The sequence below is a fragment of the Ursus arctos genome, unplaced genomic scaffold, assembly GCF_023065955.2.
Source record: "Ursus arctos isolate Adak ecotype North America unplaced genomic scaffold, UrsArc2.0 scaffold_15, whole genome shotgun sequence".
Classification (NCBI taxonomy): Eukaryota; Metazoa; Chordata; class Mammalia; order Carnivora; family Ursidae; genus Ursus; species Ursus arctos.
Genome location: NW_026622819.1, coordinates 32739846 through 32811934, shown reverse-complemented (window position 1 = coordinate 32811934; position 72089 = coordinate 32739846). Strand labels below are relative to the sequence as shown.

General features: G+C 39.6%; 2 protein-coding genes and 1 long non-coding RNA gene across 4 annotated transcripts; 2 read left to right on the top strand and 1 right to left on the bottom strand.

The window, feature by feature from the left end:
• Positions 1–1025: 1025 nt before the first annotated feature.
• LOC113260951 (uncharacterized) lies at positions 1026–4512 on the top strand. Its single transcript, XR_006410391.3, has 4 exons — positions 1026–1217; positions 1309–1418; positions 2516–2656; positions 3914–4512. It is a non-coding gene; the product is annotated as an uncharacterized LOC113260951 (long non-coding RNA).
• Positions 4513–18110: 13598 nt separating this feature from the next.
• SELENOP (selenoprotein P) lies at positions 18111–29750 on the top strand. Of its 2 annotated transcripts, none has more exons than XM_026506896.4 (5): positions 18111–18378; positions 21581–21796; positions 22562–22774; positions 24033–24150; positions 28288–29750. In XM_026506896.4, exons 1-5 carry the CDS (start codon positions 18230–18232, stop codon positions 28912–28914), a joined length of 1323 nt encoding a protein of 440 aa, XP_026362681.2. In that variant the 5' UTR covers positions 18111–18229; the 3' UTR covers positions 28915–29750. The 2 variants fall into 2 exon arrangements, with proteins under 2 accessions (XP_026362681.2, XP_048080313.1); XM_048224356.1 differs by having other exon boundaries at positions 28288–28896.
• On the bottom strand, positions 29718–60478 carry CCDC152 (coiled-coil domain containing 152). Its single transcript, XM_026506897.4, has 9 exons — positions 60402–60478; positions 58218–58325; positions 56417–56522; positions 50039–50107; positions 38010–38074; positions 34998–35100; positions 33034–33161; positions 30806–30889; positions 29718–30014 (listed from the first exon to the last, which is right to left on the bottom strand). Exons 2-9 carry the CDS (start codon positions 58302–58304, stop codon positions 29865–29867), a joined length of 792 nt encoding a protein of 263 aa, XP_026362682.1. The 5' UTR covers positions 58305–58325; positions 60402–60478; the 3' UTR covers positions 29718–29864.
• Between the last annotated feature and the right edge of the window lie 11611 nt (positions 60479–72089).

Below are 72089 nucleotides of genomic sequence, written 5' to 3'. Positions count from 1 at the left end.
TTCTCTAGATTCTGCCTGTGTCTTTTTCCATTGTGATCTGATGGTGTATCCTTACTGTCATTGTAGTAAATCTTAGTCATGAGTCCACCTATGTGCTGGATCCCATGAGTTCTCCTAGCAAATCTCTAACGATGGGGATGATCTTAGAGATCGAAACCCAGGCCATCTCTAAGGACCCAGGCCAACTTGGGTATTGGCTGTCCTTGGTCCAAGTGTTAATTGTTCCAATTGTGCATATGGGGGAGGAAGTGTGGGATCATACTTAGCCTGGCCACACTAGCTTATGGAATGGTCTAGAACAGCGGTTCTCAACCCAGCCTGCAAAATAGAATCTTCTGTGATGGCTTTAGAAATTAGACCCTATCCAAGATTAATCAGAATCTTGGAATTAGAATCTGTGGGAGTGGGGCTTAGACAGTGACATGTTTTCAAAGCTTTCCAGTGATTCAAATGTGTAGCCTGAATTGGGATTGATGGCCTGGAGCCCAAGGCTCTAGCTGGCAGTTTCCTTTAGAAGGAGACTGTAGCCTTGGGAGGCACTGTGATCCATTTGGCTAGGGCAATGTACATTTTTCACATGAAGGAATGAACTCATGTCTCCAGGCATCCTAAAAAAAAAATGAGTAAGACTGCTTAGTTGTACTTATGAGGAATACTCTGGGACTTGTGTCATTTTAGGGGTTCTACTGGGGCCGTCTGCATAACATAAAGTTTATGTTGACAACTTTCTATGCTTCCAAACTGTGGTAGAAAAACAAGCAGGAAAAAAATGCATTAAAATGTATGTGACCGGCCGCAGCAATATTTTGTCATTGGCCCACATTCTTGAACGTAATGTTCCACGAAATCTCTCTCTTATGAAATAAACAGCCACATCTGTTTCTTAGGTTTATTTAAAGATCCATGTTAAATTGTTTATCCTTAAAGAGATTCTTTCTTTGTCTTTAAAAAAGCTGACTGGCAGAAAATCCCTACCGGGCCAGCTAGTGATCCTTCCCTTTCAGTGCAGGGAGTCACAGCAGTTGACCTTTGGGTATGGGGGCAAAGGTGAGGGCTCCTCGGCCAGGCTTCCTGCTGCTGACTTCCTCACAGCCTCCAGTTCCTAAGCCGGCTGGTAGCTGCTGTGGGAGAGAGCTCTGAAATGCAGGACGCTGCCCTCATTGGGCAGATCACCCTGATGCAGTGTCCTGTTCACAGCGGACACCTGGCAAATATCTGTGAGTTGACTTGATGGGATGGAGTTACTGGCAGAAAACTACTGCTGAGAGGCGGGCACTCGCGGCGCTCCCTGTCTTGTGTTTTCTACAGAGCCCAAGCTCACAACACAAAGTGCCACTTGGATAAAAGCAGCAGTTGTCCGTATGGAAGCCATCTTGGTCTGCATGTCCTTGGGAGAAATCCTGAAGCCCAGCACGAAGGTAAACTTTTCCTCATGATAGCTGCAGGGTATTTGTAAGAGACCTTGAGTACCAGTCATGCCACCGTACGGCCCTGCACAGCTTAGACTGGTCCTTTGACAGTTAGAGGTAAACAGGACTTCACTTCCAGCCTCGCCTTTGGAATTGATGTCTTTCTTCCCCTCACACAGCACATGTTCTCTCTAGTTGTTGCCCTTCCCCCGTCAGGGCCTGCTGTAGGAGGGAACTTGCAACTCATGTACCCTAAGAACTTCAGGTTTAAATAGTCTCATGTGTTTTCGCATTTTAGGGAAGCTCAGTGGACAGAACTTCGGGTGAAGAAGGCTGCTTTTTGGCGGTAGTGCTGGGATAGGGGCCCTGAGGGGGAACTTCCTGGTACCCTTGGCACCCCTACTGGAGTCTCGTCCTCTAGGCCTCCTCCATCCTGTGGCAGCCTAGCTCTGGTTCAGGCATGCGGGCTTGGGGCATAGCTGACCCTTAGAACCGCTGCTAAAAGCCCCAGAGGAACAAACGTCCACTCAGCTACCACCATTTCGCGGGCTCCAGAGCATTTCATTTCACAATTCCATGTCGTTTCCTCTTCCCACAAGTTAACGAAGGCATCTGGCCGCAGAATGCGGAGTCAGCAGGAACGGTTCTGTTTACTCTTTGCTGCCTGGCGATGTCTCAAAGCTGACCGTGCTCTCAACCCCAGCTGTGTTTTGGAAGTTTTCCCAAACACAAGGAGCCTGCTAAAAGGCAGTCTTAGAATGGCATGGAATGCTCTACCAAGAGGCCTGAAGAAAGGCTGTTCAAATGAAAACACTGGGAGACCAGAAAAAAAATTCTTCTGTGTGGGGCACTTATATACCCAGAAATGAAACTTAATAAACAGCTAGTAACGAAACTATACCAAACATGAGAAAATCTGGATTGCAAAAATAGCAGTGCGGAATAAGCCCATTTTGGTAAAATACAGGCTGTGTAAAAGTATACGGAGTATGTTTTGTTTGCCTACTGTGTACCAGGCACTTAGCCAGGTGTTTTATACACAGTACTTTATTATATATAATTGACAAAAACCCGGGGAGGCCATTCTTATTATTCCCATTTTACAGGAGAGCTCATGGAGGTTCTGACTTGCTCAAACGACTAAAGACTCATCGATAATATGTAGGAAAAGTCCATAATCCGTTAGAACACCGTGAACCATTACTGTATAGATCTGCAAAGGTAAACCATTGGTGCTACATTGTAAGGTGAGTTGGTTGAGGATAGTGAGTGATTTTTATTTTCTTCATTTTGCTTATGTATATTTTCTAATTTCTCTCCAGTGCACATCTTTTTTAACAGAAATTTATTCCTTAAGTAAGAAACTTATACCAAATAGAGGCTTCCCTCACTATCTGAAAGCAGAACATTCCTGTGAAACCGTCCATAGCCAAAATATCATTAGGCGAAGAAGCAATTACCATTAATTTATATGGAAACAGTTTTGAGCATTCCCAGACCCCCCCAAATAACCTCTTCTAGACTTTTCTCATACTTTGTAACACATCCTACTAATGGATGCATAAAATTAATTTAAGATAAAGCAGCGATGCTCACAGACACAATTCAAAGGTCTAATGGCGCGATGCTGAGGTGTTCAGCGAAGCTCCCGGGGGAGGAACTCGGTGGCACCATTCCCGCCGCCTGGGATGTGTTGCCTCTGGAAGGCTCGCTGCAAAGCAACAATATGCTGCTGTCACAGTTTGCCTTTTTCCATAAAAGCAAAATTCTCTTTGGATTCCTTTTGGTTAACGAAAATAAGTACAAATGCAAGTCTCTTGTACAAGCGAAGAGGTATAAGGTAAACTTTCGAAAAGTGGGGGATACCTGTCCCAAACCGTGTATAGATGAATTAAAATATATTTAGTACGAAAGGATGGTTTTTAAAGTTTTAAGTAAATTCTTTTTATTCTGTTTGTGAAACTACAAAGACTTCAGTATGAGTTTGCTGGGGCTTCCATCACCAAGTAGCACAGGCCGGTGGCCAACCCTGCCAATACCTTGTTCTTGGACTTCTAGCTTCCAGAACTGTGGGAAAAGAGATTCCCATTGTTTAAGCCACCGGGCCTGGACGCTGAGGCTGCAGAAGTAAATCCGAGAGCCATGATCCCTGGTTTTAGTGCTAGAGGCAGATAATAAACAAATACAGAAATAAATAAGCACCTAGAAAGTCCAATTATGGTCCAAATATGCCTAAAGTCCAAATATGCCTTAAAATAAGACGAGGTGAGAGAGGAAGCTTGAAGCTTGAAGACACTGTACTGAATTATCGTACAGTGTCGGGGGTGAGAGCAGGGACTTTGGAGCCACCTCTTTCATTTACTACCTGTGTGACCTTAGGCACATTATTATGGTAAAAACAATCACATAATAGAAAATTTACCATCTTAACAGTCTTTAAGTGTACAGTTCAGTAGTGTTGAGTATGTCCACAGTGTCGTGACCTTCAACATATTTTTTTGCAGGAGTTTGCAGGATGGGAAGACTGCCTGGGCCCGAGGAAGACCGATCTCTTCGAATACTGTGAGAACCGGGGCTGAGGCAAGTGTAGCCTGATGGCTCAGGCTGAGGTCAGGGCCTCTACTCCTGGGGACCCAGATCTCAGAGCTCATGAGATGTTTCCTCTGGACACACTGCACCGCTGTGATCTCCAGCATGTTGCAAAGTGTGGCTGCTTAACTGTTTCATTTGAACAAATGAAGGAAGGAAGGAAAGGAGGACTACAGCCAGTTTTGCGGCTAAGCAATTTTTAGCATCTTATGTAGACCCAGCTTTTCTGGTGTCAGTACTGGACGAAATGGTAGTTCTTGTGTAATTACAAAATGACTAGTGTGCCTTCCCCAAAGGCTCAGGAATGCTGGTGAGATCGATTGCAAGCCTGCTTCCTGGAGCTTTCTTCAGGAAAAAAGAAAAAGAAACACATTGTTTTTCCTCCCTAGAGGCCTCTAGCTGCGAGGCATAAATTTTTTCTCATGTTTTCCAGAATACCTTACCCTTGGACTAAGATCAAGAAAACTCCAAACTTTTCTCAGAGCAAATGCAAATAAATTTTGAGTGCAGTCTTTAGCTCCGAGGAGCACTGTGTTTATTTTCACCGAAGTACATGCTTCCCTGGCCACAGGTCTGGGGGGCTGTAGCCGGGCACCGCCAGTGGAAACCCAGGAAGATGGGAGCCCCTGGAAATCCGCCAGAAAGTCAGTCATGCAGCTCTTTCCGCCCAGGCTGTTATGCCAAACTCACAAATGTCTTAAGTGAAACATGCTTTTCCAACACACAGAACCTTCTAAAGATTCTTGATTCTTCTTTATCAGCCCCTTCTCTACTTTTCATGGTGACTCTAAATTGCATTACTTTAGGGGAAAAAATGGACTCCTTTTTCTCAGGACAACAAACTACATATAATATGCATCTGTGGTCACCAAGATGGCAGGGCATGAGTTTCCAGTCTCACTTGAAAGAGAGGAGCGTAAATAGGAGTCCAGCTACAACCTTAGAACAACTCTTTATTTATTTATTTTTTTTTTAAAGATTTTATTTATTTATTCGACAGAGATAGAGACAGCCAGCGAGAGAGGGGACACAAGCAGGGGGAGTGGGAGAGGAAGAAGCAAGCTCATAGCAGAAGAGCCTGATGTGGGGCTCGATCCCAGAACGCCGGGATCACGCCCTGAGCCGAAGGCAGACGCTCAACCGCTGTGCCACCCAGGTGCCCCAAGAACAACTCTTTAAATTGAGTTTGGCCCTTAAACTATTCTGGCCCAGTGTTGTAAATGGCCCCTCCAAACTCCTTTTTGAGCTGTGCACCCACAAGAAGGGGACTGATGGCTGAAAAGGCAGCGACTGGCCTTTGGAGAAGCTCTTCCGAACTATCTAGGCTGCACCTGCCACTCTTACTGCCTTCCAATTCATTCCTCACTGTGCCCTAAGAGGATTTTGAAAATCCGAATCCGCTATGTTACTCACAAACTCCCACACGGTCTACATGGTCTGGCCTGGTCTGGCCCCTGTGCATGGCCCCTGTTTCTCCGCTGCCCCCTGGCCCAGCTACACAGGCTTCATTCAGTTCCTTCCGTCTGCATGTTCCCTCCCACCATAGGTCTTTGCTCATGTCTTCCATCTTCCTTCAACTTCACATGTGATTAACTCCTACATCTCATTTGGGTTGCAGCTCAATTGTTATTGCATCAGGGAAGCCTTCACCAACTCTATGAATCAGCTACTTTCCTGTTTTCTACCCTCTGTTACGTAGCACTCACTGACATTTGTTCTACCATTAGACCATACATGCCATAAGAGTAGGAATGGGTGTTCCTCGAGGTTTTCTTTTTCTTTTTATTTATTTTAAAGATTTTATTTATTTATTTGACAGAGACAGCCAGCGAGAGAGGGAACACAAGCAGGGGGAGTGGGAGAGGAAGAAGCAGGCTCCTAGCAGAGGAGCCTGATGTGGGGCTCGATCCCAGAGCACCGGGATCACGCCCTGAGCCGAAGGCAGACGCTTAATGACTGCGCCACCCAGGCGCCCCGAGGTTTTCTTTTTTAATATATATCCAATGCTTTGAACAATATCAGCATTTATATACTCAATAATTATTTGTTGATTTAATTAAAAAACACATCTTAGGGACAGTGACCAAGACACTACAAACACCATGTCTTCCCTTCCTGGGATTTCTTGGGATTTTTGTCATACTTTTAATTTTTATATCACTTTTAATAATACCCAGTTCCAATGTGTGTGTCTCTTCCCTGCACCACCAAGCAATTCCCTGATACCAGCTGAGTGTCCTACAATGTTACTCAATTTGACACTCAATGTTACTCAATTTGGAGACAGCATCAGATCTGGCAGGTGAAAGGCTCAGTCCCACAAGATGCCCATCCCCCATTCAGATGCCAATCACTAGTCCAGGTTGTCACCTGTGTGTCTCACCAACCGGCTGTAGGTTGGAAGTTCCAACGACCCCTGTCCTTGGGTTTGATTAATTTGCTAGAATGGTTCACGGAACCCAGAGAAACATTTTATTACTGGGTTGCCCATGTATTATGAAAGGATATAACTCGGAAACAGCCAGACAGAAGAGATGCACTGGGCAAGATACGGGGAAGCAGGCGGGACCTGCCACCCTCAGGGCCATGCAGGCCATCCAAGCAAGTGAAGGAGAGGACAGGGTACGAAGAGTTCACTGGACGCCGCATTTTCTCCTCTAGTCCTAGGTCTGCTTATAGTCCGATTCCTGGGGTGACGGTAGCTTGTTAGAATACTGTCTCACTTGATAAGTAAGAAAATATGTATTTATAGCTAATGCTACGTTACAATCTATGTTGAATCAGGGGCCTTTCAAAACTTGCCATTGCGACAGTAACGGTCCTATAGTAGCCAAAAGTTAAAGAAAAAGAAAGTTTATTACCTAGATAATTTCATAAAAACCTCTTGGCTGTATAATTCATCAAGAGAATTCCCTAGTTTTAAAGAATCTGGCCATGAAGTACAACAAAAATGTGAGAAGACTACCTTTCAAACGCGTCAGCGGTGCTCAAGGTGCGGACCGAACAGCTGGCTGCTCACCGAGCGGCACCGGGACGCAGACCGGGGCTCGCAGCGGGGGCCTGAGAGCAGCGCGCGCCCCCCGCAGCATACCGTCTACCTGCCGGTCGGGGAGTACAAGTTCGGGACAAGCGTGCCGAGATCCCCGCCGTACAAGAGACGGGAGGCTCATGAGGGGTGCCCGAGGGTCCCCTGAGGAAGGAGACCTCACAGCAGGCCGGCCGCGCCGTCGGACGCAGGCGGGGGTTCGAAAGAGCCACGACGCAGGCGCGGAGAGCCGTACTGCATCCGGCACCGCGCTAGGCGCGTAGTGTATTTTCTCCCTCGCTCCTCACAGCGGCTGTACGAAGCTGCCACGTAACAGAAGCCCCACCACAGCGGCAGAGGGACGTGGAGGCTTGTCTGTCCTCATGTGAGGAGTCCGGGAGCGGGCAGTCTGGGGCTGACGCGGGTGCTTGAGAAATCATCAAGCTTCCAGCTCTTTCGAGCTTCCTGTTCTGCCGGCTGAGGGGTGGTTCCTATGCCCTTGGTATAAAGTGGCTGATCCACTCCAGGCATTACGGTGGCACCCGGCAGAAAGCTAAAGAAAACCACAAGTGTCCATCCGTGGAAAGAAAAACTTCCAGAGGGGTTCCCAGCAGACTTCAGACTTCCACTCCACCCCGTTGGCTAGAACTGTGTGTGTAGACCTCCCAGTGGCAGGACTGGCTGAGAAATGGAGGCTTTTTTATTTTTATTGTGTAGCCTGAGCACAGAGCTGCCTAAGAACTTCAGAGCTGTGTGCTGAGGGAGAAGGAGGAGTGTGGGACCGGCAGGCAGCCGCGGATCCACAGAGAGTAGTTACTCTCGTTCTACAGGGAAAACCTAGGCATTAAGTGTTAGGTAACTTGCCCTGGGCCATGTAGTTAATAAGTAGAAAAACTGGACACCCGCAGAAGCAATCTGATCGCACAGCCCGAACTTCTAAGCCCGAGCTGGGATCTGAACTGGAGAGCAGGGGGAAAGGCCGTGGGGGCCAGGGGATGGTGTTGACAAAGGTGCAGAGGGGGCCGCCCGCTGCAAGTGAGGCCCTCAGGCTGGCCCCGGGGAGCCGCCCCGAGGCGGTGTGCGGGGAGATAAGGTGGGATCAGTGGTCTGGGCTCCTTTCATTGGCCAGTGAAGCTCAGGGTCATGAGCACTGTCAGTCCCAAGACTGAAATACTAGTAACAGAAATAGGCAAGTGCTGGCCAGAAGGGAAAAGCTTGTCCAGAAGGCAGAAGCCAACTCAGCAAATACGACCAGGGTCAGTGCATCAGGAGATGTCAAACGGGAGCAGAGCCAGAACCCGCAGTTTGTGGCAAATCCAAGGCTGAAGCTGGAAGACGGAAGCAGGAGTCAACACTAGGCCCAGGTGTGCTCTGAAGGCCAGAAGCTTCCCTGGGTCTTACGGATATAGGAGCTGGAGGCCAGGGTCTGGGCCTGATGGTTTGGGGTCAGAGAGTCAAAGAATTGGAACCCTGGAGTATTACCTACCGAAGGCCTGGTTGGATTCATAGCAATACTTGCGCATTGCAGCACCTTTGGAACATTGCCGGCATAGTACTTAGCCCTAGCTTTCCGGTTCTCTAGACACTCAACCTCTGAGGGGAGGTGACGAGCCCAGCCTATCACGACACCAAGGCAGCACAGAGAGACGTTTGCCATTGGGACTTACTCTTCTCAAATATTAGCTTTACCTTTGTTATCTCACGGTAACTGTAGCGGGGACACAGAGGAAAAGGTAGAGTTGAGGAGGAGGGGGCTGTGCCAAACGACCACCCGTGGCAGGTTTGGAGCACGTGCTTTTCTGCGGAGCTCCCGAGGATGCGGCCCGCCTGTGCCACCAGACTCAGGTGCACGGCAGGAGACATGGCTCATGGCTCATGGCCCGGCGGACGCGGCGGGCAGCGCACAGCCTCTGAGTGGTGACCTCCCCTGGCAGCGGGTACATAGAGCCTCGGAGAGAGGTTGCAGAATGCGTTCCCGCAGGGAGTTCGCAGAATTCAAGTCCCCATCTTTCACGATTGGACAGCAGGCTCAGCCAAAACCGTCTGAGTTGGGGCTCCGAGGAGCAACCTGAGAGCGTGCTGTGCTGCGTTGGCTGCCAGGCAAACAGTAGGGGAGCCTTTGCGGAACCTTCTTTCTCCTCCCGCACGTTTATTCTTTCTTCAGTTGAAAAACCTAGCAGTTAAGGTAGTTTGGGAAATAGTAATAGTAACTCCTCTCCAGCAACCGAGAAAATGGAATTCAACTTTGGGCGTCATGCATTTATTTCTACGTGCTAAGCCTCAGCATACGTGCACCTCGCCTAAAATACAACACGCACAGATGACCCTCGGACGATGTGGGGTGTAGGGGTGCCAGCCGCTGTGCACGCTGAAGTCTGCGTATTACTTTTGACTCCCCTCAAAACCGTAACGACTAATAGCCTCCTGTTGATCAAAAGCCTTACCGATAACTTAGCTGAGTAACACATATTTCATCTGGCACATGTATTATATTCTGTATTCCTGCAATAAAGTAAGCTAGAGAAAAGAAAATGTAAGATCATAAGGAAGAGAAAATATTTTTTTTAAAAGATTTTATTTATTTATTCGATAGAGATAGAGACAGCCAGCGAGAGAGGGAACACAAGCAGGGGGAGTGGAAGAGGAAGAAGCAGGCTCATAGCGGAGGAGCCTGATGTGGGGCTCGATCCCATAACGCCGGGATCGCGCCCTGAGCCGAAGGCAGACGCTTAACCGCTGTGCCACCCAGGCGCCCTGAGAAAATATTTTTGATCAACACAGTACAGTACTGTGAATGTATCTGTGAAGAAGTGGACCCATGAAGTTCAAACCCATGTGGTTCAAGGGTCAACTGTACACACACACACACACACACACACACACGTGTGTATGCAGGCGCACACATTCACAAAGAGAAGTAAATTCATGTTTATTGTAGCAGTCGAATCCTTGAGCTCTGGAATTGATGGGTTTGATCTCAGCTCCTCTAATTTCTAGATCCGAATCTGGGGGAGGCTCCTCAACATCTCACTGCTTCAGTCTCTCATCCACATAGCACGGGGCCCGGGCTGCTGGGAGGAATAAGTGAGCTACGGTTTGTAAAAGACTCAGGGTCGCGGCTGCACGTAATAATGTGTGCTTACACATGCACACACACACACACACTTCTATGCTTCCTTTAAAGGTGAGAATATGTGCATTAATGATTAGATAATCCTGCCCAAATACGTATTCAGGATTAAGCTATTCACCAAAAGGTCAAAACTTGCTTTAACAGTTATCATGGAGTCATTTTTCAAAAATGCCATTTTCCCATTAATTCTTCAATTGGGGAAAGTATATATTCTGCTATTGGTTGCTTTGTTTGAATATTTATATTTTTGAGTTACATAACCATGGAAGATCTTAGGACTGAAACAGATGCCTATTTACACAACCCGTGTTTCATTTCAAAAGGGAAATCCAGTATATCACTTGCTCTAATTGTAAATTACTGATGAATTGCCAATAGTGTTTCAAATAGCTAACATGTCCCTTTACCCACCTGATCTACTCCCTCCTTCCTCCCCTTCCTTCCCAATGTAGAGAAATCATTTTATTTAAATGGGTCTCTGCTCACTTATTTGTCATTGAGGGAGATGAACTGGCCTAGGGTGATGTCTCTCTTCTCTGATAGTTTGTGATTCTAGGTTCCGGTGGTAAAAAAACATAGATACTGTTATGCAAGTTGGAAAACCGGAACAGAGGGTGATAAAGTTCCAGTTTCCAGGGAGGAGTGTGGAGTGGTGTATCTCCTGTTTACTCTCTGTCCTCCAGGAGGAACATTCTCTACCCAATTTCTTCCCCTCTTCACATGAGGATTCCCACAGATCCAGGGACCATGTGTCTCTTCGGTGAGCAACATCACCCAGTAAGTGCGTGATAAATAACGTGTGATGATGACAATGTGACTATTTGTATTCTCCATGGTTCTAAGCTCTAACTTTCATTATCGGGCTCTCCTGGGCCTCATTTCCTTAAGCCCGTGACCTCGTCACAGTGCTGAGTTACTGTGCTGACAGTAGCCTTCGCCTCCACTAACCACTTGCTGTATCCCAGTGCTTCCTGGAGTCAAGGACAGTTTTACTGGGAGGACTTAAGGTACAGAGGAAGTACTTTTGTGCCTCTCAAACTAAATATAGATGATATTTATCTGCCTAAAAAGACAGCTGGTTCCACAAACTGCTGTTTTCTTTATTGGTTTTTAGAATGTTTTAGGATGACCATCTTGACGACTGCTTGCCCCAGCACTAATGAGAGGATTAGTAACGAGGCAGTAACAGAGGAGGAGCTAGAGCTAAATAGGAGTGCTGGCTTTCTGTACTTTATAGCTAAGAGGGCTTCATGCTACCAGCATTACATTGAAACTCCTTTAGAGCAAAACCTGGTTTGAAAACCCAAAGGGTGTTAAGGAGGGCACGCGATGTGATGAGCAATGGGTGTTGTATGTAACTAAGGAATCATTGAACACTACATCAAAAACTAATGATGTACTATATGTTGGCTAATTGAACATAATAAGAAAATTAAAAAAAAAGAAAACCCAAAGAAAAACTGGGCTGTCATGCTTCTATTTGGTATTTTAAGGGCATAAGAGAAGTAAAATCCCTTCTGTACCTAGGCTTATACTGTTAATGAGTCAAAATTTAAAAGATGTATATATGTAAGTTGATACATAAAACAGCAAAGAAAAACACAAAGAGAAAGCATAATTTCCTTAATATACAAATAATATTCATAATAATTAAAAAGGTGAACCAATTAATAGTAAAATAACCAGCTGGCATGAACTGGCATTTCACAGAAGAAGGCATACAAATGGTCAGTATTATGGGCTGAATTGTGTTCTCCCAAATTCAGATGTTGAAGTCTTAACCTCTAGTACCTCGGAATGTGACTAGATTTGGAAATAGGGCCTTTAAAGAAGTAGTTAAGGTAAAATGATGTCATTCAGATGGGCTCTAATTCATCATGACTGATGTCCTTTGAAGAAGAGATTAGGGACACAGGAACATACAGAGGAAGACCATGTGAGAACAGAGGGAAAACGGCCATGCAAACCAAGGAGAGAGGCTTCGGAATGACAACAACTGCTGACACCTGGATCTTGGACTTCGAGTTTCCAGAACTGTGAAGAAATACATTTCTGTCCCTTAAGCCAGCCAACGTACAGCACTTTGTTCTGGTAGCTGTAGCAAACTCATCAGTCAGTAAGCTTACAAATGACTGAAATAAACTCAAATTAAACAAAATTTGATGATGGAAACAAGCACTACAATGTACTTTTGGGTGGGATTATAATTTGATACTCTTTGAAGTGCAGTTTGGTAATAACTGTCAGATTTGAAATATGCATTCTTCAACCAACAATTTTACTTGAGGCAGAAATTACATGTCGTTCACAAATCTATCCATCATCTATCTATCTATCTATCTATCTATCTATCTATCTATCTATCATCTATGTATAAATCCAGTCAATTAAACTTAGAAAACTGGAAACAACTTACATTAAAAAAAGATTACACATTATGAATGAAATTTCGTGCAATTTTTAAAAAGAATGAGATAACTCTATACACATTGACATAAGAAGATGTGTATGGTTTGAGAAGATGTCCATGATATATTGCTAAATTAAAAATAGTTATGAAACAGTGTGTAGAGAAGGGCTATATTTATTTATACCCTGTATATCATTTTTCACCCATTTGGGATGCAAATGAAGACCACATTCCCTTTTCTGAAAAGTTGAGTTATTTTTAAAGGACATTATATAAACCCACCTGGTTTAAAGTTATTATACTTAATTGGTTATTCTATTGGAAAATTCATAAAATTTGCCTTCAGATCCTATCAGAAACTCTTTAGATTTGAGAAAACATCAACACAAGTCCTAGAAGAATATTTGGTAGTACACATATATGTAAAATTAAAAGTGGCAAATTAAGACCCCCAGAAATTAATGTATGTAGTCTTGAAACATCCATTTGACTGAGATAGGAGGAGTGTTCTGGAGAAAATGTTTCAACTGTATGAACCTGGCCTCTTTGCCAACCAGATAGCAGGTTAGACACACAACGGAAAGCTCTCCAAGTTTTAAGGAAAATGGGCATAAATGGTTTTTAATAGCCAGTCTAAGATGTGATTAGTTTTGAAAAGGACCTCATCGGACAGACCTATGTGTTTCTGTCTAGGATATGAGGAAATCAACATTCATTGAGCTTCATTGGCAACACGGCAGCTCTGATCATGGCAAATGTTCAAGATAAGAGTAAATGACTTACTTCGTTAGGTTTGAATGCTCTTTGGTCTACAAGGGATTTCATAGGGATTTCAATGGAATCTCATAATTCCAGAATTCAGACTTAGTTCATATGTCTCAGAGAAAAATTCATCACTAATTTACACATTCCTTCAGCAAATATTTATTATGAATCTCTAATTTATCAAACTGCCCAGTGAATCTCCACTGTTGAGATTCAGAACCCCCAAGGGCCGTGTGAACGGCTATGGCGTATTCCTCGTGCTTGTCCCGGACACCTGTCTCCGGTCCTTGTCACGCTGCCCTGTTAAGTATGTAAGAGCCAATCACCATCAACATTGCCTGTTAGGTGTCTGTCCAGGCATGGCTTCCAGATTACTTTTTTGATCCCAAACTCCCCGATCTTTTCTCTCTGCTTCTTTCCCCCTGTTCTATTACTTGGCTTTTGAGCACTGCCATGGGCTTCCCTTAGTTTGTTGACCTATTTGTGCTCTTACAAACCTCAGCTTCTGACTCAGATTTTATCCCTATAGTCTCCTTGGACTTTAACGTCTCGTGAAGCTGAGTCAGAGATAATCCAGAAAGCCCTACCTTCAAGAACTCTGATCTGCTGGGCTAGTGGAAACAAATAGAAAGGGCAAGCATCACTTGTTAGAAAATATGAGAATAGGAACCAGAGTTGCATTTTATTTTAGATTTTGGGAAAACTAGATGGCACAACTTAGGAAGAAATTCCATAAAATCTACTCCAAACACCAATCTAAACAATAATCAATATTATTATAGTGCAAAAGAATTGCCAGATTTGCCAGGAATATTCTTTTTATAAAAACAGTTTTCTGAAAGTTATTAGACCCACAAGAAGAGTCCTTGATCAAAGCCACACATTTAGGTGGATACTGGTTAACTATGACATCAATGTGCTTTTTCTTCCGGGAGGACTGTACCTGTAGTACAGGGCAGGTGGTGTGAATCAGGGCACCACTTTCCCACATGACCTCTGCCTAGCGAGGCTACAGTTGATCCAAGAATGTCCTAAGCACCTCTCTAAGCTCAACAGCTGCGCGGTGTTAGAGCCTCAATGCAGCTATTGACAGGCAGACACCACTCTAAAACACAGAAAATACTTCTTCAAGGCTTAAAAAAAAACGAATAAGGGCACACCTGGGTGGCTCAGTCGGTTGGGCGTCTGCCTTTGGCTTGGGTCATGATCCCGGTGTCCTGGGATCGAGTCCCGTGTTGGGCTCCCTGCTCAGCGGGGAGCCTGCTTCTCTTTCTGCCTGCCCTCCCCTGGCTTGTGCTCTCTCGCTCTGACAAATGAATAAATAAAATCTTAAAAAAAAAAAACAAATAAGAAACAATACTGGGGGGTGCCTGGGTGGCTCAGTGGTTAAGCGTCTGCCTTCGGCTCAGGGCGTGATCCCTGAATCCTGGGATTGAGCCCCATGTCAGGCTCCTCCGCTGGGAGCCTGCTTCTTCCTATCCCACTCCCCCTGCTTGTGTTCCCTCTCTCGCTGGCTGTCTCTCTCTCTGTCAAATAAATAAATAAAATCTTAAAAAAAAAAAAGAAACAATACTGATATTTAAAAGATAAGTTAAAATAAATGAATAGAACATTGATTTTTCAGAGTATGTGATTCTTAGTAGGTCATCATAATGTTAAATATTCCATGTTAATTAAAACGCTTTAAAAATTAGTTAATGTTATTCCCTATTTTTTCAAACAACGAATATTTTAGAAATCAGTAATGGTAACCTCATTGTTAAAAAAAAAAAAGCCTAACAACTATGCTTTTAAAAAAAACCCTCAGAATTCTTCTACCAATTAGCAAATGTGTTATAAAACTTAAATATATACCTGGTTTTGCTGTAGGTCAAAACACAAATGGCACGTTCTACAAATGTGGTGTTTCCTTAATTCAGGGGATTATGTCATTCGGGGGAACTGTGAGGCCCCTACATGTTTCTTGTATGTTGATGCCAACACCGTGTCCCATGAAGAGCTGTAGGTGTTAGCTCTGATTTTGACAAATATGCTTGTTTTAAGTAATTACATCCTATTTCTAGCAAAAGTTGTCTGTTGTTTGTTACTCTCTGAATGTGCTCAGTCCCACCTGAAATTTGGTGCCGTATGTAGTTACCTCCTTAACTGATTTGTGTTTCATGCATCAAACAGTTCTCAGATCTGTAAACTTGTGAGCTTGAAGAGAAGCTCCCTTCAAAGCATATTTCAGTTTCCTGTGGATCTCAAAGGATCAAATTGGTCCTTATCTAACCAAAGCTGCTGTTTCTACGCCTTCCTTCGACCATTGTTCTTATTTATCTAGTTTACTTTGAAAACATCTCGCTTTTTCCCAGACATCTCTTCCACCCTCAGTGGCTTATCTTTCAACATGGATGGTCAAACAATATTATATTTGGAACAATGCAGAAGATAAAGCCTAGGGCACCTTTTCATACATGGAAGGGAAAGCAGGAATCATTTAGGTCAATAGGTGCTATTTCACCAAATATTGGGAAGGTCATCATTCCCTTTGCATGTAAAACACCACCTAACAACCAGGCTAAGGGGGTTAATATTTTACATAGGCTCTTCCTGTAGTAATAACACTTTCACTTTCTAATATTTTGAGACATCGGTGATTTACAAATATTGATGGATCAACTGTTATAGCTAATAAACGGATTTATAAAATCATATTCATAGTGCGTCTCTCTTTTAAGTATATCTTGGACTCAGATTCTATCCTCCATGGAAATTACCTACTACCTATAAGAGGGTAAGCATGCTTATTACAAATATGGCTTAAATAAATGCATAAACATTCTGGGGACAAATTATAATAAGATTGGGGAAGAATGAGACAGTATGAAAAAAGTTCTTGGCTCCAGGGTTGGAAGTCATAAGAGATGAGATCATTAGGATAAAGTTGAACTTGCAAGAATACAGTCAATGATCTTAATGTTCAATTGTGTGGTGGTGGCTGGAGCAACTGGTCAGGAGATTTTAATCATTCATACAAATTGGGATGAAAGCTTTCTAGACAGTGCTGTGGTCAGATTTGCTGGGTGCTCTGAAGTAGAGTGTAAAATCTAAGAAAGTGCCTGTTGAACTTGCTTGAAATGTGCTAATTTAGCATGCTGGCCCCATCTCTGGGCTGCGCTAAGGTGCTCCTTTTTTCATTTCCAAGTTTCCAACAGAACCTTGTGCATGTAGCCATTAGGACATTGTCACACTTTATAGTGTTTTGTTTGTTTGCTTTGTTTTTCTGCTTACTTGTGTGTCTATCGTATTAGATTTTGAGATCCTTGAGGACAAGGGAACTTAGCACTGTGCCTAGCATAAGCACCTAATAAATGTTTGTTTTGATTTCATTTATTTAATGTAATTTGATTTAACATTAAATAAAGATTTGTTTGAATATTCTGCTTTCTTAAAAATGCTGACTGGTCCCAGGTGGCCTGGCACAGAGGAGGCTATTAAGAATGACTTCCCCTCAGATATTCGAAGCTCCCCTTCTTTTCCTTTTGCCTCCTGGGGTTTTAGACACACACTGGCCTGAACACACACAATCCCGGGTACTTTACTCAGCAGCTGGGTGCACACTGGGGCGGGGGGAACCTTTTGGGAAGGGAGGCAGCTGCTAAGCCACTTGTAAAGAAAGGAGGTGACAGGAGAGTACGGGATTTCCTGCTGCAGACAGACCCCAGATGACTATCCCTATAATTTGGGAAATGAGTTACCAGGGGATTATCCGCTTTACACAAAGATTTTCTTACAAGATTCTTTCAAAAAGTGGGTTTGTATATTTGCATTTTTTTTCCCCTGGGGAGAAATTAAGCATTTCTCAAAGGGATCTGGAACCCAAAATATTTAGTACCTACTGCTTAGTGTGAGTAAACAGAATTTGGCTTTCAAGTCAAGCTTCTAATTTGATGTTTCTTTGTGGTAAGGCTAACATCTGAACCTCTTTGTATTTACGGTCGCGTGATACAATGCACCCGGCACACAACAGTCAGTAGGGGTTTGTTTGGACAAAATACATTCATAGTCAAGGCAAGGCTTACTTGAAAGCCATCACTATGCAGGGATGACGGTCATTTGACAGTGCTCCTTACCTTACACACCATGGTGTGCTCACACGCAGCAGTCAGTAGGAAAAATTTACCCCTTTCTGAAGGAGTAAGGATTTTCAATTTAATTTGTGAAAAATTTGAAATTTCTATACCCTTTTCCATGCCCAACTACTACCACTAGACACTTTTATTGGTATGCTACTTATATTTGTAAATATTTCACATTCAGTTCTTAAAAAATTCTGTGGGATGCCTGGGCCTTCCGAGGAAGGGGACATCTGTGATGAGACTATGAGGCTTGGTTTCGCTCAGCTGGGAGGTCTGGTTTCTTGTACCTTTCCTTCAATGACCACAGAGGTCCTGTAAGATCCCACACAGATCCAAGTTTTAAACATAGCAAAACAATCCAAGCAGGTCTGTAACCACAGGAGACCAGAAAGTTCTGAAACAGCAGGTGACTTTTCTAAGAAAGCTCACACAGTCTGGGTTAGGCTAACCTGGCCACAACAGAGCAGAAGGAAAAACAAACAAACAAACCCCCCCTTTTTTTCTTTTTTAAAAAGCAGCAGCTTCACTTGCTGGCTCAGCAAATGTTTTTCCCTATTATAGTTAGAAAAAGAACATGACTTGGAGGCCCTTTTACCCTTAGCCCTTCCTCCCGCCCCCGACTGTACCATTAAATCCTAGATACTGGGGTGACTAAAAAGGATAGGGAATAAATCAGTAATTGCAAAAAAACTTTCTCCCCATTTTATGCTTGGCAGCACTTGCTATTTTCTTTTAAGTTGTTTATGAAGATCTGTTCAAGGGTTTGCTCAGCTTGCAATGTCAAAGCCAGAGCGGGCAATGAACTTTGGACTCTTGCTGGAGAGAGGTAAACAACAGGACTATAAATATCAGGGCTTCTGGCTGCGGCTTCCAGGAGCCGCAGAGTTGAGCAAAGAGAGAGGAAGCCGGCTGCTCCCAAGGGTTGTGTAAGTAGGAACTTTGTGTTTTCCAATATCTGATTCTTTTAGAGTTTGATAAATAATTTGATTTCGAGTCTGATAAAATGTTTCTGTCCTTAGGACAGAGTTTTAAAAGGGGAGATGGGTAAATAAAATAAAAATACAAAGGAAAGAAAACAAAGATTCTGGATTTGGGTGGGGTAGGTGAGGTTCTGCTGTGGGCAGGAGGCAGTCCTTTCTGATTTCTGCCCTGTCTGCTGGACGAGGATGGGAGCAGGGGAGGCTGGAGAAATCCAACGCGGTTGCTCTGCAAAGAGTTGTGTTGTTAGAGGCGATATTCTGTGTTCGAGCTTAACTCTGTCCTGCTGAAATGCATAGTGAGAACTCTGGAAGAATCAGCCCCTGGGTTTGAAGGGCGGAGACCGAGATATGGCCATTCTGCAGTGCTATAGAAATGTCTAGGGATACTGTGAGCAGTTTCAGAAAACAAAACAAAATATGACACAAGAGCTGGGCTGGGGGGTGGGGGGAGCAGGGTCTGTCCACTGTGCGGAAGTGGTCGCCCTTCAAAGAGTTAAAACCCAGGTGGCCTGTGGTGAAATGCAAGGTTTTGCAGTGTGCAAGGTGAGCAGGTACTTTCAGGTGAATGAGGAAGGACCCTCAGATGCCAGCCTGAAGTTCAGGGAGAAATTTTCTGCATATTTTGCCTTTTAATGGGGAATTTAAAACAGATGTAAGCCTGCATGTGGCCAAATATCTAGTTTCGTGATTGCAAAGTGGTGGGATTAGTGAAATTTACAACTACTTCCAACAGCTTCCAATAATTCCAATTGAGTTATTTATCTTCATTATTTTTACATAGCTATCTGATAGCTATAACTATAATCAGATGTTTCTTATGCCAAAAATGATCTTAAGAGAACAAAGTTGAACAGCCTATTGATTATACAATAGAAGAAAATTTGTGTGAACTCCGTAATCCACTACCCTCTGCCAATGGTTTTATGTCTTTTTTCATCAAAAAACTAAGTGAGGGACATAAGGGAAAACGTCTTTTTATTTATATTTACTACTTAGCCCCTTGAAAGGGTATGTATATGGTGAAGTGAGGATACCAAGTGCTGAATTTATGCTGAAGATTCTAAAATTCTGTAATTATGGAAATTATATTGTAGAAAGTAGGGGATCTTCTTCCATTCTAGTAAGAAACAAAACAGCGTGAATTGTTTTGATGTTCTCTTTGCCGTCCTCGGGCATAAACAAATAAAACCCTGGCTACTGTGGTTGTTAGAGGTAATTTATCTAATAGCTAAGAGGTCACGGTTTGGATTTAGCAGAACTGGTTTGAATCCAGTCTCTTTTGTGACTTACTACCTGTGTGGACTTTCAGCCATGGTTTCCTGAGCTGCAGAAGGGGATGTGGGTCACGCAGTTGTAAGGATTGACTGACATGGTATAGAGAAGTGCTTAGCTCCAGCCGTGTAGAGTTCTGCAAAAGCTCCATGAGTGGTAGTTATAACAAGGGTAACTGTGCCATCAATATAAATACCAGCCTAAAGAAATTCCCTAGATTTAGTCCAGATATATCCTCTATTTTAAAATATTAGAATCTTAAAAATATTACAATAGTTGGGATGGCCTTAATAAATCACTTAATTTCCCTCTTTTCTTTTAGTTAGGCTCTTATCGAGAGCCTAACTATATAGGTAGGAATTTTGTGGTCTTAAATGATGTGAAAGTTAGTCCGGTTTTTAAAAATTCTGTCTATGTCTCCCAGTGTGCCAGAGTCCCAGTCAATCTGATTTTAGCCTTTCTACACCCATCTTAATTCTGGGCTCACTCTAGGTAACTTGTCATTAGCTCCCCACCTTCTTTCCCTCCCCTGCCTCCCCAAAAGTACTTTTACTTTCTTGTGCCAGATTAGTGCCTGAAAGTGGGCCAACTTCACAGTTCTAGAATGTCGTCCTGATCTCTCTCCACAGACTTCTATATAAGAATGAGCCTGTTCCTGGGTGGATTTTTCTTTTTCTGCTCATCTCTGCTGAATGGGTTTCTTATTTTTACTACCTCTCTGCAGATTCCCTGTGTTAGGTGTACCTCTCTGCTGGGAGAGTTAGCCTTAGTGTGGGCATATTTCTGGTCAGATACTGAACTTTTCTACTAGAGGGGGGCACCTTTTTACCCAAGAGCTTGCCATCTAATCACAGAAACTTCCTGAAAGTCAAGGTAGCCAATAGCTAGACGGAGTGTAAATTGCAATAAGTTTGGAATGGTATATTTACCTCGGATGTGGTAGTAACATTTTGGCAGGCAGTTTTATACCTGAAAAGATTCAAATCTCTTATTGTTAACATAGAGCTAGACTTTAAAGAAGAAGAGGAACAAAAGGGAGCCGTACCCCAGAGACTTAGCAATACAGAATGCGTGAACCTGCAGAACTAAGGGCCCACCTGAGCCGCCTTCATGTTGGCAAATTGCCCTCACTGCCGCCTCCTTTCTTCCTGGGTTCCCTTTCATGCTGGCTCTTCTTTCTGTACAGAATGTCCTGCTTACCCTTTCCTTTCTTAGACTGGTGGAGGGTAGAAAGCAGCAGTCAGAACTTGCATCTCCAAGCTCCTATTTATTTGAAAGAGAGAGAGAGAGAGAGAGAGAGAGAGAGAGAGAGAGAGAGAGAGACCATGAGATGGGGGAGGGGCAGAGGGCTAAGCCGACTCCCCACTCAGCAGGGAGCCTGATATGGGGCTGGATCCCGGGACTCCGGGATCATGACCTGAGCCCAAGGCAGACCCTTAACCGCTTAACAGACTGAGACACCAGGGTGCCCCGCATCTCAATAAAAACGAAATCATGTTTGCAGAATGTTATTTGGTTATAGAAGCCACAGTCTCAAAATTTTTCTAAACCTTTGTCTTCTTCTAAGGAGTACTTGGCTGCCTGTTGAGGCAGATCTCCATAGCACTTAGCACACTTACTAAACTTTCCTGCCAAGCCAGGTAGTTAACAGATGCTTTGACAACTCCCCTGCCTGTGGCTGATTTTTTAACCCCTTCTGGGAAGATTTGGAGCAGGGAGGTGAGGCCCAACATCACAGCCCAGTACCACTGGGATAGAATCCCTGGGGTTGGCTGCTGATAGGAAGGGGAACTGCACTGGCTGGATTTAATAGCAGTTCCTGGTTATGACTGTGAAATTGCTTGTAAAGATGACAGAAAGGTTTCTTCTTTTACAGGACAACCCCAGTGATGTGGAGAAGCTTGGGGCTTGCCCTGGCTCTCTGTCTCCTCCCCTGGGGAGGAACAGAGAGCCAGGGACAAAGCTCCTTCTGCAAGCAACCTCCAGCCTGGAGCATAGGGGATCAAAGTCCAATGCTGAACTCGGGTGGGTCTGTGACCGTGGTGGCTCTTCTTCAAGCCAGCTGATACCTGTGCATTCTGCAGGCATCCAGGTGCGTCTCTCTGTGCTCCGGGATTGCTCCAGGCCACAGCTATGGACTACATACACACATGCATACAATAAACATAGAAATGGAAAAGCTGTGTTTATTAAATCACATTTTTAGAAAAACTGGATGTGTTTGCATAAAACATGTTAGAAGAAAGCATACCAGGAGGATATACACCAAAATATTTATAGTGGTTTTCCTGGGATTATAGAAAATTTTTCTTCATTTTGTGGACCTGTATTTTATAATGTCCTACTAAACCTGCATTACTTATGTAATGAAATGTTCTAAAATGTAATCCTGCTAATGTGTTAGTTATTTTGACAGAGGAAGGAAGCAAATGAGAGTGCTTTGCTGGAATAGAATCAACATCAGACTTGCCACTGAAAGTCTTGTGTCATTTCACAAATATATATATGTAGATATAAATTATATGTGTAACAAATATATTTATATTTGTTGGGTTATTCAGTAAGTATTTATTGGGTAGAATTCTCTGTCAGATGGATTAAAAAGTACATGCTTTGTAGGATTAATTTGAGGACCAAATGAGCTATTGCTTGTGCAATTACTTAGCATAAGGTTTTAACTGAGCACAGGTCCTCCATCAATAATTGAAAAAACATAAGTTTTAGTTTTTTACAACAATATAAAGAAGAGATATAAGTAAAAAATAGTAAAAGAGTTTCATGTAAAAAATAGTGAGGAGAGAGAAGTCACTAATAAAGTAAACGAGATATTCCTTTTTTGTATTTTTCCCAAATACAGATTGGAAGACCTGCGAGTAAAACTGGAGAAAGAAGGCTATTTGAACATCTCTTATGTGGTTGTTAATCATCAAGGACTTCCTTCTCAATTAAAATATATGCATCTTAAAAATAAGGTTTCAGAGCATATTCCTGTTTATCAACAAGAAGAAAACCAAACAGATGTCTGGACGCTCTTAAATGGGAAAAAGGATGACTTCCTCGTGTATGACAGGTGTGTACACACACACCCCCCAAATTAAAATATAACCTGCCTTGCATTTAGTTTAAAAGGGAGTGATTTAAAATAAGACACCTCTTTTGTTTTATTACCAGATACTCAGAGTGAGCACTTTAAAATATTTGGTTTTATGTTTTTGAAATGACTTCCTTTTGTGCGAAAGAATTCACCATTCTAGTAGGGAAGTACAGAAAATTGACTATACTTTCCCCCCCAGTAGATTGGCATTCTGAAAAAGAAGGAGCAATTTGTATATCCGATACAATTCTAACCTGCAAATTTGTAGATGAATGACTGTACTTCACAGAGCACTTGCTTATCTCTAATCTGATTAAGTTTAAAAGCAACATACCTGGATTTCTGAACTGTAAAGTGTGTTACTCACTTAGGTCTAATCTGCATAAATCTGCTTTTGGTTCCTTGAATGATGAAAACTTTTGTATTTGAGGGAACCTCGATGCTCACATTCTTTGATATGACCAACATGAGTAGTTGGTGCTGTTTTCTTTGGATTCTTCAGAAATGGTAGCCAGAGTCTGTGTAGGCCTAAGCCCTACTTCATCTTACTCTACATATTTTTAATAGTATGTATTCTTTTTGGACGCAAACTTCTAATTTAGATAGTTGCAAAGCGTAGCTCTTTGATACTCACATAATAGCATATAGCCTGGGTAAAATGTGGGCAAGAAGGACATTTCAACTCCTCCATTTCTGAGAAAACCAAGTATTGTAATTCCATTTTTTTCATTATGCTGAAATTTTTGTTGCATCAGATATATTTTTTAAATAAATGGGTTACTGGCCAAGACACGAGGATCTTTTTCGTCATGCTGTGATTTTTTTGTTGTGTGGAATTAGTGCTGCCGTAGTAGTTATGAAAACCTCATGTGATTTGCAGAGCCCAGTTGATGATACGTCAGTGGTTTGGGCATTGGCAGAATTTATGTCTCTTACCAAATGTATTTGACTAAGTCACAGTGACAAAACTACGTAGTTTTGATATTATTAGTGGCATTATCTAGAACACTTTGAAACGCTAGTATTAGACTCACTGTGGTCTTGCTGTGACCGAAGCTGGTATTCAGTGCCAGAGCTCATCCGAGACCCCATTCAAGGAAATTTACTGAAGTTGTGAATGGGTGGGTCTTTGTTATAAGACCATTAAACCAATAATACCTATCCTAAACTGCTTACGTACGCTCACTGTACAGAAAATATTGTAATGATAGTGTGTTTGTCCTTTTGTTTTTAGATGTGGCCGTCTCGTGCATCATCTTGGTTTGCCTTACTCCTTCCTAACTTTCCCGTATGTAGAAGAAGCCATTAAGATGGCTTACTGTGAAGAGAAATGTGGAAACTGCTCCCTCATGGTATTTTATTTTTCTCAATTATTTTTACTGGGAGAAAAGAGAAAATCTTTTAAGAGCTATCTAAATAAGTTAGTGTTGTTTTAAGACCAATTAGCTAGTCAGTGTTTCTGTTGGTTATACCAAGAATAAACTACAACAGTAATTTTTATAATTACATACTCTTTCTGTTATGTAACATACATTATAAGCCGTCTTTTCAAGATCCGTATCGCTTTTATCTAGCAGGAGTTTTGAAAACAAAAATCAGCATAGATCACATATTTCAAATACCACCAAATGATGTGGCATATGTTCAAAGCACTCAAGGAATTCAGCCAACAAAAAATAACATTATTGTAATATCCTGAATGTGTTCACACAAGAGCATACTGACAGCAAAGCTTATTCATGGCATTACCTGAAATGGAATTGGGGCCCAGATACCTACTTAATTTGTCAAGGATGTAAGACTATCAGCTTTTCCATGAAGCCTTTAACACTGTCTGCCCATTCTGTAGCCAGAATTTCCGTGTTTATTTCACAATGGAATACATTTTCTACTCGTTACTGATATTTCTCTCCTAACAACTGTGAGAATACTTCTTCCTTGTTATGAGAAACTCTCTATTTAAATATGGTTTATAAAAAGATACTCAAGGAATTGATTTTGATTTATATTAACTAGAACCCCCCCCCCATGTTGAAAAGGAGAATAATTCTGAACAATTTTCCTTAATAGGGCAAATTGGCAAAATTTGAACTCAGGTTTAAAAATAATTCTTTTTTTCTTAAGATTTTATTTATTCATTTATTTGACAGAGAGAGAGAAAGAGAGGGATCACAAGTAGGCAGAGTGGTAGGCAGAGGGAGAGGGAGAAGCAGGCTCCCCGCTGAGCAGGGAGTCCAGGGTGGGTCTCGATCCCAGGACCCTGGGATCATGACCTGAACCACCTAGACACCCCTAAGAATAAGTCTGAATTTTATTTGTGAGCTGTACATCTTTCAGAATCTTCCAGGTGTAAAGAAAGCCATCTCAATTTTTAATGAATTATTTAGTTAACTAATTTAGTTGTTATGAAGCACAACAGGTTAATTACTCTAGTTATATAATTTTTTCACATTCTAATCTTCATTATAATCCTATGAAGCTTATTCTACTGCTTTTAAGAGGGGGGACTGAGATAATGCAAATAAAGTATTAACTCAATGTCTAACTTCTAAGTGCTTAATAAATGCTATCTATGTTGATTCCTCATATTCTGGGATTATTTTAATATTTTGCATTTTTGCAAGTGCCTAATAGTTATAAATATACCCAGTTATATTGAAACAAAGGCAGAAACAGTTCCCATAACATGCTTTAAATTTATGAACCACCTGTAAATAGGAATAATATACCATATATATCTGATATGCCAGAGCAAATTTGAGTTTTTCTATTTCATTGCATCCTAGATGCCATCAATTAAATGACACATTATTTTATGTACTATTTAAAAAAATGCTGTCAGTTAAGGTAGGACACAATGTTACAACACCATCAACAGTAGGATGCGTTCTGATTTTAAAGGCATTAAAGTGTGAAAAAAATACATTGTAGGATCAATAAAATATAGTAATTGGTTTTTTGAAATTAGACTACTACTACCAATCTTTGAACATTTAGAACATTATGTAGTATATTTTAAACACTTATCAAATTGTTACTAAGTTTATCAAATTGTTTATAGTATTAAATTCTCAAAAGTGAAGAAAACAATCAACAAAACTAAAAGGCAACCTATGGAATGGGGAAGGTATTTGCAAATGACATATCTGATAAAGGGTTAGTATCCAAAATATATAAAGAACTTCTAAAAACTCAACACCAAATAACCCTAATAATCTAATTAAAAAATGGGCAGAACACAAGAATAGACATTTTTTCCAAAGAAGACATACAGACGGCCAACAGACCCACGAAAAGATGCGCAATATCACTCATCACCAGGAAAATACACATTACAACTACAATGAGATATCACTTCACAACTGTCAGAATGGCTAAAATCAATAACACAAGAAACAACAGCTGTTGGTGAGGATGTGGAGAAAGGGGAACCGTCTTACACTGTTGGTGGGAATGCAAGCTGGTGCAGCCACTCTGGAAAACAGTATGGAGGTTCCTCAAAAAGTTAAAAATAGAACTACCCTATGATCCAGGAATTGCACTAGTGGGTATTTACCCAAAGAATATGAAAATGCTAATTCAAAAGGATACATGCACCCCTATGTTTATAGCAGCATTATCTATAATAACCAAATTATGGAAACAATCCAAGTGTCTCTCAATTGATGAATGGATAAGGAAGATGGGGGGGGGTGTTTGTGTGTGTGTAATGGAATATTACTCAGCCGTTAAAAAGAGTGAAATCTTGCCATTTGCGATCGTGTGGATGGAGCTAGAGAGTATTATGCTAAGTGAAATAAATCAGAGAAAGACAAATACCATGATTTTACTCATATGTGAAATTTAAGAAAAAAACCCCAAATGAACATGGGGAAAACAAAAAGAGAGGCAAACCAAGAAAAAGACCCTTAATTATAGAGAACAAACTGAGGGTTGCTGGAAGGGAGGTAGTTGGTGGCGAGGAATGGGTTAAACAAGTGATGGGCATTAAGGAGGGCACTTGTGATGAGCACTGGGTGTTATATGTACCTGATGGATCACTAAATTCTATACCTGAAACTAATATTGTACTGAATGTTAACTAGCTGGAATTTAAGTAAAAACTTGGAAAAAAATAAAAGAAAGAAATGAGCAAATGAGCAAAGGGGGAGAACGGGGGGAAGCAAACCAAGAATCAGAAACAGACTCTTAACTACAGAGAACAAACTGATGGTTACCAGAGGGGAGGTGGGTGTGGGGGATGGGTTAACTAAATGCTGGGATTAAGGAATTCATTTGTTGTGATGAGCACCAGGTCTTGTATGTAAGTGTTGAATCACTCACTACATTGTACACCTGAACCTAATATTACACTGTATGTTAACTGACTGGAATTTGAATACAAACTTTAAAAATTGCATTGAATTATCAAAATTCAGAAATAACCAAAATATGTATCATTTAATAACTGTATGCAAAAATCCAGTGGAATTTTTAACTTTTCAAAACAATGAACCATAACACTTGGAAGATCAGTTTGAGAGACCAAAGACTCACCAACTTTACCTGCAAATCACTTTAGGTAGAAGTTTCACATGACACCGTAAGCTTTGAGCCTATGACTTGTGGGTGCACAAAACAATAAAAAAAGACTTGGAGCAAATTAACTAGATTGATGCAGCATGGAATCTCTTGCTTATTGGAAGATGGGCAGGAATTTGCTCCTTGCAGCCCACAGCCCTCCAGTAGGGACACAGTAACAAAACTAGTGAAGTTCAAAACATTTCCTGGCATAAGCTGAGGCAGGAAAAACTAGTCATTTTGAGCGGAGTTTATTGGCATTTTTGAATTATCAGAGAGAAATTAGTTTGCTTCAGAATAAATCACTAAATTTGAATAGAATACTAGATCGACACAGGTGTGAGAGATTCCATGTAGTTCAGCTGCTTCTAAGATTTGATATTTGTTTGACTTTACTGCAATCAATGTCAGTTCTTTAAGCAGTTTATTTAGTTTTGCTTCTGCAGATGTAAGTATAGTGGTTTGCTTTCTCTTTAAGCCTTATGTATCTCTCAAATTCTTCTTCGGAATTCTTAAAAATTTAGGAAATGCTCTTGATAAGGAAAATTTGAAATCTGCTGTTGATTTAACCAGTATAGCAGTTTAGGTGAATTGTTGAATTTTAACTGTCTTGTGCTCTATTTTATCTATTTGCAAAACATTAATATTAATTCCCTTGTAAGATGCTTGAGGATTCTGTGATTAGGTGCAGACTTTGCACAAGAAGCAGTTTATAATTAGGTATGATGGGAACCAAATTTTAATAAAAAGTCGAGGTGTTGGAACCGATACCAAATTTTTATCTCATGAACACGACGCTAGGAAAACAGAGCCAGTTCAAAACTGATTAACTGGTTTGAATTTTACATATTTTAGTTCTACAAATCATTTTTTGTGCACTCCTGCTAAATCTATACATTTGTGGCTAAGTCATTATAAATTTGTTCTAGACCCAGGAAGCTGAAGACTTCTGTAAAATGGTATCTTCGGCTACTGTGGCAACCACAACAGAGGCTCCCCTGCCACATCACCACCACCACCACCAACACCATCACAAGCACGGGCATCCGCATCATGGGAACGATGAGCTTTCAGAGGATCAGCAACCAGAAACAGCACAGGCTCGGGAGCATCCCGCTCCTCGAGGCCTTCATCGCCACCATAAGCTCAAGAACCACCAAAGACAGGGCCACCCCGAGAACTGAGATATGCCAGCCGGAAGTGAAAATTTACAACTTCCGGTCCCACAAAAGCAGCTCTGACGAAAGGGCTGTATAAATCAGTTACTCTGCAAATTGCCTAAAGTTTCAGGGTTGGCCCCTAGCAGCTGATGCTGACACTGTCGACATCTGATATTTGAAAAAACAGGGTCTGCAATCACCTGACAATGTAAAGAAACCCTCCCCTCTTTATGCAGCTGACAGGGACTTCTGGCAGAGGAGAACGTCATTGAATCCTGACAGTGACGTTTGCCTCCAGCTGCCTGACAAGCAAGTCAGCAGCTTCAGCCCACAGAAGCCAGCACCAATTGAAGCTGAAAATATAAGGCCAAAATGTGAAAATGACCTTCATACTAAATACTTAAATAAGATATACTCCCCAAGTCAGTCTAGATAATTTCATTTCCAGCATTTTATAAGCCACCTAATAATGATCCAAAAATAAGAATTGGATTTGTACAAACATGGAGAAATCTATTATATTGGCTTCCAAATTTTAAAATTTAAGTCAAAGAAATTTTGACCCAAACCATATTTTCATTATTTTATTATAAAGGTGATTGCAGCATTTGGTTAATATGTTTTTCTTTTTCTTTTTCCAGCATTCTACTTGCTTTAATGAGAACAGAGACGTAAACTATGACCTAGGGGTTTCTGCTGGATAGTTAGCAATTTAGAATGGAGAAAGAACAACAAAGACATGTTTTCCATTTTTTTCTTTACTTATTTCTCAAAAATATATTATCTTTGTCTTTTTAATCTTACATTTTTAACTGATTAAACCTTTAAAGGACTCAGTGAACTCTGTCTTTTAAGTTCCAGAAATACTGACACATGAATATTTTGCTAGGACTACATTTTAAATATCCATTTATACTTTGTGTGTCTAAGAGTCATATCTTGATTTTTACTATCACATATGAATGAAGCCCTTATATCTTGTTTTCTTTATCTAGCATTATATCACACTCTTAAAGTTGAGATTGTCTTGAAAGTTGTAATGGAAAAGATAAAAGAATGTTGTCTATCTCCTGATTGCTTAGAAAGTATTTCCATAGGCAATGATGGTTCAATAGGTAAACCAAGTCCTATAAACCTGAACTCCTCTATGGTTAATACTATTAAGCAAGAATGTGGTACACAATTGGCCAAATGTGGATTTGTTAAAATAAACTCAATTTAAAAAGTTTAAAGCTCTCGTTTTTTTCATTGTTATTATTTAGACGGTATGTTATATTAATGACAGAAGTAAAATTTCAACTGCTTTTCAAGAAATTAAGTAGCCACTAATGAGTTTGCTGTCCTACTCAAAAACGTCTACGCTTAAGCAAAGAACCTTTGCCAGTAGGTTTAAATTGAGAATCTTTGCCAAGGGAGAGGCGTTGCTCTAAATCGTGAATGGTATTACGAAGAACTGCAATCTCCTTGTTTTTTTCTTCTTGAAGATGTTGAAGTTTCTAAATAAAGCAGAAAGACTTTGTACTGCAATTCATAAACAGTAAGATTAAACACAAGAAACAACAAGACAACAACAAAAACTGCATTTCTGGCTTAAGTAGATATTTTTAAAGACAGCTTATTTTGAAAGGTTTATAATCTTATTTTTAGGAGGCTTATGGAGTAAAACTGGAATAGGGATACCAAAATACGTATTAGTACCATTTGTTCTAGTCCATTCCCTTCTCCCTATATAGTTTGAAGTTATAAACCATTAAGGAGGAGTTGAACAAAAAACCTATTATTTGAGTGCCTAAATAACGTCAGAATAGTAGGTCAGCCCGAGTTCAGAATATATTATAGAATTCCTTAGATGGCCCAGAGTCAAACGACTTCTCTAATGGTTTAATTTACTGCTAAAATTTATTATTTTAAATTGAAGGTCACTTTTAAAGTTTTAATTATTTATTTTACAGAGAGAGAGAGAGTGTGAGCAGCTCAGCGGGGAGGGGGAGAGGGGGAGGGAGAGAGAGACTCTCTCAAGCAGACTCTATGCTGAGCACATGACCCAATGTAGGGCTCGATCTCATGACCCTGAGATCATGACCTGAGCTGAAACCAATAGTCTGATGCTTAATTGAGCATGCAGGTGCCCCCGACTGAAAGTGACTTTTAAAGATTATTCAAAACCCAAGATCATATTTTAAGAAAAACGTTAAGTATATTGTTAGTAAATACTAGATAGCTTTTATAGAAACAGACTAAGAAAATGTATTCTTAAGCAACAGCTATGGAAGAAAATCTCACATACCCTTCTGTAGATACTCTGTGGCAAAACAGTAGAATCTGGATATGATTTTGATTTAGTTTGAACTCTTGCTAGTTTGGCATCAAACTGAATCAAGTTTAAAAAGAAAGTTATCGAGAACATTCTAGCTAAACAACTAAAAACAATTATTTCTACAAATACAAGCATAATCCATTATATTTTTAAACATATAATCTGTAATTTAAGTATATTCTTTGTATAACTCAAGATAGAGAAGTCTTTCTTCAAGAAATAATTTTTAAGAAAAAGCAAAGAACACCCAAACAAGATTAATCTTGCTGCATGTTAAGATTACCTGGAGAGCTTTTTAAAAGTCCCAAATGCCTGGGCAGTACCTTAGAGATTCTCAGATAATGTCTTAATAAATGATTATGCTGACCCTAAGTAGAGAATCTAGATAACCAGGGTTGGGAAATCTAGTTAACATAAAGATGGATAAAAATATTTTCATGTTATCATGAATGTCCCTTTGTAAAGAAAACGTAGCATGGTCAACAGTCATGGGATAAAAACTCATACACCCTTCCAAAAAATCTTTGAGGCTGAGTAGTAGAATTTGGATATAATTTTGTTGATTTAGTTTGAACTTTTACTGGTTTGACATTAAACTGAGTCAGGTTTAAAAATTCTCATTAAGTCATTCTTACAGGTCATATATATATATATTTTTTTTCTTTTTTTTGCAAAATCTCCCCCCCACCCCTTTGTTTTTTTAGATTTTACTTATTTATTTGTCGGGGAGAGAGAGAGAGAGAGACAGAGCACAAGCAGGGGGAGCTGCAGGCAGAGGGAGAAGCAGGCTCCCTGCTGAGCAAGGAGCCTAATGTGGGACTTGATCCCAGGACCCTGGGATCATGACCTGAGCCAAAGGCAGATGCTTAACCAGCTGAGGCACCCAGGTGTTCCACAAAGTCTTCCGTTATAATTCTTCCCTTCAGGTGGAGTTCAGTGTAGCCTCTTTGTGGTCTAAAAAAACTCAGTGAAATTGTGTTCTGGTTTAAGGAGGTAAATGGGTAGCTACAGTGAAGAAAGTTCTGTATATCATTGTAAACAACGAACTTGGGCTAGACCAGTGACAGGGCACAGATAGCAAACGAAATGCACATTTTCAATAAATGAATTAGAAATTGATGGTAAATCTTGAAACCTGGCCTACTGTATCTCAGTTGGCTGTCCAGCCCTTCCTCTCTGTGGGTTGTAGGCCTACTTGACCAGAGATAGTAGCAGCAGCAAAATGCCTCTCAAGTCAACATCTGTCCCCCTTTGCTCAAACATTATACGGATTTCACCATTGTACCTCACCGAACACCCTAGAGACACCTAACTTCCATGAACATGAATAGTAAGCTAACTAAGCTGGTGAATTCTGACAAGATAAGGTAAAGTGTGAGTCAGGCTGGGGAAAAGCAATGGAAGAATGATGGAAGTGGAGATGGGTAGACTCTAGAAAAAAAATTTTAAGAACAAATATATTGTCAAACTAGGGATGTACTGTATGGTGACTAACATAACATAGTAAAAAATTATTATTAAAAAAACCAAAAAACCCCAAAAATATATTGTCAAAACATCCATGTCTTTGAGATTCTGGCATCTGGTTAAACAACCTCCTGAAAAGGCTTTAGAGCTTAGAACTGGAACTGTAGCCTTTGAGATGCCCTATTTGCAGTCCCTTTAACATTAAAAAAAAAAAATCTGGTTTGTCTGGTAAGTATTTTCCACACATTTATTAGGGAGCAACTTGTCTCTTTTTAATAAAGCCGGAGGAATTTCTAATTGGTTTACCAGGGTTCCACAGTCTCTGCTAAGGAGAGAAAAATGTTAAGGATTAGAAACATTCTCTTCACTGCTGGAATGGTAGTCCTATAAAGCTTGCATAGACTCAGCTACAAAGTGTGGGGAAATCTTGAGTTTCAGGTCCCCAGTCTCAGAGGAAACAGACCCTCTGTGGAAACCAGGACCTTCTGAATGACTGAAGAGTCCCACCTTCAGGCCAAGTGATGAAAGGCAGGGTAGCTAGCTGTGTCTGATGTTTGAGAACTGTCTGTAATGGAGAGTGAGCCCGCGTGTGTGTATGTGTGTGTGTGCGCGTGCGTGTGTGTGTGTGTGTGTGTGTGTGTGTGTATTTACTCCTGAAATTTATCTCACTGTGGTGACAAAAAGTCTGGTCTAGACTAAAGGATGCATCTTCAAATTTAGCAGACTCTTACCTCTAACTGTAATTTGATTATTTCGCTTTGTTTTTCCTTTTCTTGAGTTCTTAACTTTGCATTTAACTCTGAAATTTCCACCTCCTTTTTTTCTATCAGTTTTTTATGCTTTTCTTCATTTGACTCAACTGAACAAAAGTAAATAAAATTAATTCATTTTAACATTTCAAAAATCTCATAAACTGTTTCCTTAACATTTTAAACAATCCATAAGAAAGTAAATTTTATTAATAAAAACATATATTTTAAAAACCATTTACATGCAGGGTAGCTTTTATATATTTTTGACAAGCCCCTGCAAATTGCTTGAAACACAAAGATTACCCATGAAGTGCTTTTGAACAAACTGATTTGTATTCTTAAACATCAATTATATATAATATATATACACAATATATAAATATTTTATGTATAATAGAGAGAGAATAAATAGGAGACTTAATAGTTCCAGAGGGACACAAAGCCGGGGTTCCTAGGTACAGAGGGCTCCAAATTACTGGATGATTTTAGAGCTATATCAGACTCCCGCTAAACCCTATTCCACATGATTGGGCGTCTGTCATAGTCACACCACATATCTATGTTTCATTAAATTTCTTCTCCTCTCAAACTTTTCTTTTTTTTTTTAAAGATTTTATTTATTTATGTGACAGAGAGACAGCCAGCGAGAGAGGGAACACAGCAGGGGGAGTGGGAGAGGAAGAAGCAGGCTCCCAGCAGAGGAGCCCGATGTGGGACTCGATCCCCGAACGCCAGGATCACACCCTGAGCCGAAGGCAGACGCTTAACAACTGCGCTACCCAGACGCCCCATCCTCTCAACTTTTCTATTCCTATTAAAGACACCATGTCATTCAGGATGGGAGTCTCAAGGAAATTTCCAACTTTAGGGAGAAAAGAGTCAATTCATCAACAAGCCCCACTAATAAGGGCTCTCCATTCAGGACCAATCCAATACTTACTAAGTTTCAAGCCTTGTTTTTCCTCGCTTGGACTCTGTCCAGGCTCCCAATCGCCAAGTCCCTACACCCTATACACCATTGCCGGGTTAGTCTTCCCAAAGCGTACCTCTAAGTATGGCCATCACCTTCTCAAAAACCTTTACTCACTCCCATTTTTTTTAATTCTATAATTCAAGGGGTCAAAGAATCCAACCCTAGCCACAGTTTTTGGCTTTTCTCTTGCTAACCTTTCCAGAAAGAAAAGGTAGGAGATGGACTATTATTCCCTAGAATGTCCTATGTCTCCCCCTCTATATGTCTTGGCTTTTATTTTCTCTCTGCTGAGAGACTGTATTTTCCATCTTCCCCAACGCATCTGAGTCATATCCAGTCTTTGTGATCAGGGCCTAGTACTTCACAGTGTTGAAGGACAGAGTTAGTAACTTTGATAAAGTTCAATTTATAATTTTTTCCCTTTATTGTTTGTGCTTTTTAATTCTTTCCAAGAAGTTGTGGCTAACTCAGGTTCACAAAGATTATCTTCTATGCTTTCTTCCAGCAGTTTGTAGATGTAGGTTTATATTCTGACTTAGCCATTTCCAGTAAGTTTTTGCATATTGTCCATAAGTATGAGCCAATACTAAGAAAAGTTATTACTTTCATGAAACCAGTTAACTCTCAACATAAGTTCAACCTTCTTTAGTGAGGGAAGAAAATTTCATTACTGAAATAATATTCCATAAGCAGAGTATATAAATGTCAAAGTTATTAATTATACATTTCACCATAATCTTATAAGGACATTAACTGCTTCATATTAAGCAATGGTAAGTGCAAAAACATAAATCCAGTTTACAAATGTTGTAATTTATATCACATAAATATATAGAAAGGTACAAAACTTAAAATGCATCAAGGCAATGTTCATTCAAGAATATTGGCAATTACTGAAAAAAGTTTATACATGCATTTAAATTATTTTATGATGTCTTAGAATTCAGTAAGTTAAAAATAAAAAACATACTTTTTTCCTGCATATCCTCATGAAGTTTCCTTATTTCTATCTTATGTCCCTCCTCTTTGATTTTCATTTCACTCGTAAGTTTGGCAATATTATTCTTATATTCCTAAAGATTAAAATATATATTCATTCCTCAATTAAATACATGTACACAATGTTCCATTAATTAGAAAGGTGAAATTCTCAAAGTTTATGTTAATTTTTAATATGTAATTATATCTAGAGGGGAAAGATATTGTTTATCACTTGAATAACAGGCTTTGAGAAGGATCAATTTCCGGTCCAAGGAGATAGGGACCATCTAGAGACAACATTTTCTTATCTTTGCTTCCTGAATACTCATCACCAGTGTTTACCATATCATAGATGCTCAGAATATTTTGTTAATTGTTCACAAATAAATGCCATGATAGCATTAAAATATGTCTATTAAAGCCAAAGCTATACTTTAGAGCCAATAGTAGGTTCTGTTCGATAACCGGCAAGTTTAACGTAACATAGGATGAATCCTTTGAATGTGGCCTGAAGTTCTAGTTCTGAAAATTATATATACATCCCTAATTCCCAGAAGGAGATTAAGTACTACGTATAGTAAGGGTTAGCTTTATGAGGAGGAGGCTAGAGAAGGATGAATTTGGGAGTTGAGAAGTTCTCACCAGGCACCTGAGATTGGTTTCTTAGGTTGCTGAAGCATAGAAGTGATTATTGGGTTAATGTGTTAAGGGGCATACAGAGACATGTTGGAAGAGAAAGCCCCCAAAGATAAAATTTACAATTTTTCCAAGGGATGTTTCTACATAAAGAAACCACTCACAGGCCTAAGATGTCGGCAGGAAAAAGGAAAGCAGCAAGAATAAAAGTAAAATAGGATACTAAGAACAGTACATTAATGAAGGCAACAGGTGCAAGAAAAGCTTCTAAACTAAACATCATAAAAGCAGGGACTTGGTTTTTACTCAGCATTGTATCCCCAACTCCCAGTGTCTATCTCTGGATAAAATTTGTTGAATGAGTAAGAGTGCCAACAAGAATTATTTAAGTCAAAATTTCCTAGCCTAGACCCAGTGAATGGGCTTTTGAAGATCCATTAACTTTCCGAAATTGTATGAAAATTAGACACATGTATGGATGCATGTGTACCATTGAGCATTTTTCTCAGAAAGTGTTCAGAGCTTTCAACAGATATTCAGTGGTATTGAGGAGGTTAGATGTCCGTAAACACGGAGGCATGTGTGACGAGATTATATAAATTCAAGCGGAGATAGTGTGGCTACCTACTTAGGCTACTTAACCTGCCTGGCGACTTGTAGGAATAGCCAAACCTATCTAACCATCGGCTTTGATGAAAGCTTGGCAGGTGAATGTAGGGGTGAATCTCATAAATTGCCCCTTTTCACGTGCATGTATCTAGATTTCTAGATGGGCAACTACGGAGTGGCTTTCATAAACTACTCCTGACTCCGCTGGTGCCCTAGGCATTTGCTGCTCTGAGAAACCACGAGAGACGAGTCTATGTGTGTTTTCATTCCCCACTGATTCTGCCGCCTGAAGAGGCCACCACTGAAGTGGAAAGCGTCCATTAATTCGGAAAGACAGGATTTTCACTCCAGCCTCCAGGCATAAAGGCTGTTTTAAAGGTGGGCTTGGGCCTGGCTGTACCTCACTAGGTTCTTCTCCCCAACTTTAGCCTGTGTCAGCTCTGAGGAATCAAATTCTTTTCTCTTTCTAAGGGGACCAAGTCCCAACAAGTTATTCTTGGTTGCCTTCTTTTCCTTTGCCTTCTGGGAACTTTAAATTGCAAGAGAAAACCCCCATGTTGTGTTTTTGTTTTTATAAAATTTAAGGATCCTCTGCATACAAGTTACAAAATCTCTTCCAGTCTTACAAACACGGCCTTTCCGGACCTCCTGAGTGTTTCCTAGAGAGTGGTTCTCTATGTGTTTTGGATGTGCCTGGACATTTTGGACTAGAGACTTCTCATTGGATTGAGGTCATCTTTAGTTTGCTTTGAAGAGATGCTAATTAAGGACTTCTGAATCTCGGGTTATGGTATTTTCTCTTTAATTTCCATCCCTTTGAAAATTCCTAAAGTATCCTAGGCAAAGCAATATTCTATGGTTTGACATTTTAGAAGAGAAAGAAGCCAAAAATTTCTCCCCCTTCTCTCTCTCTCTTTCTATGGAAAAGAAGAAAAGAAAGGGATAAAGGAAAGGAAAAATAAAGGGTGGGATATTGTCTAGAGATATTTAAATTATCTCAAGTGAGGGACCAGATTGAATTTGGAAATGATCCTTCAAGTTGAAGTTCTAAGCTTGATACAGATCCAATTTGAATTTTGGAAACCTTAGGTCTGCCAGAGTTTGACATATTGGGTCTTGGGAGATGAGAAAAAAATTTATCACAATATGCCTCCCAAAGGGTGGTGGGAACTGACATTTGCTGAGCACTTTTTATGTTCTAGGCACTGTGTTATCTGTTTCATAACTGCTGCCATATGCTGTTCCTATGGAAGAAAAGAAAAAGTAGCAGAGGGTATGGTAGCCTTTGGCAGATACATAATTGGTGATCCACATAAAGTCCTCCTTTCATTTGGATGATGCAATAAAAGTGCAACAGATTACTCAAGTCAGAAAGATTAAAGATTCATTTATTTTATAATAAAAAATTTTTAAAAGTGCTAATTAATAGAGTATACTCTAGAGTAAAAATTCTATTAACATAATTTAAAAATATGTAAATATGTAGCAAAATAGTTGCATTTCTTTTTGGTGGAAAGAAAAAGTAAGGCAAGTGATATATTAGTGCATTATAGTCTGCAAAGAGACTAGAGTCCTTCAAACTGTTATTTCTTTAAAGATTTTTATTCGTTAAAAATTCTGGTATACATATACACATGTTTATTTCCTCTTCAAATTTTGGCTGCCTTTATTAATGAGAACAACCCCCCTTTTTTCTAATTTGAGAAGACAAATGCTCTACAGGAATTTGATTGAATATAAAAATATATAAACTCACCTGTTCATGAGATTTTAACTTTTCTTTCATAAGATCAACATTTCTTTTTAGTAGTTCATTTTCACCTGTGTAAAAATCACCAGAGGGCATCCTAGTACATAGTACTTTTTAATTAATATGGGAAAATATTTAACATTTCAAGTTTCCATTCATGGGTGCATTCAATACATACATACAGCCTCTACTACACACAAGGCTCTGTGCTTAGCACTGGGAAGGTTAAAACAAACAAAATCAGAGCTCTTCAAAGAAGAGCCTAATGGTAAAACAGATGTGGAAGTAGTTGCGGTATGCTATGATAATTGCTCTGTAATGGCAGTGTGTTTAAACTACCATGGGAACCTGTGGAAGAAAAGCCTCAGTCAGCTTGAAATCAGGAAAGGATGTACAGAAGAGAAACCATTGGCAATGAGACAAATGATTAGGGTTACTCCATGTTGAAGGAAGGCATTTCACATACAGAAAACTGCACAGAAGACTGGGTTTGAGTGAGTATAGCATGTTTGGGAAAATTACAATTCAAGTACAGTACTGTTGGAGTGTAAACTGTGAGGAGGATGTACTAAATAGGCTGAAGCCATATCCTACTAGGAGGTGGACATATTCTATATGAATGACTCTAAATTTTATTTTATAGGTTATGGAGTCAAAGAATTTTGAACAGTAAAGTGAAATGATTCGTTACAGGTTAAAAAAATTACCTATCGGTGTAGAGGATGAATGGGAGGGTTTTGACCCTAGAGGAATGGGTATCAGTAAAAATAGATCAAGTAAGAAATAACAGGAGGCCTAAATTAGATCAGTGGCAGTAGGACATAAAAGGAGAATGAAGATAATTATTTAGATAGTAAGATGGTAAGATTACCAGGAGACTGACCGGATAGCAGAGGCAAAAAAGAAAGGGGAACGCTTGCTTCGTAGGTTGGGTAATTTGTTTGGGTAATTGAAAAATGTTCATCGGTTTCGGAAAAATTAAAGGAGGAAGACTTTTAGGAGTGAAATGATGAGTGTAGGTCTTCACCATGCTAAATTTGATTGCTTGAGATATCCAGGGAATATTTCTGGTAGGCTGAGAAACATTTAGAAGTGGCCAAAGGAGAGTATCCTGTAAAGGAGACTGAGAAGTGTCCAGAGACACAGGAGAGAGGGTATCTGCCTGCCGCTCTGCCTACTTGTGCTCTCTCTCTCTCTCTGAGACAGAAATAAATAAAATCTGAGACAGAAATAAATAAAATCTTAAAAAATGACAGTATGTGAAAAGTTAAAAAAAACACACAAAAAAAAGAGGGTAAGGGGTCATAATCAGTGGCAATAAATGCAATAAAAAGATCAAGTGAAAGCACTTCAAATCTGAAACCTTTGGGAAACGCCCAATTGCTTAGTTGAAGACTACGTGACGATGAGGAAATGGATAGAGTACAGACTGTTCCCTTGAGGTTTGATTGTAAAGGGAAAGAGTGAGAGCAATTGCAGGGAATAAATCCAAAGTCAAGGAAACATTGTTTTCTTGTTTGTTGAAGAGATGGGAGAGATCTGAGTTGTTCAAATGCTGAGAGGAATGACAGCAGAAAGAGAGAAATGATAAACAGAACAGAAGGGACAACTGAAGACGCGATACCCCAGAAGAGAGACAAGAGTTAAACCCACGTGGAGGAATTAACTTTGGACTGGAAGGATTTTCTTTTTTTCTCTTTTTTTAGGTGAAGGAGGAAGGTAGTAAGGATATGTCCAGGTATATATATATTTGGAAAGGTGAAGTGGGAAGAAGTGGTAGATGATAAGAATGAGGTAGTTTCTGGGGCGCCTGGGTGGCTTAGTCGTTAAGCGTCTGCCTTCCGCTCAGATCATGATCCTGGAATCCCCAGATAGACTGGGAACATGGGGCTCCCTGCTCAGCTCCCTGCTTCTCCCTCTGCTCCTCCCCCCAGCTCATGTTCTCTTTCTCTCTCTCAAATAAATAAAAATCTATAAAAAAGAACGAGGTAGTTTATGTCTGACAGCTTTCATTTTTTTCCGTGAAATAGAAAATAAAATAAGTTGAAAGAGAAAGAAACAGATTTAAAGTTGGGGGTTTGAAGAGTGAAAAGTTTGAAAAGTGAGGATAAATGAAGGCTATAATTGAAACTGAGATTTATAAATTAATATGGGTCTGTAATGTATGATTTTTTTTACCAGTTCAGTAACTGTAGCATTATAAGTAAGCAGGTGTATGGTTGGATTGATCCATATTTGAGGATTGTTTAATTGGTATTACAGAATGGATAAGGGAAATAAAACCACTCCCAAAAGAGAAGATAAGTGATATTCTAAGCTAGATATGTAAGCTAAAAAGGGAGGAAGTTTTTATCCTATAACAATATTATCGAGAGCATAGTTATATTTACTTAATGTCTTTTTATGTAAAACTTAAATAAGAAAAAAATGAAATAAAATGTATTAAAATATGGTTTTGCATCTTTAACTGGTCCTCCTGTTTCAGACCTATCTTAGTCGGCATCTATTTATATATAACCAAAAGCCATCTCCTGACAAAGGATGATGAAGAAGGAGCAGTGCTTGACAGTTTTCTGTACTCATTCTTGTTAACTTCTAGGTGTTTTAAGGAAAAGGAGGTATACTTAGACCAGAAAAGAGCCCATTCTGAATCACTGTGTGATGAGGGTTCAAAACAGAGTCAGGATCCGCACTGAAGCCAGACATAAAAGGTACTCAAAGCAAATATTAGGCCAGGAGTAGGCATGGCACCAAAACTATAATTCAAAACCATTGTGAAACAGAGGCCAGGGCTTGAGTTCAGTGATTAGCTGGGACCAGTGACAAAGCTGAATCAGACACTAGACCTGGGTAACAATAATTCCAGTTCTGTATTATTTAGAATTAGTTTGTCGATATCCACAAATAACCTGCCAGAATTTTGATTTGGATCACACTGAATTTATAGATCAAGTTGGGAAAAACTGACATCTTGACAATATTGAGTCTTCCTATCCATGAACATGGACTCTTTCTCCATTTATTTAGTTCTTTTTTGATTTACTTCATCAGAGTTTTGTAGTCTTCCTTATATAGATCTTGTACATATTTTGTTATATGTATACCTAAATATTTCATTTTGGGGCTGTCAATGTAAATGATATTGTGTTTTTAATTTCAAATTTCACTTGTTCATTGCTGGTATATGAGAAAGCAATTGACTTTTGTATATGAACCTTATATATTGCAGCCTTGCTATAATTGATTATTAGTTCCAGGTTTTTCTTTTTTTTCCCCCCAAATCTTTTGGATTTTCTACATGGATGATCATGTCATCTATGAACAAAGACAGTTCTATATCTTCCTTCCCAATCTGTATACCTTTTATTTCCTCTTCTTGTCTTATTGCATTAACTAGAACTTCTGGTTCAACATTGAAAAAGAGTGGTGAGAGAGGCTATCTTTGCCTCATTCCTGATCTTATTGGGAAGCCTTTAATTTCTTACCACTAAGTATGGTTTAGCTGTAGGCTTTTATAGATTTTTTAAAATCAAGTCGTGTACATTTCCTCTATTCCTAGTTTACAGAGATTTTTTTTTTTAAATCATGAATGGGTGTTGGATTTTGTCAAATAGTTTTTCTGCACCTACGAATATGATCATCTTCTCAGTCTGTTGGTGTTCTGGATTAAATTAATGGATTTTTGAATGTTGAACCAGTCTTGCGTACTTGAGATAAATCCCACTTTGTTGTAGTAATAAGCCTACCAAAGTATTCTTCATTTCTGTTACAGTGTTTTGATCTCTAGCATTCTTTTTGTTTCTTTCTTAGGATTTCCATCTCTCTTACTTATATTGCCAACATGTTCTTGCATGCTGTCTACTTGATCCATTACAGTACTTAGCATGTTAATTATAGTTGTTTTTAAATTCCTAGTCTGATAATTCCAACATCACTGTCATGTCTGCATGACCTGTGTCTGCATGACAGACTCCTGTTCTGTCTCTTCAAATTGTGTGAGTTTTTTGCTTTTTATTTGGGCTAATATAATAGAGTCTGGGTTCACCCTAACTTTTTAAAAATTTAAATTCAATATTCAATTAGCCAACACATAGTACACCATTATTTTCAGATGTAGTGTTTAATAATTCATCAGTTGCATATAACACCCAATTCTCATCACATCACATGCCCTCCTTAACTACCCTAATTTTTTGATAACATATTAGCAGCTCTCTCTAGAATGTAGAAATAGTTAGCTTAATTTTTTTAAAAAATCTTGGGCCCTAGTTACCATTTTCAGATTAATAGGACAAGTCCCACTCAATATCCAATTACACTTTCCTCCTACAATCTTAATATAATCAAAAACTAGTCACAGCAATAACAAATCATTAAAGATTTTTGACATCTAACAATGCTTTAGGAAGGTTTGTCTTGTAGTATAGTAATGTTGAGAGGAGACCTTAGAAATGGAGTCCACATATGAAACTATTGCAGAAGCATGGGTAAGAGGTTATGAATATGTGTTTTGTGGGCAAAATCGATATTGTTGGGGAGAAAGAGTAAACAGTAACCGCAAAGTTGGAGTCCTGGTAATTGGGAGAATAGAAGTATTTGGGGCAGAAGGGGAAAACCCAGAACTATGTTTACAGGGGAAGATGATGAGTAACATGAATATCCATTAAATCATAATATTACAATGACAGTAAAAATCTAAAATCAGTGTGCTTTTAAAGGTTGAGATCAGACAGAGAGGAAAGTTATATATCAAAGGGTCATATTTAAAAATGAAGAGCTTAATCTTGATGGTAGCTTCAGTTTTACAAAAATTTTGTTGGAAAACTGATGTTTCCTTGAACGAAAAGCACCAAAAATTTTTGAAAATATTTTTAACTAAAATACTTACCTATAAAATACACTACTGCCTTTAGAACAAATGACTTCAGATACATTTCTCCCTGCCCCCCTCTCATTCCAACTGGATTTTCAGACCATGAGGACACAGTTAATAGTCATGTAACCCGATAGTGGTGAAATGTGTCTTGTTAGTAGAATGTATGTATTTTAGAATTAGGAAACTGGAGATTTTAGAGGATTTTGATCTCTATTATAATAAAGGAGTTCTACTTTCTGCTATTCAGTTTTGTATTATTTTCAACTTTAAGGTTTTTTGTTTGTTTTTTTGTCACAATAATTAAGGGCTGGGAACTGCCTAAAAAACATTGTGCTAACTAGGCAACTAATACCTCATGTATCTATTGGAAATGCTGAAGCATCCATTACTGAAAGATGAAAGTAAAGGTATTTGATGTTTTCTAATTTATAAGAGCATCCTTTCTTGTCTTTGTAATGAAGTATCTGTAAAGGGAAGTTCATCATCTCTACACACCTTCCCTGACCACTTACTTCACCGGTTATCAGTGTTAGCAGCCTGATCTGTATTTCTTCCCTACTTTTCTCCCAGCTTATATAATTATTTATAAACATGCATTTGTACTGGTTTTATTTATTTTTACCAATATAAAATTGTGCTATATATATTACTTTGCAAAAAACATTTCCTAAAAATGGACTTTCCTTCAAATCTGCAATTTTTCTATGCATATATCTACATACATTTTTCATAATTTTCTGTAAATAGGATCATATCATACATGCTGAACTACTTTTAGGACACTCTTCCCTGCTCTTTCATTTTCTTTCTGCCACCTTCCTCTCTCTCTTTTTTTCTCCTTCGTTTTCCCACTCCCACACCTGTGGTGTAATTGTGTTTTCTTATCCGTTTTTCCCCTTGCACTTGACCTCTGGATCATACATATGGATACACATACACATTTCCATAATTTTATTCATATCTTTTACCCGTTTAAAAATTCTGTTTATCCCTGCTGGTCAATTTGTAGAGCTTGTTGTATATTGTAGATATAAACTACACAGGGGAAGGAAAGGAAAAATAAAATAAGATGAAAACAGAGAGGGAGGCAAATCATAAGAGACTCTCAACTGAAGGAAACAAACTAAGGGTTGCTGGAGGGGAGGTGGGGGGATGGGGTAATTGGGTGATGGGCATTAAGGAGGGCACTTGATGTAATGAGCACTGGGTGTTATATGCAAGTGATGAAACACTAAATTCTATCCCTGAAACTAATAATACAATACATGTTATCTAAATTGAATTTAAATAAAAATTTTTAAAAAACCTACATTGGTATTTGAAAACAATTTTTCAAATAAATTACTTTTTTTTTTTTTTACTTTTGAGAGACAAAATAACTTGTAAAGTTGTTTTATTGTTGTTGTTGTTTGTACTTTTTTAAAAAATTTATTTTAGAGAGAGAGCAGAAAGAGGGGCAGAGGGAGAGATCAAGAGAAATTCAGGCAGACTCCATGCTGAGGGCAGAGCCTGATGGTGGGCTTGATCTCAAGACCCTGAGATCATGACCTGAGCTGAAACCAAGAGCTGGAGGCTTAACTGACTGAGCCACCCAGGCACCTCTGTTGTTTGTACTTCTGTTGTGTGTTGTTAAGAAAGTCAGCTCGGTCTTTTTTTTTTTCTTTATATAGTATCTGAGGTTTCCAGATTGGTTAAGAAGACAGCAAACAGCTCTAGGTTGTATCCTGCCTACAGTGAATGTTATATCCTGAATTTTCTTTAAAGTTTTTATTGTTCTTTTTTACACTGCAGCTTTATCCATCTGGAATTTATTTTTAATGTGGTGGGAAAGAGTCCAACTTTCTTTTCTTCCAGATGGAAAGCTAGTCGTGCTAGCGCCATATGTTAAAATGCCATTCATTTTCCAATAAATTGAAATATTTATTGTGTCATATATTACATTAACAAATATTGGGGCCTGCTTCTAGAATCTAGTTCTCTACTCTTTCTGGGGATGTAGTTTTCCATTTTTATGCCAATACCATATTGATTTCATTACAGCAGTTTCAGGACATGTTGTTACCTGGTAACAAATCCCCTTCTTCACATTCTTCTTATTTTTCAGTTTTCTTGTTTCTTCTGTCAAATGAGCTTGAGGATTATTTTATACAATCTCCCCCATCCCCAATTTAGAATTTTAATTAAAATGGCATTAAATGTGTATATAAACTTGAGGAACACTGACATTGTAATGATGAGAAATCTTCCCTCTGCCAGAAACCTGATCAACCCATGTAAATGTTGAACTACTTGCATATTATCTGACTTAGGCACATCTATAATTATGCTAACTAGAACCACATAACTCATCTGTGAACCAAAGCCACTTACGGAAGAAATAGCTCACTTCCTTAATACTTTACATTACACTTTGTTGGCTCTATGTTGGCTTTCATTTTTAGTACAAACAACATGATTATTGTTGGCACTGTTGTTTTTCATCATCCTACCAGAGGCTATGTTAGATGTTCTTCTCTCTCTCTCTCTTTTTTTTTTTAAAGATTTTATTTTTTTGAGAGAGAGAGAGAGTGAGAGGGAGAGAGCACAAGCAGGGTGAAGGGCAGAGGGAGAAGGAAGCTCTCCACTGAGCAGGGAGCCCAATGAGGGGCTCAATCCCAGGACTCTGGGATTACGACCCAAGCCGAAGACAGACAACCAACTGAGGCACCCAGGTGCCCCAAATTAGATTTTCAAACACAGATTCCCACTTTGGCTACTTCCTTAAGGTGCAAGGCTCTTGCTGCTCTGGTTGGAGTATTTGTAAATTCAAATAGCATTTTGCATCATTGTAGAACCCACCTGGTCCTGATATTTGGCAAGTAATCTTTCTCTAGCCTAGGCAAAATTAATTTTATTCTCTTAGACTCTAATAATTTTGTGATATATTTTTCTAAATTTAGTTATTCTCTTTTGGTATTGAACTGGGAGGTCCTTAAGAGTACACTGTCTTTTTATTAATTATACAATTACAGTGAGTTGGGTTTTTTTATATCATTTATGATTGTTTAGCTTTGTAATAATTTCATTCCATAATGAGCTAGATATTTTTACATTAAAGTTTCTTACATTGTTGCCTGAATAAAGGCTGTGTTGATTTAAACTGGAACTGTTCTCCAGCAACATTTACTCAGATCCTGGAAAAGTTTTTGTCTTTTAATTAACTGAATGTTCTTATTTTATTATTATTTTTTTAAATCGGAAATTGATAGTTACTAACTGTGCAACTTGTTCTTTGTCTTATTTTGTTTTGCCTTGGTTTCTAGAAGATTTAGAGTTAACTTTTGTGGTATATTGAAGCAACTACCCCTTAGGAAAATACTTTGATCAGAAGCCTAACCTAACTCTCTTATTCATCATGGGCAGGAATAGCATTATGGGTGTGCGATCTGTGCAGCTGCATGGGACCCTGCACTCAGAAGGCTATCTTTGCTCTAACATTCTGCCAGCAATGTCCTGACATTCTTAACAATTTTGTCTTTGAACTTACATTTTTAAGTAAATTCCAGTGGGACAATAGAGCACGCATGTGAGCAAAGGTAAGAGCAACATCCACGTCCACTGCTCTTTGCCACTATATTCATACATAGCATTTGCAATGCCCCATGAGCACAGAATTCTGGTGGACGTAGGATGCCTGTTAGCTCAGCAAAACTCAAAGGTACAAGTACAAGGTAAACACGTTCCATCTACAACTAAGTAAGCAAGGGTCCTTATTTTCTTTTGTACTAGAACTTGCTTCAAAGGCAGAAAGAAAGCAATAGCATCTAAGAAACATGAATGACCAGGCAACGCTATCCTATCCTTCCTCAATTCTGTTATTTTCCTCTATTAACCATCTAATTATGCTAAAAAGGATGACATAAAAAAAAGAGAAGGATAAGAAAATTCACAGTTCCTTTTCCTTTTAGTCCTTTGTTCATCAGGAAGTGAAGGAAGAGAGTATTGGTAGAATGTGCAGGTATCAAGAAGTAAAATGAATAATAAATGGTTTAGATAGTTTTGTGCAGCATTTTCACTGTTGTGGTAAGAATGAAACAGATATGCATGTACAAGCAATGAAGTATTAACTGTGTACTTTTAAAAAAGATTTTATTTATTTATTTGAGAGAGAGACAGAGACAGAGATAGTGACAGAGAGCACAAGCAGAGAAGAGAGGGAGAGGCAGGCTCCCCGTTGAGCAGGAAGCCCGACATGGGGCTCCATCCCAGGACCCTGAGATCATGACCTGAGCTGAAGACAGACGCTTAACCGACTGAGCCATCCAGGCGCCCCTATTGTGTACTTTTGTGTATTAATTGTGTATCTTTGAATTTAAAACTGGCTTGCACATTATAAAGATGAATGGTAGTATTTATGTTCCTAATTAAATTTTTTTATTCTTTTTTAACTTAGAGCAACATTAACAGAAAGTACAAAACCCTGGCAAGTTGAGAGAGACCACAGAAGAAAAAAAAAGCTTTATATCTTAGAAACCTTAGTGTTACTTTTTCCACCACCTTTTGCACATTGGGCCCCACATTTTCATTTTTGCTTGGGGCCCTGCAAATTTTGTGGTTGGCCGTGTTTATGGGTTTTGTTCTTAGCTTTCTTTTAATGTGCCTTTAGCAAACCTCTTTGGAAGGAGACAATTTTTAAATAATGAAGATTCTGAAGTATATACTCAAAGCAAATCATTTCCCCAGATAGAATGTACTTATATAAATGTAGCATTTTTTCCAAGGATATACTAGAGGCTAACATGATAAATTATTGTATGTTGAAAGAAGCATTTCTACATTTTTCTAACTACTTTTAATTTGAGCAATACTTTTTTCTTTAGGAATAAACTAATCATTGATTAGCTTACTTTCTCAAATAATTCTTCTATAGAATAGCACTCAACCATGTGCTATTGTCCTTTTAAAAACATTCTGAGCAGTGATTCATTTTGATTAATCATTTTGGTTATGATCGATTTTGTATAGTAAAGTTGAATTATACATAACAATGTCTTTCTGGAAACCTACCCTGATGGAGTATAAGGGCCTAAATAAATTCAAATTATTCAAGTGCAGTTCAGACAGGAAAAAAAAGGCAATATTAAATTGCAAGAAATTATCTAGAGATAATCGGCAAAAATAAGCGTGAATTCTACTGATTTTAGAGATGCTCTGTGCTTGCAGCTGATTTCATGTGTCTCTCTTCTCCATGACGCCCTGCCCATGTGTTTAAGAACTCAAATTCCTGAATTCTTTTTTTTTAAGATTTTATTTATTTGACAGAGAGAGAGCACAAGCAGGGGGAGCTTAGGCAGAGGGAGAGGGAGAAGCAGGCTCCCCACTGAGCAGGGAGCCCGATGCAGGGCTGGGTCCCAGGACCCTGGGATCATGACCTGAGCCAAAGGCAGACGCTTAAGTGACTGAGCCACCCAGGTGCCCCATGAATTCTCTTCTAATGAACAAAAATCTCTGAATCTTATTTTTTTGTCCTGGTAATAACTAACCATAAGTTATGGCAGAATGACACTATCTTTCATACAATGAATTATAGGGGTCCTCCTAAACTAGCATATAGGATAATATAGAGAAATATAATATAGGAAAAATCCTTATCATTTGATATATTGTGATGAATCATACTCTAAGGACCCATGTCCATGCTCTAAACTCCAAACACATATTAATTCAAAGAGAGAATATTATATCTGTGAAAAGATTGTATCCTTGACCATTGGTCAATATTTGATATTTTTTCACAAAAAATAACAATTCAGTAATGAATATATTAAACATTAACTTTCTGGGACTTCAGAGTAACTTTAATTTCTGGTAGATGTTTTATTTGAACAAAATTCTGGGAAGAGTTAAATTAAATATCATTCGAATCCTAGGATAAGAGGCCTGTAAGGATTATGAACATTCACAATTTTTTAAATGCAGTTAGGTATATTTAGACAGAGAAGGGAAAAATTGTTTTGAACCATCAGCAATGAGATGGGAAAACGAAAGCCTAAACCAGGTGTGGGATGGGATTCAAACACTGAAACAAGTGAGGAGACTGCTAGAGCCAAGAAAAGTGAAAATCTATAGGACATACGGGGATCAGAAGTCTGCAGGACTAAGCCAAAAGAAAAGGCATTGGAGATGGTGTTCTTCCCCATCTATTACCCTTCTTGATCTCCAGAACAGCTTTTAGTGGTGTATTGATAGGAAAATGAATCCTCTCTGTACTGCAGATGCTGTTTGACAGTGTAAGTGTGAAATCTTTTAATACAATTTTAATATTTGTTTCATCAACACTTGAGGAAATATTTTAAGGTAAAACAATGAGGGGGGAGTAAGAACTAATAGCAATTCTTAAAGATAAATCTCATTAGAACATTATAAAGACAATAAGGAATAACATGCCAAAACAAATGGTGTGTGACATCATTATGCTTCACCTCCGTATGTAAAGTACTTTCTTTATGATTAAAAATAGAGGACTAAAACGAAAAATTCTTGTTTGATGTGTTTTATATTGGGAGGGACTTTGAAGGCAATTTTATCTAATCTCCAAAATAGCAGAGGAAAATCCCATAAACACTGCACTGTAGCTAAATCAGAACAGGACAAAACACTTGGTTGTTTTGTCCATTTTGTCAACGAACAGGCACATTGGGTTAGCATGACCAGCAAAAATAAGGTAAGGTGAAGATGCTGGCTTCATTTACACAAACACAGCCTCATTTATGATGAAAATTAAATAGCAAACCATCACTGCAGTTTGAATAGTATATTCATCATGTAACACTAGTAAGTAGCTACCCTTCAAAACTGAACACAAGGTCTTTGCTTTAGTACTCCTAAGAATAAAAATGTTTCTAAACTTTTGAAAATAATAAAGAGAATTATTATGACTGATTACAAAACAGCCCCCTCTGATGTCCCTGTCAGAATAAGATTGAATTGTCCTGCTCAGGGTGGCATTTCTTATTTCATAATAATTTAGGGAAGTAGGATTTGGTAGAGAGGAGCCTTGCCATTAGCTGATGAATTTAACAAGACCAGATTAAAAGAAACTTACTGTCAATGATGTAAAAACTCTATTTTTAAAGATAGTCAAATAGAACGTATTTTTGAAGATTTTTTTCTAACTCACCTTTCAAATCATGTTGAAATTCAATGGTCTGTTGTAGCCCTTTTATCACATTATGAAGAGTAGCACATTCTAAAATATGAAAGACATTTATTTGAAAGTTACTTGCTTTCATTTTGGAACTATTCTCTCAAAGTTGAAAGACTTAAGAAATAAAATACTTAATTGACAATTATGAGATCTTAATAAAGCAACAAGCTATCGCAAAGTAAATAATATAATAAGTACTTTTTATTTACCCTTTAAGTCAAATGCATTCTGGGATTTGGTCATGAGTTTTCTATGCACAATAAATTCAGCATAGGAGGTATCCCCCACTCCGTGTGCTTTAGCAATATTGGCCCTAGAAGGAAGGTGCACTTGGACATGTCTGGGCCTTCATTGCAAGCATTTATGCCCTGTCATGTAAATAAAAGTTTCATTATACTCTTGGTTATAGCTAGCAATAGCTAAACCTTTGGTGAGTAGCAACAGAGATGGAAACTTCTGTAATTCAAGCAGTCCACGTGGCTGTAAGCTCCAGGATATCAGGGACTATTTTCTGTTTGTTCACCATTTCTCCCTAGTACTTAGAATAGTTGTGACCCATACCAGGCACTCCATAAATATTTGCTGAGTGATTGATCAATAGGCAATATTATAGTAAACCGAAGAAAGAAAGGGGTAAGTGGAAAAGCTCTGGTCTGAAAATAACATTTTTGCTATTCTAAGTGCTTTGCAAATATTGAGTAAGTTAGCCCTCCTAACCCTATGAGGTAGGTCCTAGTAGTTGCCTCATTTGACATATGAGGAAACCGACACACAGAAGTTTGGTAAATTGCCCAAGGTCACACTTATAACTAGTAAGTGGTAGAGCTACAACCTGAACCCCAGCAGTTCAGCAACACAGCCTATGACTTAACTACTTCACTACCACAAAGAAGACCAGCTCAGGAGCCTCTACTAGAGTAATATGAGTAGGTTGGAGGCCCTGGAAAGAAGGCAGGAACAGAATCAGAGAAAGACTCTGTCTGATGGTTATTGCTATTGAATTTTTACTAGAAGGTTAGGGAGCACAGGTTGCACTAGTTAAAGGCTACAATTACACTAGCTAAATATATAGTGAGGAAAACTTCACAAAAGAATAACTTAATATTTTTAAAATATTAAAACTTGTGAAGTTTAAGGACAATTTCACCTTTATGTGCTAATAAATATTGGATCTTATTCTCTTTCATCCAGTTTCAGAGGTCCAAGATGGATAGTCAGCCAGTGTGCACTAATATGACATACTGACTGGCTTCCATTCTAGCTGGGCATCTGTTTTGATGGTTAAATATTAAATACCATATTTGTATCTAATAGTAAAAAGATATCTAGGTATAATAATAATACCATTTATTGAATGTTCATTCTGCCAGGCATTACACTAAGTGCATTATAAACATTACCCCAATTGGTATTCAAAATGATACCGAGAGTTTCATATTATTAGACTGATTTTACAAAGGGAGGCAGTCATCCGTAGAGGTTTGGTTACTTGCCCAGGATTCCAGAGTTAGTAAATGGAAGGTATGGACTTAAACATAGATTTTCCCCCATTTCAAATCCTGCTAGTAATCTGCTATTCAATACTTCCTCAGGAATTACAGGATATGCTGATGAAACCATGAAACCTGGTCTAAGGGACTAGAATAGTTTCCTCTTTCTCACTCTCTAGCTATGACACCCTGGGCAAGCTACTTAACCTATTCGAACTTTATATTCTCCGTCTGCAAAATAAAAGTATGGGTAATTCCCGTCCTCCCTCACATACGAGACTATTCTCATATATATGACTGTTCTGACAACCAAAGGAGAAAACAGTACTTTCTAAATTTACTCACACATATTCAACATTGTTTTTGTTCTCTCCTCTGCCTCTCAACAGTTTGTATATATATCTTCTCTCCATTCTCCACATTTCATTTTAGTTATTTGCGGCTTCTCCCACTAGATGGTGAACTCTTTCAGGTAAAGATCATATCTTATTAATTTTGATATTTCTTGCACCTAATATGGTGACTATTTCATAGGTGTTCAATAGTCTTTTTATTTATTGACTAAAGGAAAGAGCCAATACCGAGAGGGGAGAATGCAAAACTTTGCCTTTCAGTTAGAGGTCCTGCACTGAGTCTCCATGTACTTTCTTCAACTAATGAAAGTATTTTGTAGAAGTTAAAAGCTTTATGCAGATATAAGGTTCTACTATTGTGGTTTTTCACTCCTCTGTGTGTCCCCTCTGCCATCCCCACCACCCACTCAAAGGTCCCACCATCCTCCATTTTTTCTCTTTTAGGATGCCCCAGTGAGAGAATGGTGGTTAAATCACCTTGGACATCGCCTACTTCATATGTGCTATGTTAGCTGCTATAAGTAGAAAACTAAGGGGGCGCCGGCCTGGCTCAGTCAGTGGAGCACGCAACTTTTGATCTCAGGGTTGTGTGAGCCCTGCCATGAGTGTAGAGATTACTTAATATCTTTAAAAAAATTAAGGCGGCACAGACTCTGCCATCACTCCTCTTTGTGCCTTTTAGAGGAATAAATCCAGCAATTCATGAAATACGGTAGCTGAAGCTCTCAGTACCGTTGACCCTTGAGTAACATGGGGGTTAATAGTGCTGGCTCCTGTGCGGTTGAAAATCTGAGTGTAACTTTTGACTCTTAAAAACTTAACTACTGGGGCACCTGGCTGGCTCAGTTTGTAGAGCATGTGACTCTTGATCTCAGGGTTGTGAGTTTGAGCCCCACATTGGATGTAGAGTTTACTTTAAAAAAAAAGTTCAAAATCTTTACTAATAGCTGATGGTTGGCTAGAACCTTACTGATAACATAAAGTGCATCAACACATATTATGTATTATAGCCTATATTCTTACAATAAAGTAAGTTAGGGAAAAGAAAATGTTATCAGAAAAATCACGAGAGAAAATACCTTTCCAGTATTGCACTGTATTTATGAAAAAGCATGTGCATATAAGTGGATTCATGCAGTTCAACCCTGTGTTGTTCAAGGGCCAGCTATAATCAACAAATTGAAAACAGAGCCCAGAAACTGAAAGTATATACTGTTTTTTTTTAAATGTGTATTTTCAAAATATGAACACGAGGTGGCTCTCTCAACACTTTTTCCCCCCAAAGGAAACTGGCTCAATAAAAGACTGTTCATAAGGTAAAATACCATTCATTATTTTAGAATAATGGCTTTTCATTCTCTTTGCAAACCTTTACCCACATCATTTCTGTTGGATTTTACAATGAATACTATCCTATCCAATTCTTCTTAAAAGTTAGAGTTCAGAATATTAAGCTACTTCTTATACTGTATAATTTAGTAAATGGTTATTTTGAGCTCAAATTTAGACTCTATCATTAACTAGCAATTTGAACATTAACATCTATTTCACAAAGCACTTGGAAATGTTGAATATAATTATGTATGAAAAGGATTTTTTTTTTTTTTTTAGCACTTGGCCCTCAATACTAATAGTATTATCATCTTGAGCTGGTACAGAAATTCTTTATCTAGTATCAAATGTAGAAAAATACTTTATCTAGTATCAAATATCATGGTTTTGTTCTTTATTATTGAACAAATCCAATCATATATGTAGTTTGTTCTTCCTCTCTACATGAATTAGTACACACTTGGCTCTATAAGCTGTTATTCCACTAGTTCTTTTACTTCTGCTGTGTATTATCCAGTGAAAAGGTCATTAGATTGAGACGAAGTAGAGCTGCATTTTTTAAAAGTATTTAATTATTTTTTTTCAAGTAATAAATACACATGAAACACAATAATATTGTGAAAAATAATTCTCTCTCCAATCTCTGCCCCCAGACTAATCAGTTTCCCTTCCCCCAAAGCAAGCGGTGTTACCAGGATGCTGATGCTGTTTATCTTTCCAGAGATACACAAATGTATAAGGGAGAGGGTGTTCTGTGTATTTAAAGATATTTTTATAAAAATGATAGCAAGCTGTAGTGAACACTGCTGTTTTCATTTAATGTACCTTGGAGATTATTCTGTATCATATTGAGACACTTTGTTCTTTTCATCAGCTGCTTAGTATCTCATTAAATAAATATGCCTTTATTTATTTAATCAGATTTCTATTGATGAATGTCACATTTGGAAAGGCCTTCTCCGTACTAAAAAACAAACACACAAGCCCCCCACAAAACCCTATATTCTCTTCTATTTTTTTCTGTGGTTTAATTTTTTTCACCTTTATTTTTTAGTATAGTTTTATATGTATAGAAAAATCAGGAAGGTATTATAGAAAATTGCCAAATATCCTACACCCAGTTTCCCCTATTACATCTAACATTAGTATGGTATGTTTGTTACAATTAATGAACCAATACCGATACATTATTAACAAAAATCTATGCTCTATTCAGGTTTTCATAGTTTTTACCTTTTCTTTTTCTATGCCAGGATCCCATTCGCAATACCACATTACATTTACTCATCATGGCCACTTAGGGTCCTCTTAACTGTGATAGTTTCTCAGAGTTTTCTTGTTTTTGATGACCTCGACAGTTTGGCAGAGTGCTGGTTAGGTATTTTGTAGAATGTCCCTTTATGGGTATTTGTCTGATGCTTACCTCATGATTAGATGGGATTATGGGTTTTGGGGGGAAGATCACAGAGGTGAAGTGCTATTTTCATCACACCATATCAAAGGTACATACTATCAACATGACATCAAGTTGACCTTGATCGCTTGCCTTAAGTGGCACATGTCAGATTTCTCCACTGTACTGTTACTCTCCACCACCCTGTTTTCCATACTGTATATTTCATACAGGGAAGAAAGTCACTATACACAGCCCACACTTCATGAGTGGGGCATTATGATTTACCTCCTTGAGGGAAAATCACTTACATAAGTTACTTGGAATTCTGCAGAAAAGATGTCTCTTCTCCCTTATTTATCTGTTCTTATCAGTATGGGCTCATTGATATTTATTACATACTTTGGGTTACAACCCAATATTACTTTATTTAGTTTGTTGGCCAAATTGTTCCAGCTTTGCCATTGAGAACTCTTTCAGTTGGCTCTTGTATCCTTTTAACACACCCCCATCATTGTGGAGTGTTTTATCTTTTTTAGCATTTTCCTGCTTTCTGGTACTGCAAGATGCTTCAGGCCCATCTTAATATATTTCCTGCCCCAGTCCTAGAATCAGCCATTTCTCTAAGGAGCCCTGGTTCCTTGTATTGTAAAATACTATTAGAAACCAAGATCTGGGTTCTTGTTGCTACTGCCTTGTTGTTTTTAGGCCCTCTTAGTTGACACAGCAAGGAAATATCTGTATATGTGCTTTTTTTGTTGTTGTTTCTTTTCCCTCCCGACGTAGGGCACTTTATTAGTGAGGAGTGTTGGTCTGGGAAAAGGGTGGCTGGAATGAAAAGGATCAGTGCCCATTCTGGGGACCATTTCTAAACATCAGGCATTCTTCCACGAAAATTTAGAGAAAACTCCCATCATGGATGGATCCCTCTCCCCTCCCACCTCCCACCCTCTGCCAGAGGACAGCACTGTGACTCCCAAGCAGCAGGGGTACCTAAGGCACAGCTGGGCCCAAGGACAGCAGGGTTTCAGTGTCAGGCACAGGAACACTGTCAGGGGACCCCAGGAACTTCTCAAACTTCTAGGTGAACTTGAGGGAATTCAGGCTCTCTTGATTTCTCCAGATGCCCTGAACTTGTTGCACAGGGAAGCCAAGCACTACCAGGCCTTGAGGCTAGAGGTGCAGCTGAAGCTCATTTATCTGTGTGTAGTCCCAGACCACTGTGCCTCAAAGCAAGGGGACATTCTCAAAGAGCAGCACCTTGCCCTGCAAAGAACCCAGGCTCTCAGGCTCTCGGCAGGCCAGCAGGTGGGCAAAAAAGGGTAGACCAAGAGCGGGGCCACAGCTGGGAGGATAGCTGGCTGCTGGGAGCTGAGAGGTACACGTGTCCTGATTGTCCCAGAAGTAAGGGGAGAGCTTGGCACTAAAATTTTTGACCCACCTGAAATTTCTTTTGAGTATAATTGTGAGGCAGGAATTCAATTGTTACTTTTTCCCATGGTTTTGAAGGCCTGGATTGAGCCTTGAATTTGCCATTTCTTAGTTTAGTGGCCTCAGACAGGCTAACTTCTTTCATCCTAGGTTTCTTCATTACTGGGGTGGCTTAGTAATACCAAACCTATCTGTCTATCAGGGCTATAGTAAGGATAAAATGAAATAATGGCCCAGAAAGCTCTATGTGAATTTAAAATATTTTACAAACGTATGGTATAATATTAATCACTGCTGTACCAAAGAGTACTCTCATTAGAATTAGTATTTCTTCAGACAGCAAAGAACTAACCTTCTTTAATTGAGACCTCCTTTGTTTGCATTACTTTTAACAAATAGTTAGCTTTTTCCAACTGCATATCCAGTATATTATTCTTTCCACTGGTTTCTATCATTTTCTGCAGAAAAAATAATATATATTATTACCAAAGCAATGTTGCTATTTTAATTTTTTTAACCTAATGATATGAAGACTAATGAAAATACAAACCACTTAATACCTAAAAGTCTAATAATTAAGTCTGGCATATACTTTATGTAAGTCAACTTCCTAATTTATTTTTAATTTTAAAAGTAACATGGCAAAAAATTAAAACAGACTAACCGTTACAAAGAGTTATGAAAATCAAAAATATGACCTAATTTGAATCTCCCTCTTTCCAACTATTGAACCCTTAGTCCGATGGTTAACAATTCCTTACATATATTTCCAAGATATTTTATGACTATACAACTATAGATAAGGATATTATACTCTGTTCTGCACCTTGGATGTTCTACTTAGAACTGTTATCTTAGAGATGATGTCATATAAGCAATATAGGTCTACTTCATTCTTTTTAAGAGCTCCATTGAGTTTCATTTCTGAGTATATTGTAATTTACTTAACTAGTCTCCCTATTGAGAAGAATTCATGTTTCCACTTTTTTGCTGTTACAAACAATAAATGAACGTATCTTTGTGCATAGTATAATAGCTGCCATATACCCTTGGAACAGCTTCAAAAATCATCAATGCATTGTATCATCTATATCTCCACCCACTTCCCTATTCTATCTGCTTCTGAATTTATCTTAAAGCAACTCCTTGACATATATTATTTCATCTCACCACCTATATGTATCTCTAAGAGATAAAATTCTCAATACAATCACAATACCATTATTGCGTCAAAAAATTAATATTTCTTATTTAAAATACTTAAGGATATGTTAGATATTTCTGACTAAGCTCCAAAAAGTTTGTACCAATTCCTCTCCCACCAACAGTGCTTATTATTTCTTTCTCTCTTCTCTGTTATTTCAGTAAGAGTTCTTGGTTAAGAAAACTCAAGTTCATCATTTTAAAAAAGTTCATGTTACCTCAAAATACCCATCATCATGGTATTTTTTTTATTATGGCCATACTACACTGTGCAGAGGAAAAGAAGGAAGAGAGAAGAATGATAAGGAGAGAAAATAGAGGTAGGTATTATTCCCCTTTCCACCTTTGCTTCACAAACCCACTCTCCAAATCTTTCATTTATCTACTTGTATCTTCTCAACAGCTAATTCCTATTCCTCTCCAGAGCAGACGAGAGGGAAAACACCTAATATATGCTTGTGGGTTTGGACTATCATGTAATTCATCCAGAGTTGGTGGGGTGGGGCTGGGGGGGGGAAACTTCAAATGGATCTGTTTCTAGGCAAAAGAGAAGGAAAAAGAAACAGAATAGGAAAAAGTAAAAAAGAAAAAAAAAGTTAGTCATAATGGTAAGACATTGAGGATTGAGTCTATTTAAATTCTTACTAAAACATTCCTGGGTTTATAGACATTTTGAACATTTAAGTATGTATTTTCCCTTTAACTTTAGCCAAAGTATATCAACTGTTTCCTTGTTCCAGAACCATTAGGATGTTTTAGTACAAATCATCCAAAATGAAATACATTTTAAATATGGATTTTAAAAATGAGAAAGGGCTTAGCCAAATGTATTTCCATTATCTTTACCTTGTCTATTTTTTGGTACATTTTTCTTTTTTCCCCAACTCCTTTCACTGGCAAAATGTTTCACTTTTCCTTTTATGCTACATCTGTTTTATATCTTTACATACCTTTTCTATCTGTGAGAAGTCATTTATAAGTTTGTCAAGATTCACACTGCTAATCTTTTTCATACATTCTTCGTTGCTTTCATTCATGTCTAAACTAGTGAAGAGTAACTAGGGTGAGAAACAGATGAAAGAAATAAACAAAAGCTAAAGCACTACAACAATGGTAATAACTCAAATACTAAAGTTTCTGTATTCCACCCAAAGAGCACCACTTGAGCTCCATTGCACTCAGAAAATTTTTGTTATACTCATTAATAGCCAAATGCATTAAGGCTTCCCCACTCCTCTCCACGCCATCCCAGTCAAGTTTTTTCTAAATAAATCTAAAATTAGTGCAATGTTATGTGTATATGTAGAAATTATTTGTTCCTATTACACAAAAAACTATGCCATTGTTCAGCTCATTTCCTAGTCATCGGTATGACAGGACTTAAAATCTGGTGTATTGTTAATTATTGTTAAATCTGATGTGTGACTTTTAAATATAGGTATTCTCAATTTAAGATGTTAAAAATATTTGTTAACTATCATGTCACAAATATTTTTTGCTGTATTTCCTGGTAGTGTGCTTATTGCCATGGACTGAATTGTATCCCCTGTCCCCCAAATTCCTTTGGGTGTAGCCAGCTGACTGTTGAAGAATGAGTTTGTTTTAGTCCTATGGAACCAATCATAAGAAATTCTACAGAATTCCTGAGGTAAACTCATCCAGTCAGGATGAAGAAATTGACCTTTGCAAAACTGCCAGCATTTACATTTGGGGGTGGGAGAGTATCTAGACGAATTAGGATTAATACAATCTAAAAGTATGAGACACTTGTCTTTAGACTTTTCCACAAGCAAATTGGAAGGAGAAAATACAAATCTGAAATTTAGGCATTCTAGATTGAGGAAAGAGCATGTCCCAATGCCTGGTGTGTGAAAGTGGTAGTGGCAGCTAGTCCAAAGTAAAAGGTAAGTAAATTTCTAAAGTAATTACCTAAAGTAATTTTAGGGGTCATATTCTTCTTTAAAATGAGGTCCATCAAAACAGACGTTGCTTGACAGTTTGTTACTTCACAAAGAAATCTCATTTCCTTTCTCTTTTTGATATTATATGACATTAACAACTATTAGTGGTTCTTAAGTGAGAGAATTTTAGCTATATATTTTCAGCTTACTGAATTATTTTCCTCCATCACATCTTCAAGTAAAACTCTCTCTAATATCCCTTAGAAAGTTACAACTTGATCTTTAAGGCAGGTGAACTATTGTAATAGCATCCCATGATAAATACAGCAAAATTCCTTTTGGGGTAAAATTTAAAAATCACCTCTATTGGATAAACTGTTATTCTTTAAAAGAACTACAGGATAATCTGAAGTAGTTAATGCAAAATTTTCCCTCCCAACTTTTTTTTTTTTTGGTTCCTAACATTTTAAATAAAAAAAGGTTTTACTTTGGTTGTGTCTCAGATGCCAGCTCTTGAATTAAATTCATTTTAATTTCAGCTTGATTTTCTCCCAACTCCTCTCCTCTAACGAGCCTCTTGGAATGTTTTTCTTTATAAAACCATCGCCAATATTCCACTGGCTCTTACTGCACGCTTTCCCTTGTGTGTGTTTGTCACACAGGCTGAAAATCCATCGGGTCCATTTCTAGGTGTTGTCATAGTCTCCCCCGCCCCCCCCCTCCAATTTCCTCGACCAAGATGTCTTCAGTGAATGCGGCCTTCCCGCCCGTGAAACCAGGTGACAAGCTGGTGATTCAGGGCTCGACAAATTCTTCGGCGAGACGCAGAGACTGACCTGTGACCTTCGGGGCCCAGAAGCACGAAACATCCCTTCAGGTGGGTGCCAGCCCCATTTCCTTCCCCGCCCTCCTTCCGCCGACTAGCATCTGGGCCTCACCCTCTCCCTCCGCCCACCCGGCTCGGCGGGGCCTGTGCTGCGCGGGCCAGAGGATGGGCTCGGAACCCCCCCCTCCCCTCCCTGCAGCTCTCGATGAATTCACTCAGTCTCGAAGCCCGGGGCGCTGCTCCCTCCACCCGAGTCGCGGGGGCACGAGTTGCCCAGCTCCACTGCGGGCTGCGCACCCCCGCGCCCGAGGGGAGTGGCTGGGTCAAAACCCTGCTAGGGGCCAGGAGACCGTGAGGGGCTTTGAAGAAAAGAATGTCCAAGGGCAAAGGGGGAATGTCGAACCCACCGACAAAAAGCCTGGAGCGCCCCGCCTCGGCTCACAGATGCCCCCGTCTCCCACGCCTCCGCCTCCCGGTGCCGGTCCGCCCCTCACGGCTGTCCCCTCCCCGGAAGCCGGTTCCCCCAGCAACAGGCCCGCCCCTCTCCTGGCCCCACCTGGGCGTGCTCCCGCGCTCCACCGCCTCTCGTCCCTCACCTCCTGGGCCCTTGCTCCCCTCAGCATCTGGTGCTTCTCAGATAGTTCCTCTAGTTTCTAGGACAGGACTCAACAGCCAGAGGCTGCCAGATCCATAATTATTTCTCCAACCAAAGAATAAATCACATTGGTTTTAAGATTTGATCAGTGAGTCAGCATTAAGGAATAAACAATAAACGATATTTACTAGAGTCACTTATGAAGTTGGCTTATAAGGTACCAGAGACTGCTAGGTGATAGAGATGAAAGCGTGAATACAATGCGGTCTCTGCAGTCCAGAGTTGGCTAATGGAGCTGGTCTCCCACCTACGAAGCTTTATCTTGGTAACTTAATGCTTAAGGGCTTAGGCTCTGTGTGAATTCAAGCCCCCAACTCTTGTTTATCAACGGGTGACGCTGGGCAAATTTTTAAGTATACTTGCCTTAGCTTCTTTATCTGTAAAGTAGACATTAAATAATAATGCCCACCTCATGGGGCTATTGTGATAATTAAAGGATAGGATGCATTTTAAAAAGTGCTTAATGCAGTTCTTGGCATAAAGTGTTCAAAAGTATTAATTAGTATAATTTGAAAATTTTGGTCAGCAATGGTTTGAAAGTGTATCCACTGCCAACTTTGCCCTCTCTGCTTTTTTTTTTTTGAGTGGGAGATGACAGATATATTTTTATTAATTCCATTTTCTATGAAAGCCAAAATCTGGCAAGCAGATACATGTAGACTGTAATGGGACAAACCATACTTTATTATTTGCAAGGTAGTATAGCATGGTGGCAAGAGAACTAGGTCAAAGTAGGAAATGTGGGATGGAGTCCTCTATCGCAGTTGGTAATCTGGGAAGGTCAATTCATCTTCCCAACCCCCCCCCCCACCTTCCCCCCCCCACCTTCCCCCCCCCCCAGTTTTAAAATAAGAGCAGTAGACTAAATAACAAAGCTAAAATTTTAGGATTTTAAGATGGTCTAATGATAAAACATTGCTCATCAAAATGTTTTTGAAATGTCATTTTCTCATGTTTTTTAGCTCATTAATTTCACACAAAATATATATATTTATATGTATATTATTCATATAACATATATATTATATATGTGTGTGTGCGTGTGTGTGTTAAATTTTTTAACTTCTAACTACTCACTAAGCTTTCCTTGACATTAGTAACAACACACAGGGATATCAAAAATGGCCTTTTGAATTGCTGGTTCTATCCAATTAGCACATTTAAATATTCCATGTAACCCGTATCATAATGGTTTTTGAAACAAGTCCATTTTAAGGCCCATCTAAAAATGCTATTTTCTCCATAGGGCGTTCAGTGATCATATCAATCAGCTGTGACCTACCTTTCCTTGCTCTATGTTCCTATTACACTTTGGACCATACTGGCCTTCTTGTGGCATTTATTAGGAGCGTCTGAACTGCTCTCTTTCCTGCTCTTTGATCAGCTCCTTGGTGGAAGAAATGTTATTTTATATATATATATACACACACACACACACACACACACACACATACATATATGTCTCCATAGTGTTTAGCATAGTCAGAATAAATAGAAATGAACCAACACACCAGAAATGAGTCAGAAAAATTTAGCTTGATTTTTCTAGTTTGAAATGAGTCATAAGATTCTCTTCCAGTTTATAGATAAACTAGCTTTTTTCCGAGAGTCTAGTGAGTTCAAAATATGTCTGGCAATGAGAAACTATGTGAGCCTCCCCTGATTTCATTTTTAAAAAGGGAATGCCTTTCGCAGTTGTATTCACAGTTTTATTCAAGTATCATCCACTTGAGAAATAGAAAGGATTCATTGAGTATTTGCTCAGAAACTGCCTGGAAAACCTAAGAAAGGAATAAATTACATTATTGTGTCATACTAACAAAGGGAGTATAAAGAAAGCAATGTTTGAATCCATTAAAAAAAAACACCTTGATTTGAAAAATAAACATACGAACCTACCCAATTGTAAAAAACAAAACAAAAAAACCGAGGCTACTGATTTATTCATACACAGTTCTTAAGATGAGTGATACATTGATTTTGTTGTTGTTGTTACAAACAGCTTCACTTATTATTTTATTCAAAAATATTTGTTAAGTACTGGCAAGGTACCAGCTCTTGAGGGTTTAGGCATTATGAAGAGGAAGACAAGTAACCTTAAGTCTCTTAGGATTGCCTTAAGACCATGAGCACTAACCCATCTATTTAGTCAAGAAATACTTTTTGGGCACCAAACCTGTTCTGGGATCTGTGAGAATAGGAATAAACAAATCGGGTGTGGTCCCTGACCCCAGAGGGCTTACAGTTTTGAGAGAGAAAGAGATGATAAACAAGTAGATAACCAGTAAATAAAAACAGTAATAAGAGCAAAGAAAGAAACACAAATCCAGGATATTGACTTAAAAAGTGCATGGGAGTTGCTTTAGATGTGGTGGTCGAGGGAAGTCTGAGCAGATGAGATTGAAAATGAGACGTTTAGGGTACATCAGAAAGTTAGCTGAGGACAAAAGTGTTGCTTTTCTTACCTCCTGCTTGCTCTCTTGATACACTGCTCCCTGCTCTTATTTCTTTATCACATTCCCATTTTTCTTTTTTTTTTTAAAGATTTTATTTATTTATTTGACACAGAGAGACAGCCAGCAAGAGAGGGAACACAAGCAGGGGGAGTGGGAGAGGAAGAAGCAGGCTCCTAGCGGAGAAGCCTGATGTGGGGCTCGATCCCAGAACACTGGGATCACGCCCTGAGCCAAAGGCAGACGCTTAAGGACTGCACCACCCAGGTGCCCCCTATCACATTCCCATTTTTCAATGTCTACTTCTGAACTACATTGTCTTGGCTTCAGCTGCAACTTCCTGCCCCCTCCCGTAGCTGCCTGGCTGCAACCCCGCTCGCAGTCATTAGGTGAAAGCCACCCCTTGCACCAGCTCTATGACCCTGTGGAACTATGTTGCTTGGACTCACCCTCATCCTTCCCTATATGGAGAGAGGAATTTGGATAGGATTGCAGGATAGAGCCTGAACCATCTAGAGTTTTTTGTTTGGTTTTGTTTTCTCACTGGACATAACCTACCCTAGATAAACATTCTTTCCAGTTCTTTCCCGTGGTCTTCAGCCATCTCCCTCACCAAGTTGTGCTTCCGGTTTATACAGCTGATGTTTTCAGACAGTTTGGGAGGGTTTTTTTTTCTCTTTTTTTCTTTGTAAGCGGTAGATTCCCTCTTCCACTAATTTTCTGCAAAATTTGATTACGTGTTCTTGATGCAGTTCAGGCAGAATTTGACGTTTTAGCTGGAGCTTTTGAATTTCACTTTCAAGCTGAGAAAGTGAAAAGCCACTTCTTTGCCTGTAAGTTCCCTGTCCCTCCTCCATGTCCTGAGGACTTCTAGCACTCCTAGTCCAGGTTTGAGACCCCAAATTTTCAGTCACTCTCTTAACCTGAATCCATCTGTTAGGGACCATCTTTTAGGAGCTCTCAGATTCCACCCCAACTTATTAAAAGATTCCCTCTAATCACACATAGCTGTCTGGAAGAGGAGTTCTGGGTGGTTTTCTTCATTTTGTTACATTTCCTGACAGACTGGCACACAAACACTGCCCCAGATGGCTTCCTCTTACCTTGGTCGGGTGTGGTGGTCCAGGCAAACCCAGCCTCCACCTTCAGCAATATACCTTGGAAATTTCATTGCCTTCATCCCTTCCCTGCCCATTTTCTTCTTAATGTTCACTTTCTCTGATCCATTTTTTTAATTCTTACTTTTCTCTAATCTCTCTTGGTGGCTTCTAGATCTCCCATAGGCACTATTTACAAAGGAATGGGTTCTTGTCTTGAGTTTTAATGCACCATTGGTCTGTAACCATCCAGGGAGCTTCTCTGGTATAATCTGAAACCAGCCACCCCCTAGTCCGAGGGCAGGGAGAGACCAAAGAAAGAGGCAAGCCACTCCAGGTTGGTAGGTGGCAGTTTTAATAAACAAAGGCAACTTAGGAGGTTTGTCTTGGGTGTCAGTGAGGTGAATGGATCGCCAAACCCACCCGCTGAAACTTCAAGGTTTAGGTTCAGTCATGTACACTGTGCAGGTGTTCTCAACACCACATCACTATCTCAAGGTTGTGTCCTCAAGGCTATGCAGCCTCTAGGAGTGGGAAAAGCAAGTGGAACCCCCCTTTCAAGGACAGAAGAGGGGGTGAAGAGTTTGAGTACCCAGATCCAGCTCATGGGTCAATCTGCAGTCACATCTTTTCCATGACCACCCCCAACAGGCACTTTTCACTCTTTGAATCTCATGACCAGGTAAGAGAGGCTTTCAGCTTGATGGAGATTGAACAGATGTAATTTCTAGTAACATTTATTATACAGTCAAATATAAATCTCCTATTTTGCCTTAAATTAGTTCATTAATCTATCTTGCCTCTGAAGTATAGTTGAAGATTGGGAATTAAGTTCTAACCATTTTTCTGTATCTAGAATATGGGAACAACTTTGGTGAAGCTGTTTGCAGCCTTTATTGGAAAAACGGGCTTAGCCATCTCCTCTGAGATTGTGTTCAATCTTCACTAATAGAATTTGCCTTTTAATAAAGAACTTACTCTACTCCATGGGAGAATATCTTCAGGACATAGATTCTTTCTCAGGCTGCTCATGGAGGCCTGGAGGGACTCAGCCCAGGTGTTCATTTCACCCAGGAGATTTCTCTAATTCCCCACTCGGCCCTCCCTCATCTTGGGGAAGTATTTCTTTAGTCTACTTCTCTGCACAGCTAGAAGGTATAAAAGGAAGTCTCAGGACTTTTCTGACTCAACAGTAATGTTTGTGGGCAGTGAAGGTGAGGAGAGGAGCCCTCACTAACCCGTCTGTGTTATTCTCTTGGTGATCATCTATTAAAATTTATGATCTAGGGTTACAGCTTTTCTCTTATCTGGTTCTTGTTGTTGAACACATCTAGGTTTTGTTCATCTTGCTAGGTTATGGGGTGATGGGATTCTGTGATTTCTCATCTCCCATCTTTACCAAGAAGCATCAGTAGCAATTTAATTGTACACCAGTCGTATATACAGTTTGAAGAGATTTAGGGAGACAAATATACTTGAATACCATTCACAACTGCTACAAAACAATGTACGCACGGGCTTCATATGCCTTGCAAGATTCTCAAATTGCTTAGTGTCACTGTGTCCTCTGCTACATGGCAGGCATTATGAAGACTTCGTGTCCATTTCTTAATGGATGTTGCTACAAAAAGGCAATTCCCAGTTCCATGTAGGTCGATCTAGCAAGCCCTACAGAGTTTGTGTTAGAATTTGAAGGAGAGAATCTAGAGCCGTAACCAGTCCCTTCGACACCTATCTCGGCTGGTCTGGAGCCCACTGGGTGATTTCCGCTTGTAGCCAGGTCTCCATCAGGAGCTGCCTTATTTACTTGCCAAAGTATGTCGAACACTCTCAAAACCTTGTTCTGCGACAAACAAGACCACAACGGGGAATAAAATGCTGCTGAGAACCAACGCCACTAATTTCAGCTTCAGGAACCTGAACTACCACAGAAACCTGAAGTACAATGGCCTCACCGACTCAGCTGAAGGGTTAAACACCTCTAGCTGTTGGGCTGAAGGCACCAGCCTTTCCACCTGGATCTTTAGGCCAAACACTCCAAACCAGCTCCCAACAATGAGGCTGATTCCATCACAGCTGTTGTAGAATATTGGAAAATAATATTGCCAAAAACAGGGAGAAGAATGGGAAAATAAGCACACAGGAAACAAATGGAGATAATTAAATCCCACCTGGAACCTCTTGCTTACTAAAGGAATCAGAAAATCAGCTGCCTAGGGTTAGCGAGAGGTAGAATGAAACAGACACTGGCAGAATATCTTCTAACCAATTTTAGGGGGAAAGAGGTTGAAAGATTTTATGGCGGGACCTGGATTTTAAAGAAAAGTTGATGAAGAAAATTCAACATCAAATCTTTCCATAGGAAAGACTAAATGTGGCTGAAAGTGCCAGGCTTCAAATCTTTTCACCACAACTGGCTACATAATTTGTGGGGCCCTGTGCAAAATGAAAATGTGGGGCCTCTGTTAAAGAAATATTAAGAATTTGAGAACAGAAGAGCAGAGCTTTAAACCAGGAATAGGCCCTTCTCTACATGGGGCTCCGCTCTGTGCTACTACACACGTCACGTATCCATGAAGTTGGCCTTGTCTCTGACTCCTGCACTGTTATCCCACAGCTTTTCAGTGTTCTTTTCAAGCTCCCCTGTTGTTTATTTGTTTTGCTTGGAAGTTTAGGACCGTAGTCTGGGGGTTGGGGTTCTTAAGTTTCGGGAGGGGGGAAATACAGCGCCCCCTGTCGACTGCTTCAGAACATTGCATAACCTCCTGAGAGGAATGCAGGCATTGGGTTCCCTCTCGTGCTTTATCACTAACAGTCATTGTTTTATAGCCATGAACCAGCGCAAACAATTCTTTAAAGTGAGCTCAGAAACTATTGTGTCAGTGAGCTCTTCAAAAGGATATGGGTAAATTTGGTTATTCCAAAAATTTCTTTGTTGTGATCAGGAGAAGAAAACTTGCTCTTTCTGTCGGTCAGATTTGATGGCGTTAGGCTGATACAGGATACAAGGCAGGGGTAAGACCACTAAGGCATTTCATTAAAAATAGAATCCACACAGGCCATTAAAATCTTCAGGCCAGAGTTAAAGCTCGGAGTTTTAATTAAGGATTGGCTAGGTTGAGACAGGAGTTAGAAGGACCTAGCTGGAAACTCAATAGCAGGCTGGGGCCACAGGACACATTTGTGATGGGCCTTAAAGATCAGGCGAAGGAGCATAAGCTTTATCTTGATGGCAGGGGGAGGTCAGCAACCTGTTACAACTAAAGGGTTGGCATGATCCCATCTATATTTTAGGAAGACAAATCTGGTAAGACCAGAGTTTATGGAAGAGAAGTTTGGGAAATCAGACAATAAAAGTCTGAACTTTTAAAAGAGAAAATTCAAAATTTAAGGAATATGTAGAGGTTAAATCTTGGTAACGGAAAGGGTGTTTGGAGGTCAGAGAGCAGATATTTAGGGCTTAGATATTGTGTAACTTAGGTCATCAAAAGTGCTGACAGCATTATTTGATACAGGGAGTAGTTTTGGAATGTAGGTGAGGTTTGGTGGGGTGAGGTCCAGAGCCAACGATGGAGAAAGAATTCTTGGGACGTCTTTGGTGCAAAATGGTGGCTATTAAAGCACGGGGATAAGACCCGTGGGCAGAAAGAGCTGCTGCACTGGTGTTGTGAGGGGTGGCTGATTATATACTTGGGAGTTGGGGGAGGGAAGGAAAAAGGGAGGTTTTCAAAAGAACTTTCATTTGCTAAAGAGGACCTATAAGATACCAGAGGCCTTGCCACGGTCTAGTTAAGGTTGTTTTCCCCTCTAGTAACGCATTAACATGAAGAGAGTTGGGAGCTTCTTGGAGAACATTATAGCTGGCCTGCCTCAAGGATTTGTCAATGGGCTGCAGTTTATAAGGACATTTAATAGTATCTACATTTCTTTCTGGAAGTTAGGTTATTGATAAGAACTCTGTCTTGTAAATCACTAAGACGTTTGTAAACTGAGGGAGACCCCTGTCCTGCAGGACCGTGATCTCTGTAAGTTAACCATTTGTTTTTCCTTCCCTTAGCTTTAGGGCGCCAGGAGTGCCTGAGGAATACCACACGGATCCACCTGGGGGGGGGGGGGATTGCGGGGTACCAGCTTGTGTTTTATCCTCAGCTTGCCTTCTGCTCCCTCATCAAGGAGTATCAGAGGAAGAACAAATCAGTAAAATTCCTGTCAGGGGGTGAGGCGGTGGGGGGGGGGGGGCTCCATTCTACGTAGAAAAGTAGTAACAAACTAAGAGATTTAGCTTTTTGACTTCCACCACTTGCAGCCCCATCTTTAGAGATTTTAGAAATTATCTTTAGAAATTATCAAGCAGAATTAAACATTGTTCAATAAACTCCTTTTAAATAGGACCTAATTAGAATACAGCCGAGACAGAGGTCTACCCAAAAGTCCTGACAGAAGTTGCAATAACATAAGGGATTCTGGGATGCATAGTACTCTTTGGCATACGGATTATTTTGAGCTGATTACTTTGGGAAACCACAGACACAGGAGAAGCTCTGAAAACAGAGAAGTTGTCCTTTTTGTTAGAGTAATTTTACATCAGAGAGAGGTCCTGTACCAGAAAGAGAGCTATTACCAGTGATAATTTCCTCTGAGAGACTTATCTAGCTGGCTAGGCAACCCTTTTTTTTTTTTTTAAAGATTTTATTTATTTATTTGACAGAGAGAGAGACAACCAGCGAGAGAGGGAACACAAGCAGGGGGAGTGGGAGAGGAAGAAGCAGGCTCCTAGCAGAGAAGCCTGATGTGGGGCTCGATCCCGTAACGCCAGGATCACGCCCTGAGCCGAAGGCAGACGCTTAACCGCTGTGCCACCCAGGCGCCCCTAGGCAACCCTTGTTTAACATTTCCTCTTTTCACCTTCGCATAAATTGCCTTCCCCCCCACTTTGAAGCCCCAGGCCCCTATAACGTATATAAGCTTCAGTTGTCTGGCTCCCTTTTGCAGGGCTCTTGTCTGTAAGAACATCATTTAAATAGTTTTTCTTCTGCTATTCTGTCTCACATCAATTTAACTCTTAGACCAGACCACATAACCCTGAAGAATAGAAAGGAAAATTTTTCCTCCCCAGTAAGTCTAAAAATGAATTTTCTGACTCTAGCAAAGTTACCCTACTTATTAGGTAAAAGATTTCAAAACGGAGCAAGCAAGCCCAGCTAAAAGAGCCCTTTTTAAAATGGAGCCAGAGGCGAGGTGGTAGGGGAGGAGAAATTTATGCACCTCCTCATTGGAGGAACCATGAATTTTTGCCAGCTGCAAACCCTCAGCCTGGGCTTAACTCCCTCCTCACCAGGACACCTGACCTGCATTCTTCACTTTGAAAGGAGCCAAGGTGATTTTACAAGTTTCAATCTCTCATCTATTTACATATTAACTCAGCCAAGCCCAGTTTTCCTGCTTTCATAAGGGGATGCAAACTGAAATTTTGCGTAAGGGACCTGATTAAGAACTACCCTTGTAACTGCTGGCCTTTATAACCCTGCCTCCTCAGATAGCAACTCAGGTTTCCACCTGAATCTGTATCTCCTTAATTGCCCAAATAAATGCCTGTCTGCCCCACCCTGGAGAAAGTTAAAAATAGAGCTACCCCATGACCCAGCAATTGTACTACTAAGTATTTACCCAAAGGACACAAAAATACAGATTTGAAGGGATACATGTTTAAAGCAGCACTATCAACAATAGCCAAACAATGGAAAGAGCCTATGTCCATCAACTGATGAATAAATAAAGAAGAGGGGGTATATATACACAATGGAATACTACTCAGCCATCAAAAGAATGAAACCTTGCCATTTGCAAACGCGGATGGAGCTGGAGTGTATTATGCTAAGTGAAATAAGTCAGTCAGAGACAGACAAATACCATATGATTTCACTCATACATGGAATTTAGGAAACAAAACAGATGAACATATGGGAAGGGTGGGGGGAAGAGAGAGGTAAACAAATCATAAGAGACTCTTAACTATAGAGAACAAACTGAGGGTTGATGGGGGAGGTCGGTGGGAGATGAGCTAGATCAGGGATGGGAATTAAGGAGGGCACTTGATGTAACGAGCACTGGGTGTTCTTTGGAAGTGATGAACCACTAAATTCTACTCCCGAACCCGGTATTACACTGTTATGTTAACTAGAATTTAAATAAAAATTGGGAAAAAATGCCTGTTTGCTTAATTTTATTAGCAAGTTCTTGTTTGACAATTAAAACTAAAATTCATTGTTTGTAATGAGTCATCTATAAGTCAATGAATTATATTTCTGAAGCTGATCTGAAAGGAAATAGCCCATTATCTTAGACTCAGTAGAAATGCTAGTAAGAGAATGGTAGAGGAATAGAACTAAAGACTATGAAATGTCATCTTTCAGTTGAGCCCATTTGAGAACCACCCAGAAATACTTCTCATTGGGATAAGAAGTCTTTGCCCTTGTGTGTGAGACCTTAGGCAATCAATGAACTTCTGAGGTTACTTTGGTGGTGTTAAAAAATAAACTGAGGCATATTAAAATTTTTAAGAGTTTATTTGAGCAAAAACTGATTTGAGTGGGCAGTGCCAAACCAGAAATGGTTAGGAGGACTCCAACATCAGGATCTGGGGAGAGATTTTTCACAGAGAAAAGGTGGAAGCAAAGCGAGGAAATTATCGATGGAATATAGCCTAAAGCCTAACTGGCTGTTTGTGATCAGTTGTCCTCAGGTTTCGATATCATAACCTTGAGGCATTTACAGCCTTAGATCTTGTTTTGCTGACATAAACCTCCAGGGTGGGTGGCCTGGGTGGCCCAGTCGGTTAAGTGTCGGATTCTTGGTTTTCAGCTCACGTTGTGATCTCAAGGTCGTGGGATTCTCTCCCTTTCTTCCCCACTCATGCTCTCTCTCTCTAATAAATAAATAAATCTTAAAAAAAAAAAATAAACCCTCCATGGCATTAGAGCCTCCTCAGTCCAATGGCCTCCTTGTTTAGTTCATTTAACAGTGTAATAGGACTTGCCTTCTGTTAGCATTACAAAAACTAGGAGGCTGAGTCAATACTATACTTTAAGGCCTCTAGAGGTAAACTCCCCAAGAGTCAACCTTCCAGAAAATTTCAATCTGAGCCCATTTTACTTACCAGAAATGTTTCTACAACTTGTCCACCTTTCCCGGCACTCTGTCCACTATATTACTGTAAAATGTAACTAGTCCAGAAATTGAGATAACCACAAGACCACAGTGGGGGAACACACTGATTTTGCCTATGCATGCTGGGAAGCTTTTACAATGAAGGTCATTCTTGTAGGTTTCAGCCTATTCTAGAAGGGTGGGTTAGAATTGTTCAGGCTGAATAAGGGAAAGCATGTTATGAACAGGTGATTCTGGCTTGCTCTCTTTGCAAGGAGTTCTTGCTAACACGCCGCTCCTCAGAAATCGTTAAGCAGCCGGTGCCCTCTGGAGGTGATCTAGTGTGATCTGCCTGATAGGTACGCTCTATATGGATTGAGACTACCCACCAAACCAGAACCTCTTAGACTGTGCCAGGAGGTAAAAGGTGGAATATAGAAAAAGAGCACCAGAGGCACAGGACTAGGGTGGGATGATGAGTGGAGAGGGATCACCAGATGAATGCCTCTAAGGAAATATATGAGTTAATAAGAGTTACTACTGGGTCGCCATTGGAATCTGACTGTGTAGCTAAGAATGTGACCTTCTTTGCTTCTAATAAAGTTAATTTGTATGTTGAGACCCACAAAATGGAGAGTGCGCTAGTGGCCCAGCTCATGTCACAAATCTAAGCCTAGCTCAGCCTGCTCTTAAAAGAAACATCTGTCAAGGAAACCTAACATACACTAACCACAGTCCTCCAAC

What these genes read in the sequence shown, in the direction of transcription:
- CCDC152 (XM_026506897.4), bottom strand. Translation starts at nt 58,304, where the DNA reads ATGAATGAAAGCAACGAAGAATGTATGAAAAAGATTAGCAGTGTGAAT. An exon ending in GGAGGTCTCAATTAAAGAAG is followed by an intron (nt 50,108 to 56,416) that starts GTTAGTTCTTTG and finishes TTCATATTTTAG; the next exon opens with AATGTGCTACTCTTCATAAT. An exon ending in TGAGGATATGCAGGAAAAAA is followed by an intron (nt 33,162 to 34,997) that starts GTATGTTTTTTA and finishes ACTTTTGTTCAG; the next exon opens with TTGAGTCAAATGAAGAAAAG.